The 62,542-nt window shown below is 31.9% G+C and overlaps 1 protein-coding gene across 1 annotated transcript; it reads right to left on the bottom strand.

The window, feature by feature from the left end:
• Positions 1 to 490: 490 nt before the first annotated feature.
• LOC143074040 (uncharacterized) lies at positions 491 to 57,526 on the bottom strand. The gene is made up of 12 exons (XM_076249592.1): positions 57,436 to 57,526; positions 54,037 to 54,134; positions 51,821 to 51,986; positions 50,667 to 50,960; positions 49,926 to 49,998; positions 41,224 to 41,282; positions 36,828 to 36,872; positions 36,510 to 36,542; positions 30,267 to 30,536; positions 23,485 to 24,165; positions 8,125 to 8,234; positions 491 to 1,699 (listed from the first exon to the last, which is right to left on the bottom strand). The coding sequence occupies exons 2-12, from the start codon at positions 54,076 to 54,078 to the stop codon at positions 491 to 493; spliced, it is 2,982 nt and encodes a 993-aa protein (XP_076105707.1). The 5' UTR covers positions 54,079 to 54,134; positions 57,436 to 57,526.
• Between the last annotated feature and the right edge of the window lie 5,016 nt (positions 57,527 to 62,542).

Raw genomic sequence — 62,542 nt, forward strand, 5'->3', positions numbered from 1 at the left:
GAATAAGCAATATCTCAACCGCTGTTTTTTTTGACTTTAAGATAAAAGCAATTTTTCATGTGTGTCTGCATCGACTATATAGATTTTATATAATCTTACATTTCTAAAAGTTCAGTTTGGCAGCGTATGTGATGTTTTGTCGGGTCTACCTAATGATCCCAAGGCGCAATGATTCAAGATATGATATTGTATACCACATGGGGAAATGGTATGGAAAAAGAAATAATATGTTTCATAAATGCTTCAAAATTGTTCTTTTTCATCCTGATTAATGTTGATAGAAATATAAATCCCCACAACCGTAATTTGTGTTAGGAATATTGTTGGGGTCATTTAAAGGTGGTTACAAAACGTAATATACGAAAGGGATAGAGCAGTAAATATATCAAATGTGAAGTTCTATGTTTTTGTTCTGTTATATCAAGTATATGAATACATATTTATCGTATAAACCTGCAAAAAAAAATATACTTTTAATAAATTTTTGTACTTACTGCAATTCATCATTGAAATCCCAAGGTCCTACTAAATCATCTGATAAGTGATCTGACTTATGTTCAAAGCAACGATAATCTATATCGAGTAAATTGGCCATGTTCTTCCGATCAATTGAAAAGTCACCATTTTCACATTTGAATGTTTTTGTAAAGGTTATTTTTAATCTGTAGCGATCTAGTAGTGTATCTACAAAATTAAGTAAGTTTGTTCCAATATCTCCATATGTTTTTTTATACGTTCGTGAATTCCACACCTGAAGGGCTATGATATTCAATCCTTCACAAACAACTAGTTGTTCACATCCTGACGAATCTAAATCAAAGACACCAATCTGGCGATATAAAGCTTTCCTGATGTTTTGAGCTCCTTTTTCTATTATAACACTCACTTGATAGTTTTTAATGTACCATGCAAGTATGTGATTAAAGAAAGCAGGGGGGAGAAATTCAAACTCTAAACATAACCAACTAGTTTTATTGAAAGTTTTATCTTCGTCCATGAACTGTTGTTGGACGTTTGCAAAAGTACGAGATTCCATCATGCATGGCATATATAATGCATTTGAATTCTTTAAGTTCACAATTATATCGAACCGTTTCATTACGTCTATTAAATGGTGTTTATTCTCAGAAAATTTCAGATTTTCTTCTTTAGCAAATAGTTTACAGATTAGGGAATCCGTCAACTCTCCTGTTTCTCGCAGCTTTTGCCAGTCATCTGAAATTTTAATAATTTTTGAAATTTTATCAGACACTAGACATCTAAAAGCATCAACCAACCATTTAGGGTCTAAAATTACATGATCTTTTAATTTGTCCTCGTCAAAGAATATAATGGTTCCAATGTCATTATAATATTGCAAGCATAGAGTTAATTCGTTTAAATCGGTAATGCCAATGTCGTCATGCCTTGCAATTTTAAACAATTTGGTAGTTGTAGAAATTGGTATATTACTGTCTTTCAGCTTGCCTAAGACTTGTTGAAATAAAAGCCATTTTAACGGACAGTCTTTACCCCATCCTTCCATTTCCATAGCTTGTAGTGATATATCATTTCTAATCTTCTCAAAAACACTATCATCATCTTCAGTATTAGAAACAAAATAAATGTTTCTCAAATGTTGTTTCTTTTTCTGACTGATTAGAACTTCCCCCAGATTTTTTTCAAAGTCCTCTTGTCGTTGTTGACGTATTTTTTCATTCTACAACATGAAATGAAATTGTTACCCTTTTTTTTACCATTTTTGCTGTGGAGTTATAGGAAACAATACTTGTACAGCTAATGGACGTTATCTTTAGAATAAAAGATTACAAAAACATGTTTATTTCATTTTCGCAAACGATATGGCGTATTTTATACATTGTTAGTTGTATCTTTTTTTAACTTGAAAAACTTTTTTTTTCAGAAGGCACTGTTTGGTAACAAAATGTTGTGACATTTTTCGAAATAAACTTAACACTTCAACATTTTCTTATATATTTTGTGTTTGTCTTATTCACATACACGTGTTTGTCTAGTTCCAATACGGGCAACCGACTTAACAAAAATATTTCAGTGATACGAATGTAGAGTCAACTGTTCACTTAAACGTGATGGCACCATTATTGAATTCAGAAGGACGCGTTTACTTTTTTATTTATATTTAATGCATTTACTTTACATTGATATGTTATCGAGTGTACCAGATGATTCATTAGCATGAATTGCATTATGTTTGTAAACCAAAAAAACATGCCGTTAACATAAGCTAAGTTCATGTATCTACAACTTAATAATGCAATTGCTAGTTGACTGTCAAATCTTTCGTATGTCACCTTATTAAGCTGGTTCAATTATTCAAATGATAATCCATTGACTGTGGCTAATCTTGAATTGATGTTACCTATTTCTAACATTTAATTTTGTCTTTTCTTTACTTCTATTGCATCTACTTAATTATAGTAATAAATAAAAGTATCTTAAGTACACGTCACGACATGAGTTAACTAGAAATAATTTTCCACATGTTAAGTTTATATTTTTTTTGTAAACTAACCCGGGCAAGTCATTCCCTTCCCTTCATCGTACTCATCACTAAATAAACTATTGGATGGGAAGGGTTCGGATGACACGATTCATTTACATATTAATGGCTTTTTATCACGAATTTAAATTTAAATCAGGTTAAGGCACAAATACTCCACACTTTAAACATAAAATAATATTTTAACTACCAACAACGCGCGTAATAATTTGATGTTTTCATGTTAAAAATATCTCGTACAGGTCGGTATCTGGGGTACCATTTTAAAACACGAAATTAGAAAAAATGTTACCATGGACCTTACGACTACACTCATAATTTCAAGATATGCTGATTATCCTATAAAATGCAAAAAAAGATCAGCCGTGAGTTATCCGTCAATTTGAATTCCCTTACTAGATAACTACGCGACTTTTTGGATAATTGCCACCCTGCTATAATATGAGCTGAAAGCCGGATGTCACATGAGGAGCAGTATCTGCTTACCTTTACGAAGCACCTGAGATCAACCTTAGTGTTGGTAGGATTTGTGTTGCTTTTTGTTGAGTTTTTTTTTTTTGCGTCCTGTTTATGCCTCTGCGATGTCGTTATAAGTTTATTTTCGACTTATGAGATTTAAGTATATTTCGCTTATATCATTAAAGAAAAGATGTAGTAAGATCTTAATTGCATTGGTTTGAGTTTCTTGTCTTGTGTCCTTATGTTTAGAATTGAACAACTTAAACTTTACAAATAATAACGCAAAATGGCGATTCTACTCATCAAAAAACCTTTTCAAATCTCTTTTTACGATGATTAATATTCCTATTAATATTTTATCTGAAATGTCAATAAAACTCAAATATTAGTCTGTTTTGAAAGTACTTTGGTTGCAAGTTTAAACATATGCCCCGGTTTTATAAAAACGAAGTCGTTTATTCGGGAACATCACTTTATGGTGGTTTACCACATTTTGTATGAAAAGGGTATTTGTGTCTGAAATAAATATTCGATATTTTTTCTCATGAAAATTGTTAGTGGCCATTGATCGACTGACAAAAAAATGCAGCGTATTTTCGTTTGACGACTAAATCAATTTCAAAGTACACACATTGTCGAATTGAATGATACACAGCCGTGTTTGGTTTGATTACAGAGATGGAAATTAAAACACTCGTCACCGGGCAATTTTTTATTTAAGATTAAATCACAAACTGTATATTTACTGACCACTCAATACATTTAACGTTAGATGTAATAAAGGTTTTGTTTTAGCAGGTTTAAAGTTAAAAATTATCAAAAGACATTCATATATTTTCGTCTCCTGTATGTTATGATGGTATAATTAGGTCTTTCCACTTTTCTGTGGAAAGCCTATTGTATTTGTTCTGATTATTATTTTTTTTTTTTTTTCTTCCGCCAAATTTTGTTCTTGCGATAAATGTTTGTTTCGCAATATGTCGCTTAGATTTTTTTCATATTGTATCGTATAGTTTATGCGCTTTTAAATTTCACCCTGATAAGCCGAACCATTTTCTTTGTAAGAGTTATCTCCCTATTCACTGTTTGTCATGTGTGTGCATCTCCTTCGTAACAAATTAAGAAAGCGACACAATTCTTTTTACAAATTGTTCGTTACATCCTCAGGAAATTTTGGCTAATTTGGATCGAAGCGATTCGATGAAATTTTATAGGAGTTATCTATCTTTACGGAATAAATTTGTCGGTATGTTTTTTTAACTCATAAACCATTAACCGTATAACCCTGGAATGTTTTTCTTTGAGTCCCCTGATTCCTAACTTAGAAAATTAGGTCAAGGTCAAAGGTCAAGGTCATATTTTAGATTTTCATATGTCTTTGATTTTCCTATAATTCTTGAATGGTTATAGATACAGAAAATTTAAGCAGTGAAAAATGTTTAGTACTTCAAGGGGCAACTTTGTTACATTATGACTATATTGGTTTTACCATTGTGTAAGGGACATAATCCCCATTGATGGTTTATATAAAGCCATTATTAGACAAAACTCTTAAACAAAATGACCTTGACCCATAGGGTCTTTTGCAATGACATTGTGAAGCAATGACCTTGACAAAGGTCACAAGGTCAAAGGTCAAGGTCATGTACATATGTGATTTGGGGCACCACTTGAAGAGTTTTATGTGTGTTTGCCTGCCAATCAATCAATCAATCAATCAATCATGATCATGATCAATCAACCAATAATGATCATGATCAATCAATCAATCAATCAATCATGTTTCCGTCTCATGTGTTTATCATAGGGTTCAAGATCTTCTTTGTTTCTTTTTCGCTGTTTCAACTGACCCTATCCAACGTGTTTAACCAACCAACCAACCAACTAATCAATCAATCAATCAATCAATCAATCAACCAATCAATCAATCGATCATGATCATGATCATGATCAATCAATCATGTTTCCGTCTCATGTGTTTAATATAGGGTCCAAGATCTTTGTTTCTTTTTCGCTGTTTCAATTGACCCTATCCAACGTGTTTAACCAATCAACCAACCAACCAACCAACCAACCAACCAACTAATCAATCATTCAATCAATCAATCAATCGATCATGATCATGATCATGATCAATCAATCATATTTCCGTCTCATGTGTTTAAGATAGGGTCCAAGATCTTTGTTTCTTTTTCGCTGTTTCAATTGACCCTATCCAACGTGTTTAACCAACCAACCAACTAACCAACCAACCAACTAACCAACCAACCAACTTATCAATCAATCAATCAATTAATCAATCAATCATGATCATGATCATGATCAATCAATCATGTTTCCGTCTCATGTGTTTAATATAGGGTCCAAGATCTTCTTTGTTTCTTTTTCGCTGTTTCAATTGACCCTATCCAACGGGTTTAACCAACCAACCAACCAACCAACCAACCAACCAACCAACCAACTAATCAATCAATCAATCAATCAATCAATCAATTAATCATGATCATGATCAATCAATCATGTTTCATGAAAAAATTGAAATTTAATATTTTTCTTGCGTCACTTCTGAAAAAAAATTCACATGTACTCTGAAACTACAAGTACAATCGACCTCAAAATTTGCAGTCAGCAGGGCATACATGTACTAAAAGTTTATAAAAAAATTTGGTGCAGATATCTCTCAAAGTTTTTCCTAGAGAAAAGAAATGGCAATGCCGTAAAAATCGCTTGCTAGGTCCGTAAATCTCAGTAAAAACCTACAATAAAATGTCCGCCCCGAGATTGAAATACTAATCGGTGTTACAAACAGGTGCTGAAAAATGTACAATATCAGAAAATAATCAATAAATGTGTTTTAAAGTTACACCGGATCAATTAAATCCAAAACATGCACTGCCCGTGAACTGTGATCAAGATGTCAATTTCCTACAATGACAAAAGAAATTACATTGTGTACATTCCATCTCTATAGATGTTGTCTGTCCAACGTCCCGACCTAAAGAGAACTAAAAAGACTAAGTTTTTCTTAATATAAACCCGCGTCACGTGGTGTCTCCTCAATCTGGCGCGCGCGCTGTACCTAAAATAAAATAAAAACTTTCCAAACTAAACATGAAACTTCTCCGGTAACAATAATATAGACCCCAAACAGAAACAAACAAACAAGCAAACAATCAAACAAACAAACAACCCCCCCCCCCCCCAAATTCAATTAATTCTAAAGGGGGAAAGACCACCTACAATTGCTTTTTTAAAGCAATTGATTTATATTTCTTATATGATTTGCATATCTATAAATACTTGAATTGGATTGGTCAATTAGAATTTTTCTCAAAGTTTACACTTCGATAAACCATGTTTCCGAAACTACTTTTGTAATCTATTAATGTGCAATACACAAGCTTGCAGTGATCCCGGGATTTTCAGCAAATTGAGATTTAAAAACAATTACATAACAGTTGTGACTATTCTAGTGCAAGATATAACAAAAAAAAAAGAAATAAATTGAAAGCACTAAAGCTTCAATAATGTATAAAAATAAAATTTAATAAAATTCCGCGAAATTTCATGAAGGATTTGGCCAACTTACGTCATGGCAAAACACGACGTCATACGAATGGAAATTTGCAAAGGAAAGATTATTTCGTTACGTGTACGCTTCAAATTTGGATAACATTTAATCAAAATGAAGTTTTTGAGGTAGGTGCTATTTCATTTAAGATTCCGTTGTATTTATCGGACATTTATGGTTTTTAGAAAGTCAAGATGGCGGCGTACTTTTTAGTTACGACTTGCCATTGTGCTTTTGATGGTAAATATATATAGTAGCCATCAACAAAACAAATGTTTATTAAATATCACAAATGTTTGGCTGAAGAATTATAAGGATTAAACACATTTTTTCTAGAGGTTATTGATGTGTAAACCGGGGCTCTTACTCACAAACTCAACATAAAAGTCCTTCGGACTTTTTATTCAGTTTGTGAGTTAATCGCCCCGGTTTACACATCAATAACCTCTAGAAAAAATGTGTTTAATCCTATAATGACACTAAACTTCGAATGAGTTGGTTTTGGCTTGATTTTCCATATGATGATGACACAATACTTTAATCAGTTTAAATTAGGCCAGAAGCTGGCATGCAAAAATTGCTAGTAGTCCTTTGTTAAATTTTGTAGATGGTTATTTTGCTTACAAGTTTCTTTTGTTACACATTCTGACATTGAACTTGGATGTCTTTTAAACTGCATTTTACTGTGCGTGTTGCTACGTGTTTTTTTTTCTACATTGGCCATAAGTAAAAAAAATCATAGATACCAGGATATGAAATTTTGTACTTACACCATACACGAGTTTTGTTTCCAAAAGTATCATTAGTGACGGTCGAATCCAAAACAGTTATAAAGGGCCAAATAAAGTTGAAGAGCATAGAGAACCAAAATTCCTAAAGGTGTTGCAAAATACAGCTAAGATTATCTATTCCTGAGGTAGAAAAGTCTTAGTATATGAAAAATTTTAAAGTTTTGTAAACTATAGATGACAAAATCAATGATAATTAAAAAAAAGAATGGTTGGTATTTCACTAAACATGATTAACCCCGCCTCATGTTTGCACCTGGTCAAAGCCAGGAGTGTCTGTCTTTTTTAATTTCATTACATTACTATATTTTTTAAGCTTAGAATGACAAATATTTTCACAAAACAATAGCACATTAAATACCCATTGGTGGTCTTAGGCTGTTGTCTACTCTTTGGTCGGATTGTTGTCTCTTTGACACAATCCCCTTTTCCGTTCTAAATTTATTCGTGAATTATAAGACATAATTTACATAGTGAGATAATTCACAGAGAGTTGTTGTCTTTTATTCGGTATTCATTGGCTGTGGTGCATGTAACCCGGTAATCAAGTGTCATGACTTTCCATTTTAATGTCTGAATTATGTTATATCTTACAAATTATGTACGAATTGATAAAACATGTTCGACCAATGCTACCAACAACATGTTTCAATCACACTGTGGTATGTCTGTAATCATCATACGGTTTGTAACAACCCATCGTCCAAAGCATTCCTGGGTACCTGATTATTTATCAATTCAATAACTAATGAAGAAAAGTTATTTGAAGGAAATAACACATTTACCTGATATTTGTCTTCATTAGTACACACAACAATGATAGGAGGGTCTAAACGGTTTATCGTTACAGTTGACCAATAACAATGAATGGTGTCAAACCAGAACTTAACATACTCTGAAATGAAAATACTCATTGATAAGGACCGGAACTTATACATAATAAAAGGATCACATACATAATGACATAACTACATAAAAATCTACTATCAACACAATTTTTAAGTTCAACACTATTTTATTGCAAAACAGATTCGAGTAACAAGAGATGAAATATCCAAGTAACTCAAGTTCTAGGAATATATTTCGGCATCAATGAAAATTATTGCGAAAAATTCTAGATTTCTAGATATGAAAGGATCATGAATATACAATGATATTATTACATAATACAACAAAAGGAAGCTTACAGTTGTAGATAAAATAATAATATTTAATATCATTATGATACCACCTGCAACTGTCATATTCCTTAATTATTACAGGCATTTTCTGTGATAGAAAATGGTGAATATAACATGGTTTTATAGATAATAAATGAAAATCAGCAAAAACCCACTCAAGGTTGAAGCCACGCAAAACTCAATCAAATGAAAAGTAAACTTCAACATCGTTAATTGGCATAAATCAACAAATATTCAAAATAAAAAAAGTATGAGTGATGAAAAGATATATCTATATATAGTTCAATGCAAATTTCATCAAAAGCAACAAAATGTTATAGGGAACTTAAAAATAAATTGCACATTTACCTTAGATATGTTCAAGTGTATATATCAAAATTTAAAACTGACTGAACAGTTCGTTATGTTTAAATGTATTTATCAAAGTTGTACAAAAGTCGAACATGAAGAATGTTGTTGTTGTTTATAGTTAACACGTGTTTAGTTATTTATAGTAAGGTCGGTTTGAAAGGGGTTTAAAGTTTCATGCACGAGTGAATTCAGGTAGTTTAAAGTCATTCGAGCCATTGCAGTTAAAGTGACCAGTAGCACTTTTCCAAATAAATAAATTAATATAATAATTTTATATTATTTATTTTCAGATTTGTTCATCCTTAGTTTGCGGTAACCAGTACCAGCTGAGAATGTTCGGTGTATTTACACAAAAACATTGATTTCATTATACATTTGTAAATATACGAATAATAAAATGTGCACTTGTCTCTGCAAGTGGCGTCTCCCATATGAGAGTTTGTGGTTATTTGATAAATATTTTATATTCGTTTGAGTTTACGAATTCGAATTTAATTACAATGATTGAGGGAATGATCTGTTATGCCATTTTGAGAACTATTGAGCTATGTGTGGCTGTCATTTTCTTATTCGGTGGAGAAAATATGAAAACCTTGTCAATTAAAATTGGGTTGGATTTTTCCTGCCACGTGCGTGTTATCATACTAATTATACACTAGCGTAACTTTTTTCAATAATAATCTACCGAGGTCCTCATATAATGTAGAGATGGAAATTTGCAAGTTGCATTTTACCAAATAGAGACAATCTCTAGGAATAAAAAATCGAAGTAAGCCCATAAAATCAACATTGTCAACGTATTGAATGTTACTATTCAGTTCGATATGAGTCAAGGCTCCGTATTAAAGTCCTATCTTAACCTATCAGTGTTTACTTTAAAAACATTGAAGATTGGCATTTATATCACATTTACTAATTTGTATGTAAAAGAATTTGTGAAGATAACATTATCCCGAAAAAATAACTTAAACAGATCCGCTTGAAAGATGCAGTTATAGTCTTTGAAAAAACATACATGAAATAATTCAATTTGATGCTGACAATAACAGGAATTTCGTCATCAAATCTAAAAAAAAAACAGACGTTGATAACTACATTGACTTTCGGTTTTAGTTATTGCGAACCCTATCTTTGTTTTCAACAGATTCACCTGCAAGTTACCTGCCGATTTAAACTTTTGAAAGTTTTTTTGTCCAATCTAACAAATACAAAAATCTCTGTTTAGTTTATTGAATGAAACCTTTAAATTTCATGCAAGAGACATCTATCACTTACTGATTAATTTACCTGAAAAAAAAAATGAACTGTCAATGATGGAAATACGTGTACAAATAAGAAATTATAAAACTGCATGTGCTAATGTATTTATTCAATATCATTAACACATTTTCTTTTTTTTTTAAATAAACACTGATTTAAAAAATGAAAGTTGATTTCTGATCAAATTTCAATATTTTACCTATTAAAATTTGCTTTTTTAGTGTATTCACAATAAAATGGAAATGATAATGTTAAAAGTAAGGTCTTCATAAATGTATTCTTTATAACTGAACAACCACAACAAACATGCAAATTCTTTGGAATATATATGCATGCTGTAGTTTCAGAAATATTTTTTGTTATGATTGAATCAGTGCTTACTTTTAACAGATTGAAAATAATTATTTATATTGAATAAATACTGTATCGCGTGCAGTTTATGTGAGTTTATACATGTATTTCAATCAACAAAGAATTTTTTTTTTTTTAGGGGGGGGTCAGGTAAATTAATCAATGAGTGATAGATTTATCCTAGAATAAATGTAAAGGTCTCAGTAAATAAACTACCCAGAGAAAAGTAGCTATTGTATTGATTCAATGGGACAGGTAAACTTGCAAAAGTTTAAATACCTTGACCAAGAGCAGACGAATCTGTGGTAAACTTTCATTTGGTTCGCAATAAAACGTACACGAAGTTAGATTGTCAGGATTTAATATAGAATAATGAACATTATCTAAGCTAATTCAAATCAGAAATAGTAGGGTGCCAAGTATCGAACAAAAAAGCGTCTTGATAACGAGTTTAAGTTAACGGATAACACACAGCCATATTTATATTCAAACTATATAGGAAAATCACTATATTTTCCAATCATGAATTTCGTCGTAAGCTCCCGTTGTCACGTTTTTCAAATTTTGTGCTTTTTGAGGATATAAAAGGATACCTCACCATACCGGTCATCTAGCGTACTTTGATATGAGCGTCACTGATGAGTCGTATGTAGACGAAACGCGCGTCTGGCGTACGAAATTATAATCCTCGTACCTTTGATAACTATTAACACCACTGGGTTGATGCCACTGCTGGTGGACGTTTCGTCCCCGAGGGTATCACCAGACCAGTAGTCAACACTTCGGTGTTGACATGAATATCAATAATGTGGTCATTTTTATAATTTTCTGTTTACAAAACTTTGAATTTTTGGAAAAACTAAGGATTTTCTTATCCCAGGCAAAGATTATCTTAGCATTATTTGGCAGAACTTTTTGAAATGTTGGATCCTAATGCTCCGAAACTTTGTACTTGTTTGGCTTTATAAATATTTTGATATGAGGGTCAGTGATGAGTCTTATGTAGACGAAACGCGCGTCTTGCGTACGAAATTATAATCCTGTTACCCTTGATAACTATTTACATCACTGGGTCGGTGCCACTGCTGGTAGACGTTTCGTCCCCGAGGGTATCACCAGCCCAGTAGTAAACACTTCGGTGTTGACATGAATATCAATAATGTGGTCATTTTTATAACTTTCCTGTTTACAAAAATTTGAATTTTTGGAAAAACTAAGGATTTTCTTATCCCATGCATAGATTACCTTAGTATTATTTGGCACATTTTTTGAAATTTTGGAACCTAATGCTCTTCAACTTTGTACTTGTTTGGCTTTATAAATATTTTTATATGAGCGTCAATGATGAGTCTTGTGTAGACGAAACGCGCGTCTGGCGTACGAAGTTATATTCAACACGTAAAATAAAATTCTTGCTTTTTGTGTTATTTGTTCAAATGATACTTATCATTTAGCTTAACAATTAAATTAATCAAATAACGAAAACGGAAAAGATTTATATAATTTAAGTATAAGTAATTCATGATTTTATTAAGACTACTTTTTTAGCTCACAATTACCGCATTTTAAACGAAAACAAATTTATTGCGTGTTATTTTCACGAGATTTTTTCTCTGATTGAAGCAATAAAACATAGTTCATATGTGTGACAAACATCGTTCATGTTATATTAATCGATGTGAAGCAAATAGCATTTTCAATCACAAACAAAGTAGCAATTCTGCTTTCATTCAAACACGTCTTGTTTCTTGCCTTTAATCGTTTTGTACCTTAAGCTGGGGTCATACATTCACGATTTTTACTGCCGTCCTTGACAGGACCATTCCCGATTAAAATTTGTCAAAAGTGTGATCAAGATCGTGTGAATCGTGGATGGAAATTCGATTTGTATCTTTCGCCAGGTAAAATTCGACCGAGTCTGTTACGACTGCGTCCCGATTCTACCGAATGTAATCCGACAGAGATCAGATAGTGACAAGACAGTGAACCGACGCTGACGGAAGTTATCCGTTCGAAAACTGTCGGCATAATCGGGATGATCGGGTACTGTCGGAACGTAATCCTATCACGGTCCGCTCTATCGCATTGCAAACGGCTTTGTCTGGTCTCAGTCGTATTGTATTCTGTTATTGTCGGGACTTCTCCAGATCATTCCCGTTCCACAGGACACAATCCCGAATACACAGAACATTGTTAGGAATTCGATCCGATACAGCAGAATCTGTCACGACATAGGCACGATTGTAATCCGACTAGAAAAAATCGGCTGAGTTTTCCCGAATGTTACGGGACGCACCTAACTGTCGGGGTGCTTTGCCGAACTATTCGGACACTTCCCGACCAGTAGGAATCTGTTACGAACTAAAACGACTGCGTTCAGACAATAATAGGACATTCCAGATAATTGAGGATACTAATCCGACTTTTTCACTTTTCGTGTCGTATCGCTGTCTGATCTCAAACGGGAGCAATACTCGGCAATGTGTGAACCCCGCATTAAGCTGGGGTCACACATTCACGATTTTTACTGCCGATTGACAGGACCATTCCCGATTTGTCAAAAGTCTGATCAAGATCCTGTAAATCGTGGATGGAAATTCAAATTTTATTTAATGTTTGTAAAAATAATCTAATCACAACAACAATCAGATATTGTTTGGGAAGCGTCGAAATTCAACCGTTTCCAAGCGAATTCATCCCGATAATCCCATTCTCAATCCGGTTCTAATTCAATTGGTATCTTCTGCCTGGTAAAATTCGACCGAGTCTGTCACGGCTGCGTCCCGATTCTACTGAATGTAATCCGACAGGGTTCATACAGTACCCAGACAGACAGTGAACCGACGCTGACAATAGTTATCCGTTCGAAAACTGTCGGCATACTCGGGATGATCAGGAACTGTCGGAACGTAATCCTATCGAAGTCCACTCTATCGCATTGCTTACGGCTTTGTCTGGCCTCAGTCGTATTGTATTCTGTAATTGTCTGGACGTGGGTATTATTGACAAATTTCTTATTAATGACGGAACTGTTCCGGAACGGTTTCGGCAGAAACGGTTCGCAATCGACAAGATCTGGATGCAATCTGGACTCAATCGTCAGAAAGACTGAATGATAAATTTCTCCAGATCATTCCCTTTCCACAGGACACCGTCCAGAATACACAGAACATTGTTAGGATTTTGATCCGATACAGCAGAATCTGTCACAACATAGGCACGATTGTAATGCGACTAGACAAGATCGGCGGAGTTTCCCAAAAAGTTACAGGACGCACCTAACTATCGGGTTCTTCGCCGAACTATTCGTTTCCTTCCCGATCCGTAGGAATCTGTTACGAACTTAAAGGACTGCGTTCAGACAATGATAGGACATTTAGTTCGGTGAAGCATCCCGACAATTAGGTACGTCCCGTATCATTCGGGGAAACTCAACCGATTTTGTCTAGTCGGATTAAAATAGTGCCTATGTCGTGACAGATTCTGCTGTATTTGATCAAAATCCTAACAATGTTCTGTGTATACTTGACGGTGTCCTGTGAAACGGGAATGATCTGGAGAAATTTATCATTTACAGGATCTTGATCAGACTTTTGACAAATTTTAATCGGGAGTGGTCCTATCAAGGACGTTTGTAAAAATCGTGAATGTGTGACCCCAGCTTAAACGAAAAGGCAATGAAATACAATGGGATAAGTGTGTTATATCATTTATATGTCAGGGTTCTTCTACTGAATGGCTTATTACTATGCGAGGAATTAGCATAGAACTAAGAATTATCGAGGCTATGGAAGCATATATATCTTAGTATATTGTATGATGCTTCCAACCTAGATAATCTTCGTATGGATGATTACAAAATAGTGTACCACCATTCTTGCCATCAATTGTACACTAGCAGACACAACTGCAGTTATTTGAAGGTTGAATAAAGTCATTGATCGTCTTTAAAACTGTTTCAGGTTATCTAACAATGAAAGAAGGTCGTCAAGTTCCTGACAAGAAAAAGTTTCTTGGAGTTAGTGAGAACCAACAGACCTTTATCAGATTTCTTGGCGAATCGATTGTTCTGCTTCATTGTAGATCAATAGTTACCAAAGGTACCAGGATTATAATTTAGTACGCCAGACGCGCGTTTCGTCTACATAAGACTCATCAGTGACGCTCGTATCAAAATATTTATAAAGCCAAACAAGTACAAAGTTGAAGAGCATTGAAGATTCAAAATTATAAAAAGTTGTGCCAAATATGGCCAAGGTAATCTATGCCTGGAATCAGTTTCTATGGTACATGAGGAAGTCATTTATCTAGCTAGTACTTCCACTGACCCTAAATCAGCTCTAAAGAAGTATTAAGATTTTAAGGATTATTTTGAGCGCACGATGAAGTGGGTACATAAATTTACATGCTTTTCATGTAGACAAAGAGTTCGGTATGATTGGAATCAAGGGTAAGATAAAAAAAAAAAAGTCACAAGATACAGATGTACTGATCTTATTCGTTCCTTACTTCCCCTCCGTGCGGAATTCGAATGAGGTATGGTTTTCAATCAGGCCCTATAACTTGCACACAAGATTTGCATTGCTAAATACATTACCACGAAATATGTGAAAGTCTCGGGTTTGTCATCTGTAACATTCTACTAGACGCACATGCTGCAACAAGATGCGATACAACGTCATTCCTGTTTAGATCGGTAGGCACACTGTTTTTAGTCTTGAAGGACAATCCAGATGACCTCAACGATTTTTCAAACTTTATGGATTGTGACAGTGCTATATATATAGATACAGCACGACATTTTGTTGTTAGGTTGAGTCAAAATCTCAAAATTTTAAGAATGACATAAACAAATTGACCGTAAAATCGGCAACAATCTCCCTTGTAAAGCTTTCTCCTTGAGAATCCACTTAACATTTAATATGAGTTTCACTTTAGACATAGATGTGATGTCTCCCCGTATAGCAAAACTACCCTTACATTCTCCCCTTCAGTTCGGATGGGAATCGAAGAATGACATGTTCCTGACTATTTCGAAGATCAGTTGTCATCCACATTTCTGCAAGACTTAGTTTGCACTTTTAAAGTAAAATCCGTGTTCTCAAAGATATGCATTTGCTTCGAACAAAATCTATCATGTAACGAGTTATGCCCGTGCCAGGAAAATGACATATGTCAAAATGTAAATACGCGTCTAGTTGCAGTTAGAAACATTGATGATGACAAAGATGACGATGTAAATAATTTGTTTTTTTGTATTCGTACCTTATTAATCATCGGTACATGTATCAATCGAATGAAAATTAAAAAGTCCATAATATTTTCCAAACAATAAATAAAACATATACTAGTACTCAATTTTGAAATCTTGGGAAATATAGTAGTAATCTATCTAGTTTGGAAAGATATGTAAAAAAAACACCAAAAAATGTCTCTGACCTTGACATGGTTGGTAAGCTTACAAACTAACAGGAGACCATTGAATGTAGTAGCTATGGGTTAGGTCTTTCCACTTTTCCGTGGGAAGACATATTGATTTTGTTCTGATTATTAGGTCTTTTCATCTTTCCGTAGAAAGACCTTTAGATTTTGTTTTTATTATTAGGTCTTTTTACTTTTCCTCGGAAATAACTATTGTATTTTTTCTGATAATTTCTCTTTTTTTCTGCCTAATTTTGATCTTGCGATTAGTATTTTAAGCGCTTTTAAATTTCACCCTGTTAAGACGAACAATTGTCTTTGTAAGAGTTATACCATTGAACACTATTGTTCTTGTGACTACATCTCCTCAATAACTGTACAAAAAACGACAAATTTATTTGATAAAATTGCTCGTTATATCCTTCGCATGATTTGTCCAATTTTGACCGAAGCGATTTGAACACTTAATTAAAGAATTATCTTCCCTTATGTACTTGATATAAGGGATATGCATTTTTATCTTGTTAATCATATGTGATAGAGACCAAGGATCTTTTGATTTGAGGTCACTGATAAAAAAAAACATCATGTTTTAAATGTTGATTTTGGCTTATTTTCAATTCTTTCAAAAACTGTATAAGATATCGACAACATCTTTTTACTTAATTATGAGTTGTGACATGTCGTAAAACACGAAGTTTGGTTGAAAGAGTACGCTAACATTAAATTGATCTCAAGGTCATAGGCTAAATTGACGTTCTAGATATTGACCTTTGCTTTTACCTCATATTTATACGCAATAAATCCATGGGACTTTTTGCATTACGTTGCAAGACACGTGACCATAGAAAAGGTGTCAGTCCACCAATTACTCCCTCCAATTTAGAACGTAGTCCTACTTTGACACAAAACAGTGCTTTTGATGTCATTGTTTACTTAAACTAACCAACAAATTTGCAGAAATGAAACTTTTGGTGATAGGGAAATATATTTAGACCATTTTGAGCCAAAATTCACTTGTCTATGAGTTTGCATTAAAAATTCAGGATTAATGCGCTACATAGTACACTAATTTAAGATTTCCAGAAAACCGGGAGTTATTTTGGTAGTACCTGTCTTTTCAAAATCAGAAATTTGTTACAAGACTTTAAACATTGGTTGAAAATTGGCATGTAGGAAGGTGATACATGTACAATTCAGGATATACCTGGTTTCCTTGAAGTTAAACTTAAGGTAAAATATTTAGAAAGCTGTGAAAATTGCAAAATTTGGTTGAACAGATAAGGATTTTTAATTGGTGGTCTGACACCTTTAAGGCAAATGCGGTGAAACCCCAAATTCAATAAACAATTGTTTTTTTTTTTTACTTAACTGATCATATGAAGTGATAGTAGTCACATTTCAATCTTTTTGGGGGCAAAAAGTCACATATTGCAAATTTAGAGCCTTAAACCTAAATTTGTGCTATTTTTAGCTTTTCCCACCCTGACAATATGCTTTCACATAAAAAATGTCCCAAATTGTTATAAATGCACAGCAAGATGTTTCTGTGGTATAAACATTAAAACATGGTTATTTTACCACCAAAAAAAGTTCTTGTCATCAAGATTTAATGAAATTATTTGATTTTTATCCCTTATATCATTGCGTCATAGCATGAATTTAACAGAACACAGAGCCTGATGTAAACATTGCAAAAACTCACAAAAATCCCATTTATTATCTCAAATGAAAGTTTTATGCCTTAAGTTGTATCAACTGATAGAAAATAAAAAACAGTTAAATGACCATGACTGCACTTTTGATCATTTAATAGTCCCATTACTTACACCAGGTGTAAAAAAGGGGGATCAATATTCCTTGACTCTTCAATACCTTGCATTTTTTACTTAACCCATTGTAAAAGTTGTGGAAAGTCTTTTAAGAAGTAGAACAAACAAGAAAAAAAATCAACAAAACTGATCTTGATATTGAAAGTTTATGTTCCTGTAGTCCAAAATGAAATTTTCAAGTATTTTCTATCAAAGTCATACATTACAGTCAGTTTAAATTGAGCTGTGAAATTTGTAATATAAGTCACATTATGCTCAGATAGGATGTTTCTGACTTCAAATTGACTAAGGATTAAGAATAAAGCAAAGCAAAGATTTCTGAGCAACTTTTTTGGCTCTTTAGGTGTCAGACCACCAATTACTCCCTCCAATTTAGAACTTATGTAAAAGTAGTCCTACTTTGACACAAAATAGTGCTTTTGATGTCATTGTTTACTTAAACTAACCAACAAATTTGCAGAAATGAAACTTTTGGTAATAGGGAAATATATATATTTAGACCATTTTGAGCCAAAATTCACTTGTCTATGAGTTTGCATTAAAAATTCAGGATTAATGCGCTACATAGTACACTAATTTAAGATTTCCAGAAAACCGGGAGTTATTTTGGTAGTACCTGTCTTTTCAAAATCAGAAATTTGTTACAAGACTTTAAACATTGGTTGAAAATTGGCATGTAGGAAGGTGATACATGTACAATTCAGGATATACCTGGTTTCCTAGAAGTTAAACTTAAGGTAAAATATTTAGAAAGCTGTGAAAATTGCAAAATTTGGTTGAACAGATAGGGATTTTTAATTGGTGGTCTGACACCTTTAAAGCCAACCGGAAGTGACCTTGTGTTAACCGGAAGTGGCTATTTTGTGTACTTATTTAATGTAAAGAATATTAAACATTCTAATTTTGAAATAAGCATCTAGTAAACGATCAAAGAAAACCGGAAGTGACATATTTCCAATCGGATGGAACAATTCATCTCCCTTATTTAGAATAAATGTATAGACACCATATATTTGGGGAATCAGTGTACAATAAGCTATCATTTGACGCTAGATATGATATTTCAAACTATATTTTCATAGTTCTTTATCAAGACCTTCAATTGTTTTCTGATTAATTGGTTTTAATTTATAATTATTATTATTAGGTCTTTCAACTTCTCTGTGGAAAGACCTTGGTTTTCTTCTTATTTTTATTATTTGTTTTTTCTTCTGCCTTTTTTTTTCTTTTTGTGTGTTTTGTTTTGTTTTCTTTCGCAACATGTCGCTTAGATATTTGGAATATAATATCGAACAGTTTATATATAACGGTTGCTACATGTGGAACAAGATCTGCTTACCCCTCCGGAGTTTTCCATGTTATTTTATGTGTACTATTGTTTGTCTGTTTGTCCTTTTCATTTTTAGCCATGGCGTTGTCAGTTTATTTTCCATTTATGAGTCTGACTGTCCCTTTGATATCTTTCGTACTTTTTTTATACCCTTTTGAAACTGAGAGCGCTTAACCGAATACTTTCCCATATAAGAGTTATCTCTTTGAACACTGTTTTTCTTGTTATTTCTAAGGCTTCGAAACCGTATAAGAAACCGACAAATTTATTTTTCCCAAATTGCTCGTTATATCCTCATGATGTTCGGTTTTATTTTGACCGAAGCCGTTTAGAGATTCCATATGAGGGTTATTTCCCCTTTTTGTATTTGATATAAGTAAAATAAATTTTTAACTGGAAACCCATAAGCGATAGAGGTCTAGGGTCTTTTGATTTGAGGTCCTTGGTCAATAAAATTGAAAATGAGGTCAAGGTGAAAGGTCAAGGGCATGTCAAAAATTTTGATTTTGGCTTCTTATCTCTTATTTTCAGAAATCATATAAGATATCGACAAAATATTTACACATAATTGTTAGTTGAAAGGGAACGTACACATTTTATGAGATTTTTCCCCCTTTTATATCTAATATTAGTCGTATGGTAATACAACTCATTAACAATATAAAGTAGAGGCATATAGTCTTTTGATTTGAGGTCCTTGATGTATAACCTTGAAATTGATCTCAGGGTAATAGGTAAATTTAGCGTTCTAGATTTTGACCTTTGCATTTACCTCATTTGTATACATGATGAAGCCATTGGATTTTGTGCTTTAAGTTGCAAGCAATGTGACCTTAAAAAAGCTAGCAGGAAGTGAACTTTTTGTTAACTGGAAGTAGCTATTTTTGGTATTAAACTAATGTAAAAGTTTATATAACCATATATTTTTGGAATCAATGTCAAGTAAACTATCAGACAATACCAAAAGCGTATGGTTTCTTTACAAAAAGATATAAATAATTTATTAGTTCCGGTTTTTGGAATTTTTGGAATCGGCGTACAATAAGCTGTGATTTGACGCTGACATTTGCATATATAACCAAATTTTAATATTTTCATATCAAAATAGATACTAACTGGTGAAAAGACCTTCAATTGTTCTCTGATAAATTGGTTTTTATCTGTTTTTTTCTTCTGCCTACAATTTTTTCCTTCGCTGTTTTGTTTGTTTCGCAAGATGTCGTTATATGGTTTATGATATCGAACAGTTAATACGCTTTTTAAACTGACAACGCGTGACCAAAACATTTCCATGTAAGAGTTGCCTCCCCGAACACTGTTTTTTCTTGTTATTACTTATACGTCACAACCCTATACATGCTATAAGAACCCGACAAATTTAGTTTACCAAAATGCTCGTTATATCCTTAGGATAGTGATAGAGACCTAGAGATTTTTGACTTAAGATCCTTGATCCCAAAAAAGAAAATAAGGTCAATTTCAAGGGTCAAAGTAATTTTTAGAATTTTGGTTTTGGCATATTTTCACTTTTTTTATCAACCATAAACGATATCGACAAATTATTTTGACTAAATTGTTAGTATCAACATATCGTAGCATGTAAATTTGGTTAAGAGGGTATGTAGACAATAAATGGGAGTATTGACCCATCTTATATTCAGAAATATGCGTAAAGTGATATAAAATTGAGAATGGAAATAACTCATTAACCATACATATTAAAGACGTATGGTCTTTTGATTTGAGGTCCTTGGTTTATGACCTTGAAATTGAGGTCAAGGTCATTGGACGTTCTAGATTTTGATTTTTGCACTTAATTTATATTTATCAGCATAAAGCAATAGCAACTGACATTTTAAACTGAATTTTGATGTTTTCCTATGAACATATATTGTTAGTGGTGAAAAGACCTTCAATTGTTCTCTGAACAATTATTTTTATTATTTTTTTCTTCCGCCTATTTTTTCCCTTCGTTCTTTTGTTATTTTGCAGATGTCACTTAGATATTTGGTACATGTATATGATATCTAACAGTTTATACGCTTTTGAAATTAACAATGGGTAACTGATTACCTTTTCCATTTATAGTTATCGCCCTGAACACTGTTTTCCCTATTTTTTTCAGAGATTCCATATGATAGTTATTTCCCAGATTATTACATAAAATTACAGGTCTTTTGTTTTTAAGCCTTTGATTAATGACCTTGAAATTGAGCTCAATGTCATAGATGAATTTCACGTTCTAAATTTTGATCTTTGCTTTAACCTCATATGTATTTATGATATGTAACAACTGTATATCTTATGTCATGTATGGCGAAAACAATATAATATAAACTATTCTAGAAATGTAAACACAAAAGATATTGTTCTTTTTTGCTGCAAACACATATATGAAGACTAAATGTGATTCTGTATTTTCTTAGATTGTTTTCTTTGACCTTTGACCTAGATAAAACGTGACCACTGCAGATAACGACGACAACACTATTTCGATGACGCTTTGTTTTTTTTCAAGATTTAAAATATAGCCGTGTGTTATTCTGTTAACCCAAATCGATCGAATTCGTTGATTGGTCACCCTACTAAAAGATTCTCGTTACATCTAAATTCATTAAATAACTGACCTTTTTAATGTTTCGGTTAGTATACTCTAGTAATATTGTACATTGTAAGTTATTGAATTGAACTAACATATAGGTAAAGACCTATCGATTTCACCTCAGGAACAAGTGTGTACAATATTTCTCCACTGAAAAAAGTTGACTTTTAATATTTAAAGTGCGAGGTTGGCCGTATTTTTTCAATAATACAAATTTAACTTTTGATAGTTGAAATATATCATGTATATCGTAATATACGAGTTGCAGTGTATCAATCTGTGTTTTTCTAAGGATTTTTCTCCTTCCATTTCGAAGATTTGCAGAAAGTTGTGTTCTTTACATGTCAAGTCATTAGGCATTGTCGCTCTTTTTTTGACGTCACAATAGGAAATTAAGAAGAAACTTAGAAAATAATTTGATTTCTACTAAACGAATATTTTACTAGTGAGGAGAATTTTTTCCTCACAACAATCCAGAAATGTGAAAATTGCACAAAAAAATAAGAAATCAATGGTTTATCTCCATAATTGGCCCTGTTCTTATAGATTGTCTTAATACTAGCTGTTAAGACTGTAGCAATATGATCATTTATCGCTATTTTGTGCATTTTTCCTTTGATCTTTTTTGTGATAATTTTCATATCATTCTACTCCTTGAGATGGAAAATTATCGCTAGAAACTAAGCATGCACGTGGAGTTGCTATCGAAATTGACATGATAGTTAACAAAGGTACCATGATTATAATTTAGTACGCCAGACGCGCGTTTCGTCTACATAAGACTCATCAGTGACGCTCAAAATATTTATTAAGCCAATCAAGTAAAAAGTTGAAGAGCATTGAGGATCCAAAATTCCAAAATGTTGTGCCAAATACGGCTAAGGTAATCTATGCCTGGGATAAGAAAATCCTTAGTTTTCGAAAAATTTAAAGTTTTGTTAACAGGAAATTTGTAAAAATGACCACATTATTGATATTCATGTCAACACCGAAGTGTTGACTACTGGGCTGGTGATACCCTCGGGGACGAAACGTCCGCCAGCAGTGGCATCGACATGAGATTGACAACGTCGTCATAAGTAAAATAGCGATAAAAAGATTATCATTGTTCATCTCAACTCGATTGCCTTGTTGAGATGATGACTGATAATCTATAAATATCGTGGATAAATCCTTTCGTGCGTTCAATTCATTATCAACTTAAAAAAAGCATTTTGATATCAAGAACATGATATATGTTCAAGCACATACTCCTACATTCAAAACACACGTTTGCTGGAATAAAGGATACTAATGTCTCACCAAACAAAACACATTTTAAACCAAGTTGAAATTTGAAATTTGATATGTTCTTCAAAAGGTCAGACGGTTTGATCATCAAGTTTTAAGACAGTTTCTTCTGCGATGTTTTTAAGAGTACAAATGCAGATGTATTTCAAATTGACGTTAGTATAAAAAAAAAGAAGATGTGGTATAATTTCTGATGAGAAAACTCTCCAAGAAACCCAATTCTTTTGTTAAATTCTGTTATTTTAGACAAAACTTTTGTAATTCTTAGATGAACTTATTTCATTTGTTGATTAATGAGACAATCAATCTATCTTACAACTTCAACCCCACTAACTTGTTTTGAAAAGTTTGTGTTCTACATCAATTTTTGAACAAAAATAATTGACGTTGAATTTGAATATGCGATACGACAACTTTTGACCTTCTCAATAAACTTTTTTTATTCATTATTACTTCTATTAACTTCGTCACAAGGCTGCATAACTCATAGGAAAGTAAAAGTACTATTTATAAACTGGCGAACTTACGTGCTGATTTTTCAAAATCAATCCATAATTTCTCGTTAGTGCTAAACTCTAAACTGTCGGTGACGAGTAGGTAAACTGCACATGTTGACAGGAAGACTTGGTGTGTTGCATAAAAATCCTTTTGGCCAGCAAAATCCCATAACCAGCAGAACGCAAACATATCTTGCTTTGTATCTAAATTTTGTTGCATACATGACTCCATAATTTTCATCGGATCTACATTCTTATCATTGTTTAAGCCTGATTGCTTGTCGATGCTTCGTCTTTCTGGGTCGTTTAAATAATCTAAATTTATGGTTTCCTCTTTTTTGCTGTTTGAATTGCTCTGTATTGTTTCTACACTGTCTGGAATTTCCTTGATATTTGTGTGCTCACTCTCCGTCTGTATTCCGTTACCAATATCATTATCGATAATGTCAGTTTTCTCATAACATTCTTTCTCAGTGTTTACTTCATCATAACTATCCGTATACATCTCGCTCGTCACATCTATCTGATATGCATTCACTTTTATCTGAGTGTCAACATCTTCGTCACACATTTCAAATCTAAGATTTGAGTCGCTTGAATGCTCGCGAACAAAGTTTTGTTTTTCAATATATTTTTCTGATTTTTTATATGATTTTCTTTTCTTTTCTTTGTACACTTGTTTTATCAATCTAGTTAAATCATCGTCTATATCTGTAAACATAAATACATAACAACTGCATTAAGCATTTAAATGAAGCGTTCTTGTTCTACCTTTAATTTGTCTCGTGTGCACATGCTACTTCATTGCACATTTGGATAATTGCATTGTTCGTTTATAATGACCTGGTAGAATATGAAACTTAAATGATTTGTTTTTTTAATGTAAAAGTAGTGTGTTGCAGCCTGAAAATAATAACCAAATTCAGTGTTAGTTCAACTACATCTACATGAATGTGAACATTGGTTTAATATACATTTCTTAAGGTAGATCACAAGTATATATTCTTTGAGACAGATTTTTTTTATAATTTGCCAAAATGAAGATTTTACTATGCTCTTTTCAAACATTTAATAAAACGTATGGGTCACCGTGCCATTTTTCAAGCTATGAGTCGTTGAAAATTGCCAAAATTTGTTTAGTTTGTTCATAAAAAAAACACATTAATATGCATAAAACAAATTCTATGAGACAGAATTTTGTAATAAATTGTGAGAAGAAAGGCTTCATAATACTTCTTAAGAAAATAAAAACTTGTTTTATTGCTACAAGTAAAACAAAAAAAAACCTATTAGTACAGTATACATTTGGTACTAAAAGAGTTATCTCCCCTTAAATGGCTCATTTGAAAAAATGGACTTTAAAACTAAAAGAATTATATTTGTTAAATTATTTTGAATAATACGAATAATTAACAAGTTTTCTTAAAATGGAAAAAATAGTCTAACCATTGAATTGGAAATCTGTCTCCAAACTTGCAGATCTAGGCAAATATATAGACCAATTTTGTACTGTGATTGTACAATCCAAAACGGCGGTTTACCATGAATCTATCTTAAATAACTAATAATAGATTGACGAAAGTAAATTTATTGCATTGTCAGTTCCGAATTAGAAATACCGCAAATAGAAACACTTAAAACCATGCATATTTTATGATTTCTATTGAAATTTTCTAATGTGTTTTTATGATCTTACTCTATTGTTTCAGCTGAGGGTGAATGTTGGTACTTATAAAAAGGTTCATACCCGCAGCATTAGTTTGCTCCTGTCGTATGCCAGGAAACTGATGTTCAGTAGTTGTTGTTTGTTTATGTGGTTCATATGTGTTTCTCGTTTCTCTTTTTTCATATAGCATGTATAGATTAGACCGTCAGTTTTCCTGTTTGAATGGTTTCATACATGAAATTTGTTATGCGAATTATAGCTTGCTGTTCGGTGTGAGCCAAGGCTCCGTGTTGAAGACCGTCCTTGAACCTATAATGGTTTTTATTTAACAAATGATGAATTGGTTAATGTACAAAAAAATGAACGTAAAACGAACATGTAACACACGAGCATACTACAATCACTGAATAACAGGCTACTGTCTTTGGGCAGGCTAATACATATATACCAACGCGTCACTTAACAGGGAACAGTGCAACATAAGAACGTGATTTTAAATATAAGATAGATATAAATAGAAATATATCGAACAATAACACAGAGTTGATTGTGGCCGGGTACTTGAATATCCAAACAACAATAAGACAGTAAGTATAGATTTGAGAGTACCCACAGTCTCTGGCAGGTAGTTTAAAGCCAATAACAATTAAAAGCAGATCATGAACCTACGACTGATTTATAAATTACCAATATTAATGGTTTTACTTGAAAGACGTCATAAATACTCAGAGAATACATGACCTTGTGAAATGCCAAGATACAGGTATCGACAAATTGTAGATCCATGAAAGTGCATATGAATATAACAATGATATTTATTTTGCTTTTAAATAACGAATAACCAAATCAATAAACATAAATACCAGTAAAACTATTTTCAAAGATTTAATTCCATTTCACAAATATGGTACATAGCTGTCACGTGAGATGAACAGCCTCGTCATGATGTCAGAACATGCTCGTCTATTATATTGTTAACATGTGTTAATTTTTGTCTTGAAGAACTCTTGGATTTTATATAGTGCCAGGATTTAAACTTATAAAAACTTTTATCAATTTCGAAGTTTTGGCGTTTCTGAAATTAGATTAACGCGAAATCACGGTTTTCAGTACGTAACCACGTAGGTTCAAGTTATATAACTTGTTGAACAATGGCATCTCAGGTTGATGATGATCCAAAAAATGGGACATTAAACTTATATGATGATGACCATAACCCTAATACTAGCCAGCAATCTGGAAAGGGTGTTGATGATACTAGAATACCCAAAGACTTTAGGGATTCTCAAACCCATGAATCTGAATCTAATGATGATGACGATATGTCATCGATGTCGATTGACACTTTAATACGTTTACAACACAAGCAGATGAAATACATGCAAAAACTAACAGAACATTTAGGTTCTAATTCCGATAGTGTGTTGGACAGTGCAAATAAATACACAACAGCACCACACGATAGTACAAGTAGAACAAAAAGATCCCATTGTGATGCCGGGGAATCTCACATTTCAAATAAACACTTAAAAGTTGCAGATGATTCACAGCATGACACAGAGTCTGTTGATGACCTAGATAAACTTATGTGTAGCTTTGAAAATGCTGAGACCGACAACCTTGATAAATCTGATAACGTCACTGATGACGAGGATCTTAACGAGGTCAATGAATAAATGGATGAAATGACCGAATTTTACAATGATTCTGAGGAAACTAGTGCGGCTATTGAAGAAAGCTTAGCAAAATCCGTGAATACGTGAATACCTCTCTAAGATCTAAGATCCCTTAAAAATTCAAAGAAATAAAATCGAAATACAAAAGACCCGAAAACTGTCAAAATCTTATGATCCCTTCATTTAATGAAGAAGTTTTGGGAGAAAAACACTCCATGCTCAACGCAATCAGATCACGTGATCTGAAATTACAGAAAATAATGGGGTATGTCATCAAGGGAATGATACCAACCATAGAAACGACAAATGACATCTTGAAAGCTGCTCTAAAGAAAGCACATTTGAGCCAACAAAAAACCTAAGGAAAATGACAGATGTTATCCGAATGTTTGCAGCTTCTTATACCCAATTGAACCAATACAGGAAAGAAAATTTCAAACCAATTATGGTTGGAAAGTTTAAGAAACTTACTTATACAAACAATTCTGTATCTGATAAATTGTTTGGGGATGATTTGCAGAAGAAAAATTGAAGATATTCAAAAATCAAAGAAAATATCTATAACGGGATTTAATGCCGGATTTACCGAGAAACCATCAACAAGTGGATATAACAATCATTGTAATTCTTCTGAAGGGTATAATAACAATAAAACTGGAAATGGCAAAAGTCGTTTTTTAGACCAGCGAAAGTCCTTCCCGAACAAACGAGGAAGAGAGGAGACAGTTCCACAAACCAAACAATCGTTAAGTTCACAGGTTAGTCAGATTAAACAATTAGATAACAAAAGTAAATGTGAATTTTCAAATCTTGTTAATACTCCTGAAAACTTTAGAGCTGGGAAAGTAAAATACAATCTTGAAAGTTGAAGATCAATAACGAGTGATACATCTATTCTAGGAATGTTGACTGGTTATCGGTTACAATTTCACACCTTACCGCCCGGTCGTAACAGTTGTAATAATCCTTCGTTTAATGAAGATGAAAAAACTTCCATAACTTTAGAAGTGAAAACTTTTTTAAAGAAAGGCATTATCCAAAAAGCTTAAACCATGCAAAAATCAGTTTGTGACAAATATTTTACTCGACCTAAAAAAGATGGAACACATCGAGTGATTTTAAAATTTTTTAGTATTTCAGTCAGAGAGTCTGATCGAAAATTTCTCCGATTCACATGGAATGGGGAATTATATCAATTTACATGTTTAGCTCAAGGACTAAGTACTTGCCCACGTGTTTTTACAAAGATAATGAAATGTGTGTTTTCTGAATTACGAAAGAAAGGTCATTGCAATTCAGCCTATATCGATGATTCTTTATTACATGTATTAATTGGACAATCTTATGAGGATTGCATTAATAACATTAATGACACAGTTACGTTATTCGATAAACTAGGTCTTACAATTCATCCAAATAAATCCGTTTTCGTTCCGACACAAGAAATTCAACATCTTGGGTTTGTGTTGAATTCACGAGAAATGACAGTGCGTCTTACTCAAGAAAAATCTCAAAAATTCAGGGAATTATGTAAACAATTTTTACGCAAAGAATACGTTTCTATCAGAGAATTTTCTGAACTAATAGGAAAAATGGTAGCAAGCGAATACGGCGTTCCGTGTGCAAAATTATTTCACAAAAGACTGCATATAACTAAAAACGAACAGTTACGGAAACAACGAGGCAATTTTGACGCAAAATTCCGTCTCAATGAAATATGTAAGCAAGATATTAATTGGTGGATCGATAATATAGAGACTAGCAAGAAATACGTGTGTGTTGCAAATCCCGAAATTATAATTAGATCAGATGCGTCTTTAACGGGATGGGGCGGAGTTTATGAGAGTCAATCTACAGGTAGTAGTTGGTCAGCTGAAGAAAATTCTTATCACGTTAATCAGCTACGCGTCATGTCTACATATACACGCGCAGATAGATAACACAACTGCTGTGACGTATATAAAAAAAATGGGCGGTATGAAAAAGAATCTCAATGACTTGACAAGGGAAATTTTGTTATGGTGTATAAATAGAAACATCTGGTTGGTTTGTATTGCTTAGTCTATTTTTTTTATTCTGTTTCTTGTTAACTATTGTTTGTCTTATTGTCTTTTTTTCTTTTTGAACCAGGATGCTGGAAGTTTATTTTCGATCCATGAGTTTGAAATTTCCTCTGGTATCTTTCATCCCTCTTCAAAAAACTTTCGATAAACTTTGTTCCTTAAACGTACATAAATTATTATCAAGGAGAAAATTAACAGCTTCAATCATCTCATCACCCCTCCAGTAAGTATAGCTAGCATATTTACCTTTCTGATGAGAGACGAAAGCTTTACATTGCAAATGAGTTACTTCAAATATATTTGCATTTAGATCTACCAAACGACCAATCAATTACATAGATGTTTGATAAGATTGTGTGGACGTGCTGTGTAAAGAGTTGAAAAGTCAAAACTGTCAACAGAATAAAAAAAGACCATAAAAACCGCTATTGAAATTAAACATCTAAAGATTTGTTTCACACTACAAAACTAGTTGAATCCACTACAATTACAAAATATTATGATATATTCTGTTATAGAAGTTAAAAAACTAGTTGAAAGCACATAAACATTAGTTGTAGAACACTTACTAGAGGCCGTGATGAAACGATGTTTTTTTTTAGGTTTTTTGTGTAAGTGCTCAGGTAACCAATATAAAGTATTGAGCTCCAAATGTTAAGAAGAGGCCTAAAGCTGTTATATTTTTGTTTACTATTTGATTCTATGGTGAGCAAGGATTTGATTAAATCCTTAAAAACGTCCGTGAAATATTTACGCATACCACCACCACATCGTTGGCTGCTTTGTCGACCGGTACAAACACAAACCGCTTTTAAAGATCTCGAAGTACACTTCTTATTCTAGAAATAGCCGTAATATGTACTCTTTGGTTCATTTCTAAATATTCACAACATTTATACATTTATTTAAATAAGAATCAAGAAATATTTTCTCATATTTTCCTGGTACCTTATTTTACACCACTGGGTCACTGCCACTACTGGTGGACGTTTCGTCCCCGAGGGTATCACCAGCCCAGTAATCAACATTTCGGTGTTGACATGAATATCAATAATGTGGTATTTTCATAAATTTCCTGTTTACAAACTTTTCAATTTTTCGAAAAACTAAGGATTTTCTTATTCCAGGAATAGCCGTATTTGCACAACTTTCTGGAAATTTGACAAAAATAATGTAAACTCGCACACGTTTTCTCGGAAAACACATTTAATATTTTTTTCAATGAATATTTTTGCTTGAATTGTCATGCTCACACGCTTAGTATCAATGTGCATACATATCTTTCTTAAATGGTATAAAACTGTATCATCCGAACCCATTTGAAATAAATTTTGATATGGTTTGTATATATTTGAATCAATATAGATTGGACGAAATACACAAAGCAAAAAAAAAAACTCTTCTTACTTTTGCAAGGACTCCACTTCCCAGTTTTGACATTGATATTACATTTCTCAATTTCAATCCCATCTGTACTCTCCGGAGAAGTCACATTTCTCTTTTTCTGCCACATTAATCTGCGCATTAAACTGGTTTTTCCAACCCCGTTCTGCCCAATAAAAACTACCCGTGCAAAATGATGTTTTCCACATTCACCTTTTAGAAGAAGTTCCTGTATATATTTTTGTCTTTCGTTATCTGTCATAGTGGATTCTTGCGGAAGTATCACTGGTATAACTGAAAAGGAAACTGAATGTAAAAATTTAAAAACAAAACAGAAATTGATTTCAAATGTTAATGTAAGAAACCGAACTTAAATTAGATATTATAGTTCATTTATATTTCCTAAAAAACTTTTAGGTTTTTCTCATGCAGTAATTCTATCTTCCACGTCCGACGTAGAATTTTTTGTTTTACTTACAAGTTGCAGTCAATGTCAAATTTGTTTCGTACAAAATACATTGTTTTAATAGATGTGCGGCTTTGTATTGATGTTTTAAGTGAAAGTACAGGATAATTTGCATTAAAAGTTTGTCCTTAAATTTAAATATTTAATTAATCTTACTTTATTACAAGAAATTATTTACGGAAATAGTTATCAAAACACACAGATTTTATTGAATTGTTCAATGATTGGTTTTTTATATTTTCAACAAGCAACACCAAACACACAATAAACTAAGCCTCTGTGTAGAAGACTGTTCTTTGACCTATAGTACAATTCAAATAGGTCTAGTGATAAATCTGATAGAATAATAAAGACTTGGCCTCATTGACAATTCTGATAGTATACTAGAAATTGGCGTCAGTGCCAATTCTGAGGACACTGACATTGAAAAACACAAATCAGAACTAGCTATGGTAGATATTTTTGGTATACCAATTCATCAGTGCGGCAACTGATCCTTTAACTTCCTTTTGTGTGATTTTTAAATCTTGAGAATTATTGTACTACTTTTGAATAGATGTAAGGATATTTTCAGAGAAATTAAATTAAAGCTGTTTAAAAAGATACATCCGTATTCCCAGCAACGCTTTCTGTGCTTCAACATTCGCTATCGGAAGCAGTTATAAAGCTTTCAAGAACTAGTGGACAAGTTTTTTTCATGTTAATGCAAAGCGGGAGGCAGCACTTCTTTATTCATATAATAAAACAAATGATACAGAATTATTTTTCTCTGCTGTAAATAAGGTTTATTATGTGGTCAGAAAATCAAAAATTCCGTCTGTCAAAGTATGTAAATGTTCTTTTACAATGTTTTATATATCACCAATATTAAATTTTCCCAAAAAAAATAGTGCAACAATCAATAATTGAGAAGTTCTGATATATAAAAAGTTGATAAAACATACAAATAAGCTTTTCAAGCCTTTTTATAATACGCATTACATACAGTTGGGTGCACACCACACATTACAATGTAGACGGCTGGAAATAGTTAACGCCGCGTTTACTTGCGTGCACTTCAAGAAAACGTCGCATTAACTGTGCGTTAACACCGAAATTTCAGTAGTTTACTTTCGCGTTTACCTCCGCGTTAACGCAAACTCGGTGCGTCTTCTAATGTTGTAAAGAGTGACGGGCGTTTACTGTCGCGTTTTTTCCGCGTTAACGTGACAAAGGGCGCTTCTTCTAATTATGTCAAAATTGAACGCACGTTTACTGTTTGTAGTAATATAAACGCGCGTTAACGCAAATTCTCATATATCCTAGATAACCTGAACTTTAATATTAAATGTTAAATTACATCAAAATTAAATGTCCAACTGACCAACATAATGACGATTACAGTTATTAATAATTTATAACACCTCTTTAATTAATTGAAAATTAATCATAGTAATTTTTTTTCTGCACAAAAAAAAACAGTTCAAGCATGTCCTTCCTTTATTCAGATGATTATAAAATCATCACCAAAATCAAGCAGTTTACACATCTCAAACTGACTCAGGATGAATCGTATAAAAATTATTTGACCTCATTAACAAAAACTGAGCATATTTGCACTTCATCAAGTAAATCTATATAGCCGCACAGTTATTCAGATATATTTTTTAGGTCAGGAGGGACTGATAATACAAATGACAGCAATATTTGAAAGAAATGACTACAAATGTTTGTTCACATCAATTGATAGTGCCAGCATGTCCTCTTATTATTCCAAATATTTACTAGTAAACAAATATCAAATATACTTTAGCAAACAAACATTATACTGTTTATAGACTTTGGGAAAAAAATGGCTAAGTCCAACAAGAGAGTGGAGCATGGAGAGCTATGGAATACCAAACAAGACAATAAAAATTATAGAGGCAATATATACTTGATTAAAGTGTACCGTCATAGATCAGGGAGAAACATCAAAATGGTTTGAGATCAAATCAGGAGTGAAACAGGGTTGTTTAATGTAAGGTTTTCTTTTCCTCCTATTCATAGATTGGATCAGGCGGAAAACAACTTCAGACAAAACTAGAGGGATAAGATGGAATTCTAATACTGTTCTAAAAGATCCTGACTTTGTGGACGACCTATCACTTCTTTTCAAAACTTAGCGAACTTGATGAGAAAACGCAGAAATTTACAACAGAATAGGAAAGAGTTGGAATGAAACTTAACCCCAAGAAGTGTAAAACTTTGAGATCCAAGCATACAAAGAGTAAAGAGTTGATAACACTAGTACTATACAACGAGAAAGTAGAAGTTGTAGACAAGTTCACATTCCTGGGAGCAGTCATGGACAAAGAGGGAGAAGGAAGTTGTGACATCAAAAACAGAATACAGAAAGCAAGAGGGATATTCCATCGCCTAAAAAATATATGGTGTGCACGAGGAATTTGCCTAAAAACAAAATTACAGTTGTATAAATCATTAGTTAGATCTGTATTATTGTATGGATCAATGATGTCGCATCAACATTAAGTATGCATTGTTAACTATTTGATGGAATTAAAAACAATAGCTTCTGATGGTTCAAATTAGTCGGGGCATGATGTAACTTTTCAAAACCTAAGAGAAAGTCTACATGAAGATTTGTTTGCGAAAGGAAGAAAAAAAATGTTGTCTTAGAGTATGCCAGTTACATTTGTTTACAGATCTTTCATGGTTGCGAACCAATGGTGAAAAGCTGTTTACGATCGTTCGAAATTTCAAATTATTTCTTTCTTTACAATGTATGCCAAACTCTCTGATAAATATTTTGTCTGGTTAGTAGATTACAAATATTATCGTATGTATAATTATTACAATGCACAATCATGTGAAGTCTTTTTATAAAAAGGTATACAATAGTTAATGAGATTTTGCCAGTGACGCCTTTAAAACCGTAATATAAAAATGATGTTGTATGTTTGCCAATATGACAAATCTCAACAAGAGACCAAACATACCACATACATTTATAACTATAGGTCAACGTACAGCATTCAACAATAAGTAAAGCCCTTACTGCATAATCAGCAATAAATAGTCTCGAATTCAGAAATGTAAAACATTTCAAACGAGAAAACAACCGTTACGGCCTAATTAATGTACAAAATAATATACAAACAACAAAAATGTTATACAGTAACAAATGAAAACCACTGAATAACTTTCCTGACATTTTACATCTGTTGGTTACCGTAAAACATTCAACACTGAGCAAATCCCATACCGCATAGTCAGCTGTAAAAGGACTCGAAACGGGGAATGTGTCAAATGGACAAACAGGTTTATTTCAAATGGTGGTAGATCTAAAGTGGTATCAAAGTCATTGCATGCAGATCAATAAGAGATTGTAAGAAATGTCTAATGAGTATCTTAAATTAAACATGGGTAGATAAGATTTGTAGGTGACAATGCACTTTCACGCTACAATGATTTTGATTTGCATGGACAGGACGAAATATTTCTAGCCGGATCTTTTCAAATTCTAAAGACTATGAAGCAATTTTGTGCAAGATCTGTAAGTGACTGAAGAAGCACATGTAAGAATTATACTGCCGCCTTTGTTTGCCAATGAACAGATATTGAAAGTTATTCCAGGGGTTGCTTCATATTAACATCAAGACTATTATGTTTAATTTCTAAAAATGTCTTTTCCTCAGATGTCGAACATGATGAATTTTGATTTTAAACTGGAGTCGCAAGACATTTTTTACCTTTTCACGACATATACAACTTCTAAAAGTTATTAGACCTCTGATATCTGGTACACCAACAGTAGCTAGTGCTCTTATAGGATGCGACACGTCTTCTCTAATCGAAATTAGCAAAAGAAGACAATGACAAGGGTTGGAAAAACATGCATGTATAAATTTTGTCAATCAAGCTGGTTCTTATACTGACACATCTGTTGCAGTGAAAATCAATTCATCTCGGATCAAAATAACCCAAGAAACAATGGTCAATCAGTACATTGTGATCTGTCAGCGCCATATAATGACATCCACTTTTTTCTAGTATTGCGTTACTTTTTCAAATTGATGTGCATATTGATGTGTAGTGTCTATAGTTGAATATATTTATACCTAGACAGCTTTTTTTTTTTAACGAAATATCTCTGTGAATTGTGTTTGTTTGTTTTAGATCACAAATATATCTGGCTTTCCATTCTGCTGTTATAATGATTATATTCAATTGTTTATAGATATAAGACGATGTGGTATGAATGACAATGAGACAATGAGACAACTCTCCATCCGGTTATTACAAAAATGTATTGGTATAAATTTTACTACTGGGCTGGTTAAACGGGAAAATCATTGCAACAGTCTGATCTAATAACAAAACTAGAGACGAATATCATTTATGAACCACATCAGCAAACGACAACCATGTATGTCGTTGTTTTATATTATAAAAGGGGGGACACATCTTCTAAATGTACAAGTTTGCTGTTGTACTGATTTATTTATTAACATAAAAACAAAAATAAGCATTAAAACTATTTTTTGTAGTTTTAACATCCGGTTTGGCCTACATAATCAGCCAAGAATTTTATCATGTTTTTTTTTATTACATTATGGACCGGGTGTTGGCTTAACATTTCTTAATTTTCCTCTGTTTTTTATGGTATTAAAACAAAACTTTCTCAAAAGATATTTTTATGCGTGGCCATATATTATTGCATTGCTATTTGTTTTTCGATTATTTCCGTAGATAAAGATATTTTTTATATTTCCTTACATGTTGCAAGCCAGGGTATGCATTACTAATCTCTGGCCATCAGACATAAATATGAATAGCTGAATTCGTGGAACATTTTAAAAGCACGCTTCAATTAAAATGTATCCATTGATATGAGAGACTACAGCGAAATTGTCCAGAATGTCTAAAATCTGTGATTTGTTTTAAATCCTCCGTTTGACCTTTGAAATCTACACCACTTTGACACTATACGAAATACTCAATAAAAGGGTCTTATATTTGTCTATTAAATAAGGCCAAAATAAGCTGTGAGGTATTTCAGTCAATTTAATTTTCAAATTTTCCTTATTTCTCATCGTATTAAATTTATATTAATTTTATGTATTATAGGTCGTTGTCTTATTAACGTACATCCCTTAAACATTATAAGACTAGATAACATTCCAAGAAATTGTATACCATAATTGATAGCTCATTTACTACATGGACTGATTATGTAAACTAGTAATAATCTTATCAAATAATTAAATAATATCCATTAAAAAAATATTACTCAAACAACAGTATTTGAAAACTATATAAAACACATTAATTAATCAATAAAGGGGTTACAATTTTAACTTACTGATCATTTTCTGAAGGCCGATACAGGGTGCAATGATTTTGTCCTTATTAAAATATTATCTTGTCAACTTTTTCTGCGACAAAGCGATTTGTTTTCAAATTTGTTAGGTAACTAACAGTCCTGCTGATGAAAATATGCACTGACGGTAGAGGGATGCGTGAGAGACAAAGATAAGCTAAATTTGTAAGACTTGGAAACCTACTCTTCTTCATATCCTACATATACCTCTATTTTGAGGAATTTTAAATGAAGTTAAAGGCAAACATTCGAATAATATTCTAGGTATTATAACATTTTAATAATGTCCCGGGAAGTGGTGTCAATAAAAAAATATGTTTTATTTAAACTTACAGAAGCAACAACATTCTAACAAAAAAACGTAAGGCGAGTATCATTTTTGTAATAAATACTAGTCGAGTACTTGTTGACATCACTAATTTAAAAAGATAATCCTTACCATAAACTATTGATACTGCTACGACAAGATAGACTGAAAATAAAGAGAATTAAATGATAAGTTATCTGCTCTGAATGGTATTTCGTTGTTCATGTATATTACAACAGTTAAGATTGCCTGGCAAAAAATAATAAGTAAACAATTATGAAAAATATTTCAGCAGTCATGTTATACTTGTTTCTGTGACATATACCACCATATTACATGTACATCTTTTAATATGGTGCTTGTCAACAAAAATGATCTAAAACAATGTTAACTGCAGTATCTTTAAGAACAATATTAATGTCACTATATATTATGATTTTGTCAACTTACTGGTAATCAAAACAATGATGATATATGTAACTTCATGTGCATATCCTAAAACAAAATATTAAAAAATTAATTTTACAGAACTCAAATATCCAAAATTTGAATTTCAGTTAAAGTGTGGCAAAACAAAGCATAATAGTTACAAATAAAACAGGTCGCAATAATAAATGATTTTTTTGTATAAATAATTGAAAAATTTTAGAAAATGTCTTTTCTTTATATTTTTTCTTAATGTTACACATTTGAATTATAAGATAAAATATCTTTTTTATTTCATTCCTTTTCAGTTAAGTCATGAAAACAATGCACGTATCTAAATTTGTTCTACGATTCAAAATGCTGACAATTCATCCGCTTTCCTACTTAGCATAGGAAGATAGACATTTAAGTAGAGTATGTTTTCACATGTCAGTTATCAATTTCGATTTGACATAGCCAATATATTGTTGAAATTATTTTTAAATTAAGTAATATACATATTTCCTTCGTGCAAAACGCTGATTCATCATTTGAAATTTGTTATACTTTAGGTCCTTAATGTTTGTTCATTTCTTTAACATTTGTAACATTTACAAATATTTCGGCCTCGAGCATCATTGAAGACACATTCATTGTGGAAATGCAAATCGAATCAAGTAAATGTGTAATGTTATTGTTATCAAATCATATCATATAATGTCCTTTTTGTTGTATTGCAACCAATATAACTATTAGTTTTATTTTGATAAATCTACTTTTAATTTCAAGGAAAGCTTAGTCCATAAACAAATGACAAAACCAAAAGCTAAAACACATCACACGAATGGGAAAAAACTGTCGTATTACTACGTTGGTCCAAGAATTACAAAAGTATGATGTAATATTTTGGCTTTGCATGACCCTAGAGGAAAAAAATACATCAAAATATTTATCAAAGTTTAAAAAAAATCGACCATGTAAAAATGTTGTTTGTTTATAGTTGACACGTGTTTGGTTAATTATCACTGGGGTAAAGCTGATGACCGTAACTGCATTCACGGTCATCCCAAAATATCGGATGAAAAATTAGGTCAGTTTCTGTATTGTCTGTTAAAGTGTTTCTATATCATTTTCTTTACAAATCATACATTTCAACGATGTAAATTTATATAAGATTCACACGGAAATCACTAATTACTACCGAGAAATGTGCATGAAACAGGAATTTCGATTAAATCACAATCGAGATGACCGTAACAGAATCAGCGATTCATAACAAGGGTGACCGTAATTGGTTTAAAGATGACCGTAATTTGTAAATGATGACCGTAACTTTTAAAGGATGACCGTCATTTCTAAGAAATATCCGTATTTATATAACTACCTTTTTGTATCCAATGAAGTTAATCGTGTTGGTATAAACGTATTAATATGAGAGTATTATCCTATAAGTTGACGTGTTTCAAATGCATAGTTCACCATATGTATCTTTTTTACAGTAGAGGGTTGACTTTTTAAAATGAATTTGCAACAAGACATGCACATGAACAAGTGGGACATGCAACAAAAGCGCGATAAAATGACACCTTACAAGTATAATGAACAAAACTGCGGTGCACAGCCTCCAACTACAAGACAAAAGATTTTTTTTTTTATTTCTGGGATTCCTTTTAATGACGTATAATAAATACACATTTTTAAAAATGCCAGTGCATGTACACCCATTGATATTATATCGTCTTCTATTTTGTCGTGCAAATAAAATAACAGAAAATATTTTGAAAATATCATACGACTAAACTAGTGACGGTCAGCTCCAGCAAAGTATATCCTTAAATTAGTCTTATACGAATAGCGTATCACAAGGGGGAACGTTGTCAATTTGTATATATACAGAAATGTTATTCATACAGTCAGGATTCTACTTCATCAAAATTATCTCCCCATTACGCCAGGCAGTTCATTTTCACAATCGTAGAAATGGAAGCCATTGACGCGCTGCCAATTTTGCTCCTGAAAACCGATAAATTTATCCACATAGCACTATTACGATCCTTATATGTCAGTTGTATTTTAAAAGACAAATGTATCTACTAGCTAATGAGCATCAGTTAATGATCGTGTCTGCATTGATTCAACTGAAAACTATTGTTTAATCGGATGCCAGGTGGAATTTTCGAAAATTCTTAAACATTTAAAAAAAGGTCTGATTAAATATTTCGTGGAAGGGCAGACTAAAAATTTTCAGTGGTTGAAGATTATAAACCCTAGTTATCACACACAAATTTTTTTTTTCGAAGATATGCATTTTCATCATCCAAATTAAAAGACTGTCGTCAAGTACTTTTAGAAAAAAAAATATCTATTCGAACACACCTACTCTATTTTTGTGATTCATTAGTCTCGATGCACCAGAGTTATCGTTCTTACAGCCAACAATATGCATATGGAGCGTCTGGATGATCGAGACTAGTGATTCATTAGATAGGTATTTCACTTGACCCATATATTTCATCTTTTCGTACTGTCATTTTTTTACGTTATAAAGTCAACCTGTAGCTTTGATATATAAAAATTATAGAATCTGAAGCGAGATGCTATATCAAATACTCTTGCTTTGTACGTTTTAAAGACAAAATATACACCTCAAACACGCCCTAACATAAAAAGGTGCACTCGATTTTCTCTTCGATACAATCGTTACCTATTTTTGGGAATTTTTTCTTGATTCACATAATGGAAGGGCAGACACGAAAATTTCTGATCTAATAGATGAATAGATTGATATGTTCTCCGTCCGTGGTAAAAAAAAATCGGAGGTTATGCATTTTCTACATCCAACTTATAGTACCCATGTCGTCGACATGATATGTTATTGTTCTGCATTACTATGTAATTGATGAATTGAAAACTTATGCAAATGGTGTTTTTAAAATTAAACACTTCGTAATTGAGAAGAAAATTGTCGTTTTATTTGTTTCTAATAACTTTTAAAAATTGTGTTACTCAGTAAACATTACAGTAAACATGTATCGCCTTCTCTAACAAAGAGCTGCGATTATTTTGTTCTACTTCAACTGGATTTCCGCCTGCATATATCAAGACAAATCAAGATTTTAATCTGCTTCCTCTGGAACCATACACATGGGCTCGATTACCGAATATTCATATGTATTATAAATGTTTTTTATGCTCCATTTATGAACATTATGTTTTTTCTGGTCTGTGCGTGCGTTCGCTCGTTCGTCTGTTCGTTTGTCCAGCTTCAGGTTAAATCAACTTGAGACTTAGTACACATTTTCTTATGGTATGATCTTTTTAATTCTAATCCAAATTACAGTTTTATCCCATTTTCACCGTCCACTAAACATAGAAAATGATAGTGTAGATGAGGCATCCGTGTACTAGGGACACATTCATGTTTCTTCAAATTTTCGTCGTATCGCTGTCAATTTGTATTAAAATTGTAACGTCGTTATCAATAAATATTTCATTGTTTACGAGAAATATGCAATTTACTATCATTGTCATGAACCCAAAATACGGCCAATAGTTTAAAAAAAGAAATTTATGAAACATATTTATATCCGCTAACCGAGCCCCTATTGAGATCGACAAACTCAACAAAAAGCTATACAAGTACGGATATTTCTTAGAATTGACGGTCGTCCTTTATAAATTACAGTCAGCCTTTACAAATTACGGTCATCCTTCACAAGTTACGGTCATCTTTTTACCAATCACGGTCATCCTTGTTATATGTTACTGTCATCTTGAAAATATTTTGATTATGATTTACGGTCATCTCAACGATTTTTTCAAATCGAATTTCCCATTTCATGCACATTTCTCGGTAGTAATTTGTGATTTCCGAGTGATTCTTTTATAAATTTACGTCATTTCAATGTATTATTTGTAAAGAAAATGATATAGAAACACTTTAACAGACAATACAGAAACTGACCTAATTTTTCATCCGACATCTTGGGATGACCGTGAATGCAGTTACGGTCATCAGCTTTACCCCAGTGAATTATAGTATGGTCGGTTCGATTTGGATATTGAGTTCATGCACGAGTGAACTCAGGTAGTTTGAAGTCATTCGTGCCGTTGCAGCCGAAGTGTACAGAAGCATTTTGCCAAGTAAATAATACTAATAATTATATCATTTATTTTTATATCTGTAGACCACTAGCTATATATATATAGTGTTGGTCGACCATTACCAACTGCTTAATACCGGTGAATGTATACGAACTTTTCACCCTACTAAACTCATATTCATCATAAAATGTGCGCTTGTCTCTGCAAGTGGCGTCTCTCATATGGTGGTTATTTGATTAATATTTTATGTTTGTTTAAGTGTACGAATTTGAATTAAATTTCTTTGTAAGTATCGTAAAACATAATTATTAGATACGATCTTGTATATGAAACTCACTTTTATTTGAGATGTTACTTTCGGTGTACTGCAAGGTTTGTTTATGTTGCTCGTTCGATCTGAAAAACGAATCAACTAATAGATTCTACAGTTTTCTATAACAAAACTGGATCTGCTCACTTTGATTCAGTTCAACTATAATTTAACAATGATGCATGATAATCAATAGTTGTCCAGATGGTACTTTGTTTATTACTTCCAAACTATTGTATTAGCTATAGACATAATCGTAACGCATACTTTATATGTAAATTGTTTAACATTTATACAATTTTTCTATTTTTCTATTTTTGTTAGACTAGAAAACATGTATTTGCAATTGCAGTTCAATTCAATTTCATCTAAATAAAAACTTTTCACATAAACCTGGTACAGCTATGTAAAGATATCCAGTACACTGGATCTTCTTATAATAAAGATGAATCAATTACTTTCAATTCCATAAAAAAACATACTACTAATATTGAAATAAATGTTTTTGTAGGATTTTCTTGTTAACTCTGTTAATAAAAGTCGGGGATTGTGTGACCACAGATTACTTAAAACCTCTATTTAATTTTTCCATAGACACAAATATTTGGTTTGGAAGTTTGATTGTACCTGTAGCAGACAGAATAACACATTCTTATTTTAACTGAAATATTATTGGATCTTGAATAGGTGTCTACGCTGTACTACCCAAGGTTATATGGTGATCTATAGTTGTTAACTTATTTGTCATTTGTTCTTTTATCGAGAGTTGTCTCTTTGGCAATCAAACCATGGCGCTCTTCTGGATAAACATTTATTTGAAAGGTTAAACGCAGAACATTGGAACAATTAAGGTATGAGTCCGTTAATCCGTGAAGATCTGCATGATTAAAAAGAACCTACCGGTAAAACGGAAGAAAATTCAATCTCAGGTCAATTTTCCTAAGTGAGTTGAAGCGTTAGTTTATTACAAATTGCAAAATTTATCAACGATGCATGAGAACAAAGGGGAATCGTTAAAATATAAACGCACATGCATATTTTCTAAACATTTATCAAGACACAATTTGGCATTAGTGTTTGATAGGCTGATAAGTTTTTAAAAAAAATGTTAAACTTTGCTGTATATTAATCAAAAGCATTTTTAAATAGTATGTGCATATAAAAGTTCAAGGCATTTTCCATTTATCAACATTAAAAATTTCAGTATGGTTCTTAGCATAATTTTTTTTCGATGAAATCAATTTGACACGGTCAGTCACAAAGACATATGTAACATATTCAAACTGAGTATTGAACAATCATTCTTAATAACATGTACATGTACATGTGAGTAATTTTTATGAAGATCAAATTTAAAAACACTGATTTGTTTATGTATTTTTGTATTCTTAACTATCTAATGATATTTGCATACAACACATATCTTAATTTCCACTATATCTTTTTCGTGGGTCAACCTCATTATAAGGGATTTAGAGCTTGCCTCATACAAACATCTAACGAATAATTAAAAATGAAAATGTCCAATCAATGGTTTAATAGGAATGATGAACGTTACAATAATAAATACACAAAACAAACACAGTGATAACGTTATTCATCATTGTAATCTTACACATAAACTAGCTCTAAAACTTTGATTTTACTTTTGGACAAACGAAATCTTATTTATTGGTCATAAAATGATTAGAAAAATAGTCGTTTGAGATTCCCCAAGTATTTCGTGGGATTTGTGTTGGTTAGTCATTAGTTTTTCTATGTTTTGTTTTGTGTAATATTGTTAATCAGTTTGTCTTAACACAACATAAACACGACCTTTATTTTCTTTAATCCACCCTTTCTTTATTTAAAAAAAAAAAACAATCTCGCAATAAACATGATATGTTATCAGAACACTTGTCATTATTTGAGCTCATGAATGGTTTATCTTAGGTATTTGTCCATACCAAAGATCTTTTCAGTGTATGTAGATCACTGCGAATGCTTATGAAATATGCATCAAACGACTCATAAATTTCATTCCACATGGAATGCAATAATGCCGACGTGTGACAAATTGTTCAATATATAAAAAAAAAGAATAAGAAATCGATTGATGTTTGATACAATTTGATTATGGATCGTTTATGATTCTTCGCGTACGTCATCAGTTCTATATTGACTACATAGATTTGGGTGCGGTCCTAACCTTGCCAAAAGTTAACTTGGAGCAGACTTGTTGACTGCTTTCTAAGTTAACTTGAGAATTTATAAGCAGTCAAGCTAGTTAACTTGGTTGTTGGTGGACCAGACCTGCGGTCTGCTTATTTAGGACTGCTGCAGACCTATCGACAAGTCGGCTCCAGACCAGACCTGTGGACAAATCTGCTTTTGACCAGTCCTGAGGACAGGTCTGCCTTAGACGAGACTTGTGGACAGGCTGCTATTGACCAGACCTGAGGACAGGTCTGCTTATGACAGATTGTCGTTATAAGAGTTTTTATATCAGACTTGAGCTTTAATTAAAATATGTAAACAACATTCGCATTGTTTTTCCACAGATATCAAATTTAATTATTTACTCGCTAGACTCTACTAGATATTATACAAAATTATCTTTTTTTATTCGATATACATGTATTCTTATATACATAAAACAATGGCTATACAAGCACACACCGCTACTCATGAAGGAAATGAGAGTGGGTTTTATTATTATTAGAAGGCGGAAAGAAAGGTTATCCAACGCATCGGAACAATATTCATATATCACGGGATATCAACAACATTGTCGACGTTGCTTCGTTCTGTTTTTTACCTGTCCCTTCCTAAATTTTACTTTATGCATAAATGTATACATGCATGGATATTTCATTGTTATTCAACTTGTTTGCAATGGATTCACTATTCTATTTTCAGCAGAATATTCTAACAGAAATTGTACAGTGTCCGTAAGCATACGGTGTGATAAAACTATCAACAATCTCGTCAAATTCGTCAAAATTATACTCAATGCGCACTTGAATGAAATAGTTGCCACTTCACGTTTAACTACAAACAAAATCAATCAACCGACATAATAGATTAACAGTATACTATTCCTAGAAGAGAACCGCATATACTTAAATAGTACAAATGAATTCAGACATGTCAGTGTTAGTACTTTGATGATGCAGCCTAATAGTAATAGTTTTGTTTTACACACCATGATGAACTACTATATCTAGTGACTGTTCAATATTATGAATATAGAGATGCAATGCTGACACTCTCAATTTATACGGAAAATTTTTTGCACTAATTGTTTTTCAATATTATTGATAATATGTATATTTACGGTCCTATTGAAATGTGCACAGGAGCGCCAGGACAAGACATTAAGGCGCTAGATACAATACTATGCGGGTATATATATTTACAAATAAAAGTGCACTTATGGTCAGTTTTGGTCAAATAATTTTTTTGGACAATTCAGCATTAGGTATCAAAACTACTGAAATTGTGTAACGTATCAATATTTTTAATAAAAAGAGGACGTGCTGGCACCCTTAATTTATGCGAACAAAAATTTGTTGTTACTGAATTGCAATATTGCTGTCCATTGTATTATACATTGAACCCTGACATAAACATTATGGCCAATTTACTATGCGGGTATATAGATTTACAACTTAAAGTGTACATATGGTCAGTTTTGGTCGATAGGGTCAAAAAATTTTGTTATACAAGTCAGCATGAAGTATCAAAACTACTGAAATTTTGCTACGTATCAATATTTTGAATAAAAGGAGGACATGTTGGCATCCTAAATTTATGCAAACAAAGATTTGTTCTTGTCTTGCAATATTTCTGTCCATTGTATTATACATTAAATCCTGACATAACAAATATGGCTGATTTATTATGCGGGTATACATGGTATATAGATTTACAAATTAAAGTGCACATATGGTCAGTTTTGGTCGATGCAGTCAAATAATTTTGATGTACAAGTCAGCATGAAGTATCAAAACGACTGAAATTTTGTTACGTATCAATATTTTGAATATAAGGACATGCTGGCATCCTAAAGGAGTAAGTTCGGTAAGTGCCATATTTGGCCCCAATTATAAAGTTCATGGTTACAAGACAATAATTGTTTTAAGTTGCCTTAAAGACATGTGAAAACGTTAAACAGAGCTGTTTTTGTCAAAGTTTAATTCTAACAGAACGATTTTTACATTCCAAAACGGTCAAGATAAGGGATTTTGGTGAAATTTGACAAAATCAGCGGGATTTCAACCAAATAAAGGACCAGGAAAGATAGAGCGCAGGCGTCGACAAGCTTAATATTCAAATAAGACATGTTAAATGTCTTCACAAACATTATTTTAAAAGATCTTTGTTGTCGACGTATGCGCTCTATGTTTCCTGTCAAATAATCTTTGGAAATTTCCCCATTTTCATTGATTTTTTCGTGAAAAATCAATATGAGTACAACTTGTGACGTCATAATGAAACGCAGAAACGTAAAATTTTAAACAAAATGGCTTATATCCTATCTAGTCAATGTATTAGCTATAATTTATCGTGATATTGGTCAATAAATCCGAGTTTGAAATTTACGCTAAAAAAGTGGGCCATTTTAGGACCTTATCGAACATACTCCTTTATGCGAACAAAAAATTGTTGTTAATTTATAGCAATATTGCTGTCCATTGTATTATACATTTAATCCTGGCATTAACAATATTTCTGATTTACTATGCAGGTATACATGGTATATAGATTTACAAATTAAAGTGCACATATGGTCAGTTTTGGTAGATGCGGTCAAATAATATTGTTGTACAAGTCAGCATAAGATTTCAATACTACTGCAATTTTGTTACGCATCAATATTTTGAATAAAAGGAGGACATGCTGGCACCCTAAAGGACAAGGTTCACTAATGGCACAAAATGGCCTAAAATATCAACTTTATCATAAAACACCAAAAAGGTCTCAATTTGGTTCGTAAATGGGTCTATTTCAAAAGTATAAATGCTAAATATATCAGTTCTTTTCATAAGAGTACAAGATATTCGCCAAAAATAAGCCCATTTTGGACATTTTGTCAAAATATGATGATTTTGTGCATTTTTCAAACCTAAAAGCTTTTGAAACACATTGGCCGCCACTTACGATCCAAAATGTGTTGTAACTAAAAGATTCCAATTTTGATATAGATTTTATAAATATAAAAATTTTTGGATCGTAGATGGAGGCCAAGGTTAATTATGGCAAAAACATTTGAAATAATGGACAAAAAGTACCAAAATTGACCTTTTTAATACAAATTATGCTCATTTAAGGGGTCATTGCTCCATAAATAGTAAAGGAAAGTGCCAGAAAAAATATTTTTGTCTTAGTAGTATTATCACAAGTATTTCTATGTGAAATTTGTATTTTTTTGGCCCGATTTAAAAAAACATAAAAAATTCAGGATCAATTTTAACCCTTCGTGAACCTTCTCCAAAAAAAAATGCGAAACAATTTTTTTTAATATTGCTGTACATTATATTATAAATTGAATCCTGATATAGAAAATATGGCTGATTTACTATGCGGGTATATATAGATTTACAAATTAAAGTGCACATATGGTCAGTTTTGATCGATGCAGTCAAATAATGTTGTTGTACAAGTCAGCATGAGGTATCAAAACTACTGAAATTTTGTTACATATCAATATTTTTAATAAAAAGAGGACATGCTGGCATCCTAAATTTATGCGAACAAAAAATTGTTGCTATTGTATTGCAATATTGTTGTCCATTGTATTATACATTGAATCCTGACATGAAAAATATGGCTGATATACTATGCATTGCTATGTGGGTATATATATTTACAAATGAAAGTGCACATATGGTTAGTTTTGGTCGATGCAGTCAAATAATTTTGTTGTACAAGTCCGCATGAGGTATCAAACCGACTGAAATTTTGTTACGTATCAATATTTTGAATATGAGGAGGACATGCTCGCATCCTAAATTTATGCGAACAAAAATTTGTTGTTATTGTATAGCAATATTGCTGTCCATTGTATTATACATTGAATCCTGGCATAAACAATATTTCTGATTTACTATGCAGGTATACATGGGAGATGATTTTTCATTTCCTATCGTTAATTATCCGTTTTTAGATGGTGACGTTCCCTTGTCACCATCTTACGGTGTTTATGTATCTCAACTTGTACGATTCGCTCGTGTATGTAACAATGTTTTAGATTTTAACGAGAGAAATTTATGTATTACTGAAAAATTATTACACCAGGGTTTTCGATATCACAAACTAGTCAAAACATTTACTAAATTTTATCATCGGTATAAAGACATCATTCGTAAATATAGCTCAACATGCAGACTTCTAATACGTTCAGGTATTTCACATCCAATTTTTTATGGTAATATTCTTTATAAAGCACAAAGGTGTCAGTATTCACCTCAGAAACTTACAAAACCTTTGAATAGACTTATTAAGAAGGGATATAATTACGATACTGTTGTCAAGTCATTAAAGATTGCATATTTTGGCGTGAATATTGAGTCACTAATAAGGTCTTTGCATCGGAACTAAACACATTTATTCTAAAAACAGTTGTTGGCATGACACGGGTTATGTTCTTCTCATATATGTTATGATGGTATGATACTAATCCCCTAACGGGAAGGATTGTGCCTGATGTTCATATGATGAAATCATAATCTTTCAGTCAGTTTAGTTGAAGTCTGGAGCTGGCATGTCAGTTAACTGCTAGTAGTCTGTTGTTATTTATGTATTATTGTCATTTTGTTTATTTTCTTTGGTTACATCTTCTGACATCAGACTCGGATTTCTCTTGAACTGAATTTAAATGTGCGTATTGTTATGCGTTTACTTTACTACATTGGTTAGAGGTATAGGGGGAGGGTTGAGATCTCACAAACATGTTTAACCCCGCCGCATTTTTGCGCCTGTCCCAAGTCAGGAGCCTCTGGCCTTTGTTAGTCTTGTATTATTTTAATTTTAGTTTCTTGTGTACAATTTGGAAATTAGTATGGCGTTCATTATCACTGGACTAGTATATATTTGTTTAGGGGCCAGCTGAAGGACGCCTCCGGGTGCGGGAATTTCTCGCTACATTGAAGACCTGTTGGTGACCCTCTGCTGTTGTTTTTTATTTGTGCGGGTTGTTGTCTCTTTGACACATTCCCCATTTTCATTCTCAATTTTATACATGGTATATAGATTTACAAATTAAAGTGCACATATGGTCAGTTTTGGTTGATGCGGTCAAATAATATTGTTGTACAAGTCAGCATAAGATTTCAATACTACAGCAATTTTATTACGTATCAATATTTTTAATACAAGAAGGACATGCTGGCACTCTAAATTTATGCAAATAAAAAATTGTTATTTTATTGCAATATTTCTGTCAATTGTTTTATTCATTGAATCCTGACAAAAAAAAATATGGCTGATTTACTATTCTGTTATATAGATTTACAAATTAAAGTGCACATATAGTCAATTTTGGTTGACGCAGTCAAATAATGTTGTTGTTCAAGTCAGCATGAGGTATGAAAACTACTGAAATTTTGTTACGTATCAATATTTTAAAGAAAAGGAGGATATGCTGGCACCCTAAATTTATGCGAACAAAAATGTTGCAATATTGCTGTACATTGTATTATACATTGAATCCTGACATAAACAATATGTCTGATTTACTATGCAGGTATACATGGTATATAGATTTACAAATTAAAGTGCACATATGGTCAGTTGTGGTTGATGCGGTCAAATAATTTTGTTGTACAAGTCAGCATGAGTTATCAAAACTACTGAAATTATGTTACGGTATCAATATTTTAAATAAAAGGAGGACTTGCTGGCACCCTAATTTTATGCGAACAAAAATTTGTAGTCATGTTTTTAAATGAATTAAACTATTGCTGATTGTGGTTGCATAGCTCAAGGATGTATACAACTAACATCAAATATACGTCTTTTCAAAGATAAACATTATAAAGTGCAAATATGGTGGAATTTGATAGGTATTGGAATATATATTTAGTGCCCGTTATCATTGTAACCAAGATCGTTTTTATAATTGATAGATTGTCAGATCACAGATAAATTTATGTTACAAGCAACGTCTTATGCGTACCTTATTTTCAAATATTTATATTTAATCCTGTTTTATATATAACGGAAGTATTAATTTTACTTTATTTTCGATGTTTATACTACGAAACAAAGATATTAAAAAATATTTTAAAAAATCGATGTAGAGCGGTCCTGGTTACAGGTTAACTTCGTGTTGAGCAGACCAGTCAAAAGTTAACTTGGGAACAGGTCTGGTTTGATCGGATTTGTCAAAGCAAAATTTGTGGCAGGACTGGTTCCGAAGTTAACTTATATCAATAGCAGACCTGTTTCCAAGTTAACTTTTTGGCAGACATAAAAAGTCCTAGGACTAAGTCCGCTTTTCAAGTTAACTAGATTTTGGTCATAGGACTGGTCAGAGCAGTCCTAGATCCGGTCACAGGTTAACTTTGACCAGTCCAAATGACTGGTTATCAAGTTAACTTGCTGTACAGGTTAGGACTGCACCCATCTGTATTGATGTCCAACAAACCGCAATAGGTCATTGATGACGCAAATCTGTCATTGCCATCTCGGACAATAGTTTTGTATGAGAGAAGAAAAAACTTCTACTAAGTAACGATTTGACTTACATGCCTGGGTGTACTTCATTACATTTTGTTTTGGCTTGCATCTTTTCCTCAGTGATGCATTGCCGATAATTATCTATAAACAAAAGATACTGTCTTACGAATTGTAGTATATAACTTCATTTACTAAAATATACAAATAGAAGCAACTTAATTTATAGTTAGCCATTTATGGCTACTTATTAAGTTTCAACGTTTACTGTGGATTCTTAATTTCTCGTTGAATATATATTCTAGTGGATTTTGTTAGAAAAGCAAATGAAAATGTTCAATGAAGTACTAATCATCTTGCAGGTAAACTTTTGTAAAACCAAGAAAATCCACAAGTTGTCTTAAATCACGAATCCACTTAAGGAAACACACACAAGTTAAAACGAAAAGCGTGAGTATCAACATATGAGATGCATTGGATAAAACTCAGTATGCAAGTGTACGCATGCATATATATGTATTAGACTTTGGTTAATTTGGAAACATTTAGATAAGACAAAATAGATAGATTTTCATTCAATGATATGATTCTTATATCAACACATTTTTCAAACCTATACACAGTTTGCTTAGAGATTTTTTTAACTCGTAATATTTTGACAGATGAATCAATAAGCATTAAAATATGGTCAATTTATATCCGACACAGCTCATATTTCAAATAAGGATGAATAATAGAGAAGGATGCATAACAATTGTACTTTTTCTCTTGTTAATATTAGTATTGATGCATAATTGATATTGAAAACTCACCTAATGACAGATTTGTACATTTTAACCTGAAACATGAACAATCTTCCTCGGATGGTAAACAAAAACAACTGTGTTTTGGTGTTGAAACAAACTGATATCCTTTTGTGTAGTCACATTGACATGCAGTATCGTTGCCAGAAGAACCATTACTGTAAACAACCTGTCCTTCCCCGTCACATTTTGATTTTAAGAAGATACAGTCACTGTTTCCATGAGTAGTGAATACAATAGGTTGATATCTGTCTGTATTGCATTCAGCTATATTAAACAACGGTTGGAAAACAAGCTTATTTCCTACAAGCGAACAAAACAAGGGATGTATTAAAAAATAGATTAGAGTATTTTGTCCATTATTTTGTGAAAACGTTTCAGTTACTATTTTTTGATTTTTTATAATGATTAAGTGGTATGTAAAAAAGATTAAAAGATAGCACTTTATTACTGATGTTGTTAATTAGAGATGCTGACATATGTACCAGTGGATTAAAAATTAAATTAACGATTGTTCAGATCTTTGACTCTGCTGTGGGGTCCGTGTTGCTTATTCTTTAGTTTTATATGTTGTGTCATGTGCACTTTTGTTTGTCTGTTTGTCTTTTTCTCATTTTTAGCCATAGCTTTGTCAGTTTATTTTTCGATTTATGAGTTTGACTGTCCCTCTGGTATCTTTCGTTCCTCTTTTTTAACACTTATGATTATTCCGTATTTGATTACTAGTCACAATTTAATAATTTTAACAATTTTGTACCTGGCATTTATAATAATACTAATCTTGAATCGTCACGTATATCTTTCTTTGTCTGCCTACTATTAAATATGTTAAATGAGATCAGAAAACTTTAGCAACATGAACTTATTTGTGTATCTAGTAATAATGTTATCGGTACTATTTACAGTTGGAAATAAGCTGTACACGCTGTAAAACTTCAATGTTTGTGGATCTAAATAGTCATTAACATTTGTTGATCTTTCGGAATTGTTGGTCTTAATGTTATTAGTACTCTATGTACCCTACTGAAACCTTAGTCCATTGTCAAATATTTGCTACCATGACCAACAAATGAAAATGAATCAAAGAATTACGTTATCGCAGAAATTAACTGAAACTATATTGAAATCACGAACATAATACTTCTTTTGGAAATGATTTTTACCTATACTACTTAGATCAGAACCTAAACAATTTTCTTCGTATTTATTTTTCAGTAAATGGAACAAACAAACGTATTTGTTTTCCGAATAACATGAAACTTTTGCTCTCAATCTCCATCCTGATTTGGCTGGGCATTGTAAGTCATATCCTGTCGCCGTTCCAAAAATCTAAAAGAGATAACAAAAACGTTTTACTTATTTGATCATACTTTTAGTCATGGGTATTGACATAAAATTAAATAAGACTTTTTTTACTAGAACGTTAGATTTACAGATATACACTTCCAAAGGAAATACAGTTTGATCTATCAAGATATGGAAAGATGCGTTTTACTACATGTCTAATAGTAACAACACTGTTTACTGTAATATTAGTGATTTATTTGTATCACTTGTAAGACATTTCGTCTAAAGTATATTCAGAGGATTAAAATTCTACATTTTCTCTTTTTCATTTAATAGAGGTTGCAATTCTCTTAATATATATAATTGAAATTCCCATATTAACTCCTTTTATCGCTCAAACGGTGTCAAAAAAATACCCTAGAATGGAAATTTTATATGCCTTACAATTTTTCAAATATCAACATACGAGGATGTGCGGCATATGTTCAACATTGATTGCCTCAAACCTCCACAAAAATTAGACTTCCATTAAAATACTACACATCCTCTCACTTTTGGTCTTTCTCTGATTTCAATATGAAAATAATGAAATAAACTTTTGATAAATTCAAAAACATTGACAGGTGTCTTGATGATATTTGTTCGTTAAATAATCAAGAATTTACTATACATACTGCTGCAATTTACCCAAAGGCACTTACTTTCAATAAATCAAATTTAAACGGTAATAACTGTCTTCCCAGATTAAGATATTTCGGTTTTTTACACGTGAAACTCCACACTAAGATTTACAACAAAAGGGACGATTTTTCGTTCCATATTGTTAACCTTACTTTTTTGGACGGTGATGTCTCTTTGGCACCATCTGACGGTGTTTTATTTCACAACTGGTTCACTATGCACGTATCTTTTGTGAAGTTTTTAACAAAATTTATCTATGTATTACTGGTAAATTATTAAGCCATGGATCTCGTTACCACTAATTACGTAAAACCTTAACTAAATTCTTCCAGGATATAAAGATTTATTTTGAAGTTTGGTTGTAGCTGAAGAAAACTTATTTCAAATGGGATAGCACATTATTATTTCTACGGAAATGTTGTTTACCGTAACCGGAAATTTAGAAACGATCCTGGTAAACTTATCGATCCTTAAAATAAACTTATCCTAAAATCTAACCAATTCAACACTGTAATTAGAGCATTGAATTTTTTGTTTATTGGTATTAATACTGATTTTGTTATCAGTTAATTAAAAGCAAGCTTAATATTATTGTTATATACATATACAAATTCATGGATCTACAATCTGTCGATATCAGTATCTTGGCATTGCACAAGGTCATGTTTTTCTCTGACTGTTTGTGACGTCTTTACACTAAATCCATTGGATGTTTGATGAGTACTGATTGATAATTTAGTCTTGATGTTTGAATTTTTTGTTAAATTGTTAGCGGCTTTGAACTAGCTGCCAGTAACTGTGATTACTCTCAGATCAGTACTTAGTGTATTTTTTTTTGTTGGGATTTACAAGTACCCGGCTACGTCGACTCTTTGTGTTTTTGTTAAGATGTTTGTATTTATATTTGTATCCATCTGATAAATGAAGCCTTTTTCAACTGATTGTATAGTTCGACCTTATGTTGTACTGTTACACCACTATCCAAGATTATGGTGAGGATAGTGATCCCGCTAACAAGTGTAAACCCGCCACTTTCTGTATGTAAGTGCTTGTCCCAATTCAGAGTCCTGTAATCTAGTGGTTGTCATTTGATGTGTTACATATTTGTTTTTGTAAATTTTTAGTACATAAATTAGGCCGTTTGTTTTCTCCTTTGAATTGTTTTACATTTGTCATTTCGGGCACTTTGATAGCCGACTATGCGGTATGGACTTTTCTCATTGTTGAAGGCCGTACTGTGACTAATATTTATTGATTTCTGTGTTATTTGGTCTATTGTGGAGAGTTGTTTTATAGGCAATCATACCATATCTTCTTTTTCATATGTATGTTTGATTAATTATAAAAAAAAACAGTGTAACAAAAGGCTACTGTTGATAAATCTGTTTAAATAATTTCTGCATACATTTACCAATATCATAAGCCAATAAGATAACCATTCTGCGTCTTTCATTTTGGCGATGTTCAGGCATTTACTTTTTCAAAACATCAAACCTGATGATTCATCATCTACAAAGAAAGGATAGACAAAACTTCTCATTTCAACACCATATATTCAATATCGTTCTCGACTCATCAAGCTGAGTATTTGGTCCTCAGATTATATAAGGTCGAGGTGATATATTATAACATTGATGGAAATTTAGTTATTGTAATTGTTTTTATCATATATAACAATATGTTTGCGATCTACAATTAAATGATTAAAACATGTTTTTTTCTCGTTTCTATATTCAGGAAAGGAGTGATTTGCGGGAATTATTCAAAATACAAAAACAACAAGTTAATGTTGCATCAAATATATGCATCGTATCTAGAAACATGTATGTTTCGTACAAGAAAAAAGTAAATGGGTTCCACGGAACCACGCGTCTCGCCTTATCTTGGTGTCAGCCGCAAGCTAAAAAAAAGGAAATAATTATTAATAAAAGATTACCTCTAGATACTATCTTTTGATTGTAAAAGTTTTTCGTTTAAGTGTACAGTTTGATTACATTTAATATCCATAAGTTTTACTTAGTTACTGTCAAATATTTATTTTTACATTTTTCTAATTAAATTTATATAGCTTTGAATTTTTTAATTTTTTTTATAATTCTTGTACATCATGTACATATTGATTGGGATATAGTGTCATTTTTAACTTGATCTAATTTGTTTGTCTAGATTTGAGGAAATCTTTTGTTTGTAGAATAAGGAAGCTTTGTATTATGTGGATATCTATAATCTTGAATAATACTTTTAGTTTTAGTATTATAATGATATCATACCATCACTAAGTTTTTCTTTGTTTGATTATAGATGGTACAAATATGCATCAGTATTAACTGATTCTAATGTGATAAACATGACTGTAAAACTGCTTCTTTGACTGTGAAACCAGAAACCAAATCGACAACTTTATATGAAAAATGAAATTTAAATACCTCTAAGATTAAAAAAATGTTTTTATAGAGAAAAACATAACAATAAAAAAAATCATTCCGGGTACTAGGCTTGAACTTGTCACTGTTAATATCACAACCATTTCTATCGGTGCCAACGACTAGACTATCACGGCTATGAACAGCTTACGTGTTTCACTTCAAAAGTGCCATACTTATATATTGTACATTTGTAGTAAGAGCAATTCTGCTTGGGTTTCAGAATGCGTACCACCAATAATACTAGTTTATTAACTAATTGACGATGGATGCCAAATGTAATAACGTTTAAATAATCTAAACATTTTGAAAGAGAACCAGTTTACACATCATTTACATGTAATTGTTGAATTAAGACCATTCGTTGCATAGTTTCATCATCAACAGGTATTGTGAAGTCGTATGTATACTTCATTTAGAACTTAAATGCATTTAGCCGTTTAGGTATATATCACAGATACATGCTAGATGTTACTAACAACAACAAATGGAATGGATTTTTTTAACGACTTTGACTGGCTGTACAGCCCTTGTACGGTCGGTAACTTACTAATGCAGTTCCTAAATACTATATAAGTAAATATTAAAGGTTTCTGAATGTTAGTAAATAATTTTTTTTAACTTTTTAAAAAAGATTTTAAAAAATCCGTACATTGATTATATATGTTATATGTCTTCTTGAATAAATTATAAATACTAATTTAAAATTTAATCAATATAAATAATTTGTTATGGTTAAACATTTAAAAGAATTGAATGCTTCTTTCTGTAAATTTATTGGGGTGTAAAAGTGTTGACCGAAGTACATTTTGTATGAAGTGCGGAAGTACTTCATTCTAAAAATGTGCGCACGGTCAACTCTTTTACAACCCTATAACGTTACATAAAGAAGCATTCAATACTTATAATTACATTTTTTAGCTATGATCATGAAAACATGATATTTATCAAGTTTTTATTTAATTCACCTGTACACTTTATTGTGAGACCTCGTGTCATCATGAATGATAAATTTATTGTGCAATGTAATTGCTTAAGGAATAACACGTGATGTGCAGTTAGCCAATCAGAATATCATATTTTAATGAAACATACATCTAAATTAATGTAATTATTGAATGAAAGAATTATTTACAAATGTAAAATCTGGTATTGAAAAGGGGAGATACAATAAATTTAAGTTAAATTGATCTTATATTAAGTTAAATATAATTGTGAAACGTGGGGATCTAATCATTTCCAGCTATTAGAGAATAAAAAGACAAAATACAAAATTGTTTTCATGAAATTTCGCTGGTTCAATGTCAGATCATACAACAGATAGTCGTTTTACTAGAAATGGGTTAAGCTAGAGAATTGATAAGAAGTAGTGGATTCGAAAACGATAATAAACTCGCTACTAAAGTCGCTTGTTGATTATCTTTTACGAATCTTTTACTTAATATCAATTCTCTACTACGTAATTAGCAAATTTGAAGTGACGCCCAGTAGCCTGAAATAAATCAAGTTATATGTATAAGGTTTTTCTTTCTACCACTGATACGATACATATATTTGTATCAGATTCGCAAGGACATAAAACATGTTATTCGTAACAAATAACTTTTTTACTTGTTTTATTAACAATAAAAATAAAACAATATTCATATGTCAAGGTTGTGTTGAATATTTAAATGTCTTTTATTTCATAATGTGTACAGGTATTCTTCTTATTCGGATCTTATCTCAAATACATTTAACCCATTTTACCTGTTATTTACTAAGCCCAAGTGTTTCTATCATACGCTTTAAAAAAAACTATTTCAAACATGTTTTGTTTGAAATATATCAAATGAGGTCAGCGTAATTTTAATGTATTTGCTGAGTTGGTTTTCCATTTCTTAAGGGACTTTCGTTTTACATTTTGTTATTTTACTTTTTCCATTTCATTTTCATTTTTAACAATGAAAGGGGGTCTGGATAAGAATGTTTCATTTCTGAGTTTTTTAATGTTCAAGGTAATTTTAGTATAATCCTTATTTTGATTTCTTTTATTTTTCGTATATTTTTATACCCTATAATTATCTATCGTGTGGGTTTTTGTCCTTTAGTTGTTGTCTCTTCTTTAATATGAGAATTCATTGTGCATTAGATTTGGTTGATTGTGCTTTATTTTATAAACCTCAATATAAACCTCTACAAAATGTAGACTAAAATTGAAAAACTACAGAGATTTAAAATGTGAAACTCTACTTATATTTTACCAGACGACTAAAGAAATCATAATATTTTTTTTTTAAATTAAATATATCTTATGCATCTATGTTCATGTACTGTACATGCATTGCAAAAACGAAAGTGCAACAACATTTTGATACACGTTATTGGCAAAATATCTAAGTACTTACTATAATATGTTGCTATTAAAACACCTAACAAATTTATTGAGTCCTCTCCAACTCACAATATGTATGATAAAATTTCACGCATCTATATGTATTTTTAAACCTAAATTTCCATGTATGTCACGTGACTAAATAGATTATGTCCCTTTGTCATGTGTAATTATAAATGTATTTATCCAGACCTGTTACTATATATCTGAAACTAGTACTGTTACCTACGTATTAGCATGATAGTAATTACAAGTAGTAAGCAAATTTGTCTTCCAATATCGGAAAAAGAAAATCTATGCATACTGTACATTTCCACAATTTACTGAATCGATCTCCACGAATAAGAATAACGTTATGATACCTTAGAAATATTATAATTTCTAAGGAATACAGTTTCTCTAATTGTTTGAAATTTTAAATGCAACTTGCTTTTTTAATCTGAAAAGAAAAGAATAGAGGATCTTTCCCTTTTGAAGCTAATCGATTAATAGGGTTGCATGACATTAGTGCATACATGTATACGTAAACAAACCTTTTTCTGGAATAACATTAACGGTATTAATGTTTCTACATCAAATGTGCATTCCGCCAATAAATGTCTTGTCAGTGATGGTGATATTCCAGGCTAAATATTTGAAAATTCAAAACTTATAAAAGCAAAAATGACAAAAAGGTCAAGCCCAAGTCTGTAAATGCATCAAGAAAAACATTGGGTTTATCAATTTCATACTGAGGAGTTCATTGATATAAGTGTTTTTTTTTTTTTTTTTTTTTTTTTTGTTTTTTTTTTTCTTTTAAGGACAAACAGTTTAGAAAGACGAAGGTGATACATAAACATTAAGCTGGCGTCCACATACAAATAAGTGATTTTTTTGTGTGATAACTAAATATGAACCTATCTGGTACATGCAGGAAACTGAGTGTATATTTGTTATGGGGATGTTCAAGTACCCGCCCAGTTCATTTCTTTGTTTTTGGTAGATATATTTATATGTGTTAATATCTGAGTTAATCCTTTTTCAACTGATATTTATATTTTGATCTTATGTTGTACTGTTACTTCACTGTCCCTGGTTTAAGGGAGTGTTGAGCTCTTACAACAGTGTTTACCGCTGCATCATTCTGTTTATGCCTGTCTCATTAAAGTAAGAAGCTTGTAGTTAATTCAGTGTCGTTTTTATAATTGTGTCATATTTTGTATGTTAATATAGCCTTTTATAGACGACCATAATTATAGTATTGATTTTTTTGTTGGGAATTGCAGTGGTTTGTTATAATGTAAAACATATTTGTTTTATTCTTTTCTTCCTTTTTATAGCTACCCATTTCATATTGAATTTCTGCCTTATCGGTTGGATTGCGTGTGTTGTATCTTCTGTTGGTTTCAGCTTTTCCTTATTACATCGAAATTTCTACTTTTGTCAATTTAAAACTTCTTTTGCGATGAGGTGAAAAAGTACTCACTTGTTGATAGCTAGGCTTGTTTTATGAGAGCTTGACAAATGTATTATATCTACATTATATGTAAATATGCATTATTTGTATTTCATGTATATACTATGTCTGACTGTTTAGTTTCAATTCCTAGTTAAGTTGTGGTTTATTCTACATGTATTACGATACTGTTGTCAAGTCATTAAAGATTGCATATTTTGGCGTTAATATTGAGTCACTGATAAGGTCTTTGCATCGGAACTAAACACATTTATTCTAAAAACAGTTGTTGGCATGACACGGGTTATGTTCTTCTCATATATGTTATGATGGTATGATACTAAACCCTTAACGGGAAGGATTGTGCCTGATGTTCATATGATGAAATCATAATCTTTCAGTCAGTTTAGTTGAAGTCTGGAGCTGGCATGTCAGTTAACTGCTAGTAGTCTGTTGTTATTTATGTATTATTGTCATTTTGTTTATTTTCTTTGGTTACATCTTCTGACATCAGACTCGGATTTCTCTTGAACTGAATTTTAATGTGCGTATTGTTATGCGTTTACTTTACTACATTGGTTAGAGGTATAGGGGGAGGGTTGAGATCTCACAAACATGTTTAACCCCGCCGCATTTTTGCGCCTGTCCCAAGTCAGGAACCTCTGGCCTTTGTTGGTCTTGTATTATTTTAATTTTAGTTTCTTGTGTACAATTTGGAAATTAGTATGGCGTTCATTATCACTGGACTAGTATATATTTGTTTTGGGGCCAGCTGAAGGACGCCTCCGGGTGCGGGAATTTCTCGCTACATTGAAGACCTGTTGGTGACCCTCTGCTGTTGTTTTTTATTTGGGCGGGTTGTTGTCTCTTTGACACATTCCCCATTTCCATTCTCAATTTTGTTCTTAAATTTACCAGGATTTTTTAGTTCAGAATAACGTTCAGAACGTTTTTTTTTATAGGATGTGCGGTACTAAATATATGATTAGTTGCAACGGGGTGGGTTTTTCTAAACATGAAGCCCACGGTTGTAATGGATCACTAAATAAAAAAACCACATAGCTTTTTATCCAAGCAATTAAAGTTAAAAAAGCCTATCAGAAAAACATTTGGGAATCCAATCTGTTTTGTCAATTCGCTGATATCTTACCAGTATATATCATCTTTGTATGTTACACATTTTAGTACTAACATGATGGTGTTACGTATTGTATAATGTTTGCTTAACCATATAATCTGATTTCACTTTTCTCAGAGTTTATAAAGAGACAATCAGCTATGTTAGTGACGCAAATCTATTGAAACGCAGTACCATGCTTAAATGACGTAACATACATATCAGATGTACAGAAGCACAACTGACCAATGGATACTTACATTGTAAATGTATTTGGCGAGTGACATATTTCAAAAAGACGCTTAGTTAACGACTTTAATGCACCCACCTAACACACGGCTGTATTATATATCATTCGAAAGTCTGTTATCTGTACTTCCTGTTTTGCCCGATCGTAAAAAAATTGTACGGTGTATTTTCTGTAAAATCAAGGTCAAAGGTCATTGATAAACATTCATTTTTGTTGGCGATTATTAAACAAAAAGCAATTTCCTAGTTCTTGTATCATGAAGGAGTAGGTCCGGTAAGGGCCGATTTTGGCCTCAAATTTCAAGTTCATCTGACGAAAGATTTTAGACACTTTCTAATCCCTTAAGTGTCTATTTTAGTTGATTCAAAAGGTATATGTAAAAGATTTTAACTGATTTACTCATTAAAAACGCCCCGATTCTAGCTTAAATATGAAAAATCTATCAAATATGCCAAAAATTGTCACTTTTCAGATGGTTTTTGTCAAAAATGAAAGTGGCCACATCCGTGTTCATCCTCAACCTTTATATATGTTATGTTTGATCATCAAATACAATTTACATTCCAATATTAAGAATGAACACGAAAGCGGCCACTTTCATTTAAGACGGAAACCGTCGAAAAAGCAAAATATCTTGGGGGATCGGTATTTGTATGCTCAAAAAATAGATAAATGTATATTTTTGAGGTCAAGGAATATTTTTTGTATAATTTTAAGATGCAATTCTTAGCTATTGTTCATAGAACAGCCTTCTATTGAAGTGTTTGCAGTTGCCCAAAAATCTGCAATCTGCAAATAGCGATCATTTTGTTATTCTATGTTAAGATAACACATCACGAATTGTTAATATCAGGGAGAAGAATGATTTTCAATAATACTTGAAGGGATATTTAAAGTTCGAAAAGAAATATACGAGTTTATTGAGGTAAAATATATTTGTTCAGTGTCAAACTTATTTATCTTTTGTAACTGTGCGACTAAATCGTAGGCCAAATTGAAATAAGTAACTATCGTTTAAAAGTTTAAAATGGTGAGGTTGAAATACTCGCTTCGTAAATTTTACGGACGCCATCACGAGTTGGTTGACAGTTATGGAATAACCGTTCACAGATGATATCGAATATGTGTCTTATAACTAAACTACAATCCCCTTCCCTTTTCATGAATGTGACCTACCGCTTTAGACTATTTACCGGGTTTGTAATAACATGAGTAACAATATGAACTGTAATAACACGAGTAAAACTATGAACTAAATATAATGCTGTTGCATTTTTTATTTGTTTAAAAACGTGTTAGATACATATTATATTTTTTTAACAACATAATAATATTTATTTATTTAATCTTGCTTGTTACAAATTTCACCAAGAGTCCAAGCTTCTCTTGATTTATCCTGTTACACTCCACTGATTATCCAGGGAAATAAACAGCTGATCCAACTTATTAACTTATAAAAAATAATATAAAGGATGTATAGTTGTCTTATGCAGAGATTTATCAATGCTAAACATTCTTTCTAATTGACAATAACATTAGACATCTTGATTTATATGCATCTATTCTTTTATTAAATTCATTTTCAAAAATACTAAAGACATCAACAGTTTTTGTTCTCTGCTCGGATACATAGTATGACTTATAATTAGAAAAAACTTAATACTGTAAGTATATAATTCAAAAAATAATAATTACTATCTGTGATTTTATATCCAAATACCAGATGTTGCAATTTAATATCAAAATTTATTTTACTTCTTTTAAAGAGAATATAATGTAATAATTTCCATCTAAATATTTTTAATTTATTTTCAGTCATATATTCAATGAATTCATATTAAGAGTTTATGTATTGGTAGGATTCTAAGCCATCTGTTTATCCCTATTGAAGACTCTAGTTATATACTTATCAAAGAGTTATACAAAATTTTATTTGTTAATAATGTAGTCTCGATTAAATAATTTTTCCATATGATTTTATTTCTCTGAATATTAACTGTAGTTTTGACAGAATTCTACATATTATGTTTGTTAAGAAGTTTAATCTCTTTAACTATTCGAATAAAAGATGTTTCAAGTGTTTTCAAAATATGCTTTTAAAATACAAATGCAGGTCACTGTGTATGTAAAACATTATAAGCAGTTGTGTTATTTAAAGATGAAAAGTTTGAATGCCCTTCTGGACCTCATAATAACAGTCGCTGTTTTAGGCGGTGACCGTTTACATGTTGTGCTGTGTTTTGTGAACTGTTGTTCGTCTCTTGTAATTTAATTTAAGTTCATGGTTTTATTTAAGCTCCTTTGATTCATGGTTTGTT

The sequence above is a fragment of the Mytilus galloprovincialis genome, chromosome 5 (assembly GCF_965363235.1).
Source record: "Mytilus galloprovincialis chromosome 5, xbMytGall1.hap1.1, whole genome shotgun sequence".
NCBI classification, from domain to species: Eukaryota; Metazoa; Mollusca; class Bivalvia; order Mytilida; family Mytilidae; genus Mytilus; species Mytilus galloprovincialis.

Excerpts from the sequence above, each read along its gene's own strand:
- LOC143074040 (XM_076249592.1), bottom strand. The coding sequence starts at position 54,078 with ATGAAAGACGCAGAATGGTTATCTTATTGGCTTATGATATTG. Across the intron at positions 49,999-50,666 it reads ATGTACAAATCTGTCATTAG|ATAATTATCGGCAATGCATC; the intron begins GTGAGTTTTCAA and ends TTTTGTTTATAG. Across the intron at positions 30,537-36,509 it reads AGCAGTATCAATAGTTTATG|TTATACCAGTGATACTTCCG; the intron begins GTAAGGATTATC and ends TTTCCTTTTCAG.